Source organism: Anomaloglossus baeobatrachus, chromosome 10 (assembly GCF_048569485.1).
Source record: "Anomaloglossus baeobatrachus isolate aAnoBae1 chromosome 10, aAnoBae1.hap1, whole genome shotgun sequence".
Lineage (NCBI taxonomy): Eukaryota > Metazoa > Chordata > Amphibia > Anura > Aromobatidae > Anomaloglossus > Anomaloglossus baeobatrachus.
The window spans coordinates 206,822,666-206,894,754 of NC_134362.1; the positions used below are offsets into that span (position 1 = coordinate 206,822,666).

The 72,089-nt window shown below is 46.4% G+C and overlaps 1 pseudogene; it reads right to left on the minus strand.

Moving 5' to 3' along the window:
• Positions 1 to 1,337: 1,337 nt before the first annotated feature.
• LOC142254861 (fatty acyl-CoA hydrolase precursor, medium chain-like) lies at positions 1,338 to 51,094 on the minus strand (annotated as a pseudogene).
• Between the last annotated feature and the right edge of the window lie 20,995 nt (positions 51,095 to 72,089).

Sequence of the window (72,089 nt, forward strand, 5' to 3'; positions counted from 1 at the left end):
AGCAGCTGCTGCAGCGTCCGGGAAGAAGGCGCTCCATGCACAGTCCCCATGGGGACACAGAGTACCTTATAGATGCAGGGCCCGGTCCCTGAGAATGATTAGACTCCTGTCCGGCAGATTCCCACAGGGGCTGCGGAGGGAGCCTGGTCCCAGTGAATGGATGACCGGTCAGGATCCCACTTCTCCCAGAGCCACTAAGGGATGGTGAAGGAAAACGGCATGAGGCTCCGGCCTTTGTACCCGCAATGGGTACCTCAACCTTAACAGCACCGCCGACATAGTGGGGTGAGAAGGGAACATGCCGGGGGCCCCGTGGGGGTCCTCTTTTCTTCCAACCGATATAACTAATCTGAGAATGCATGAGTGGATGTGTGCCTCCTTCCACACAAAGCATAAAACTGAGGAGCCCGTGATGCACGGGAGGGTGTATAGGCAGAGGGGAGGGGTTACACTTTTTAAAGTGTAATACTTTGTGTGGCCTCCGGAGGCAGAAGCTATACACCCAATTGTCTGGGTCTCCCAATGGAGCGACAAAGAAATACGGTATATATCTTATACAGTGCATCCACATTAGTACTCAAATAATTAACATCTACAAGTAGAATAAATATTAAACAGTCATGAATACACCACAAGGTAAGTAAACTCCCACATCTAACGCAATATTACCGGTAATTAGATATTAAATAAATTGCACAAGCAACAATCTAAGCTTGAAAAATATAAAATGTAATATCACAACTCTTTCCCATAAATTGATTAATTTAATTGATATATTTCACAATACTGTATATGAAACAATTGGTATTATATAGATATCAAAAATATATTTCTCTATTTAAAAAATAGCATAGATATAAACAAAGCAATATAATATACGATATTATACCAAAATAAAATATTTGGTATAATATACTCATTTTTCTTGCGTCTGGTTAATTAAGTATATTGAGTTAGGATACTGTAATGATGATGATGGGAAATTGAATTTTTTTGACATGTAATCCTATAACATAGACATTGTTCACAAAGGCATAGGTAACGCTCCGATTCTTGGACCAGACTATTTAATACTAAATCACCCATGAAAGAATAGGACCAAGCTCACAGAAAAAATAAAGCAAGAATGTAAGAATAAGCTTTATGTTTTCTGGCGAGTCCATTCTCAATGGAGATCCGGATGGTATAACGCGTGTCTGGTCCCTGTTCCAGCTCCACTTTCTTTTATGCCTTTTGAACTCCAAATTGATAAGATTTGTTCTACGAGCTCTCGGGTGGAAATCAATACAGCGCAGCCTTGTATGGTGTACTCAGGGCTTCTGCTTTATTAATGGTCACTGAAAAAGCAAAAGTCCCTCCGAAATAAGAGCCAAAAGGGACTAAAGGGGCAGGAACAGAGATGTGAGACTTCAGTGTTGTTTGATCACCATGATACAGGAGTTATAAGACAAGATGGATACCACAAACATGAAATGAACACAGACCCGTGCTATCCTTGTGTGAGATCACAGACAGAGTGGCTTTGTGGAAGGAGCAGAGTCTCTAATATACAGAGTATTTTAGCAGAAGGGTTTTTCTGATATTGTGGAAGGCCACTGGTATTTTAGGGGATAACTGTAGGGTGTCAGTGATCTGTCGACTCGAATTATATCATAGTGGCTCAATGTACACAAAAAAGTTTAAGGTTAATCAAAAAGTGAAAAAATTACTGCATGGTTGTGATTTCGGGGTACACCACACCTCGGCCCCCTCCTCATATTGTGCGTTTTCTTCTCTCCGATGTAGAAACTTCTTGGTTCGGTGCGATCACCGCCATCCACGGTCTAGGAGCCGATTTTCTTTGGAAGGATCTCGGTCCAGAATCTGAACTTTTCCTCCTTCAGTTTTGAAGACGATTTCTGCTTCAAATTGATCTGTAGGTAGCGCTCGTCTGCGCCGTACTCCGGCCATGTTGTCAGACCGGGAGAATTGGGGTCCCTGCAGTAAACAATATGACGTGATTATTATTATTGGGCGGGATATTGAGGGGACAACGCTGCAGCCAATGTGCAGTTATTCTTGTCTAGTGTATGATCTTACCCGCTACGAGCGAAGTTTGCCCAGTATTTCATCATGGTTCTGGCCAGGACTTTCTCTTCTTGGGTCGCATGTCCTGAAAAAGAAAACATCAGTGACCGAGGCCGGGTACATGAAGGGATAAAGGATTCATCCCAAATAGGGCAATTTTGTGATAAAAAAAGTACACAATAAACACAGTAGGCTTCATTTTTGCCGTATTCCTCTGTATAGTAAACATGCGGAGCTCTCAGCCGGATACTGGATAACACCGAGGTTTGTGTTTATTGACTCACCAGAGTATAACACGCCATCCCCCAGGAAGGGTCCTCCGGTCACAAAAACGAGCTCGTCGCCGTGATCGGCCTTCACAAAGTTTGGTCTCACATCAGCTAGTAAGCTCGGGGGGTGCTGATACTCATATAAATACACAGGGAGCCCCATATCTAAGGAGAAATAAGACCAAGAGTCGTGTGTCCGCATCATGACATTGTATAATCTGTGATATGTCACTAGTGATGATGCTCGGCCGCGTGTTGCTGCTGTTCCTACGTGAGATTGGGGACAGTCATCTCCTGGGCATCTTGGAGGTTTCGAGCCACTGAACAAAACAGGAGGTATCTGTGAGGGTCCTCAGCCAGCACGGCCGCCTGTACTGCTTGATACACTCCTGTTATTAAATTATATGGTCACTCATGGGGGTCAATATTTTTTTTTTACCTGAATATATATATTTCATGGCTGCAAAATGAGTTTACTGAGAATTCATCAGTGAGTTCATTCTGAGAGTAGTTCAGAGAAAACGAGCTCTGTCATCAGAAAGAGATCACTTATGGATTAAGGAAAGACAAACCCTGAAAGTGTCCACATTTTATATAAATAAAAGCGGAGTCGGCCCGGCCATGCAGCCATCATTTTTTTGCTCTTGCCCTGTATATGGCCAGACTGTGGATGATGCCACAGCAAAGCCTCTCTACTAAAAGGAATTGTCAGCAGGATTTTACCCCAAAACTATAAATACACGAGTCCAGCAATACATGACCAGTCTGTTCGTTCATTTTTGAGAAATTGTCATTTAAATTGGTGTAAAAATGAGGCTATTTGTAGATCTGAAGCCTCTGTCACTCCAGCTCTATTCCCCATTTAGCAGCGTCTCCTCCTGGTGCTTGACTGATGGCCCCTTTGCCTTATGTCACACAGGATAGAGGCTGTCAAACAGAAGGAGGCGGAGTTAGGTGAGTAATAGAGCTGGAGTGACGGAGGCTTCAGATCTTCAGCCTCATTTGCTTACCAATACAAGCACTAATTTCTCAGGAATGGAGGAGCGGACCAGCCATGTAAAGTTATTGCTGGACTTGTCTTGGAGAGTTACAAGTGCACATAAATAGTCTGACGGGTGAAATCCTTTTAACAGAGAACAATAGAGGAAAATAGGGGTTTTTTTGAGCCGCGCCAATGATCACTTCTCAGGTATTCAGATTAATGGATCTTTATTTTGCACAGGTCTACGCGTTTCTGGAGTCTCAGCTCCCTTCCTCAGGACCATCAGGCATAAGAACACATGAAATCCTGGTGATAGATTCACCTTATTAACATTAGCAACCAATTAAAATCTACAACTCCCAGCATGTCCTTGCAGTAAATAGGCTACAATGTGACGGGCTCGTACCTCGATGATATTTTGCAATTTTTAGAGTCGGCATAACGAACATGATATCGCCACATAATTCCTGGAATCTGTCGCGAATTTCCACTGGATCATTGGTGTCACCAAAATACTCATCAACAACGTGAGGAATGGCTTCTGGGCTCAGACCCTAAAAAATGGATAGTAAATATAATTTTTCACAGAAAACTAAGTGGATGATAAGAACATAAATGCTCCGTGTCCATCTTATCTCACCAGCATAGGAAGATTTTGGAGCGTCGTCACCACAGACTCCCGCGTCATTCCGGCTCTAACATCCGTTATGTTTAATAGCTAGATACAAAGATATATCATGTATCAAAACACAAAATAGCTTACAATATACCACAAAATTCCACGCCAGATGCATGCAGCTTAATGTTACCATTTTCTTACTCTGCACAGTACTTTATTCACTGGAGCAGAAGTTTGTGCTCCAGAGCTTTTAGTCCTACTGTTACTTATTATTTAATATTATAGCACCATTTATTCCATGGCACTTTACATGTGAAAAGGAGGGGGGCTTACTGTTGTGCTCAAAAATTTACATACCCCAGTAGATTTTTTTTCTTACTTGGCCTTTTTTTCAGAGGATATGAATGATAACACACAATCTTTTTTTCCGCTCATGGTTAGTGGTCGGGTGAAGCCATTTATTGTGTTTTCTCTTTATAAATCATAATGACAACCAAAAACATCCAAATAACCCTGATCAAAAGTTCTCATCCCCCAGTTCTTAATACCGTGTCTTGCCCCCTCTAACATCAATGACAGCTTGACGTCTTTTGTGGTAGTTGTAGATGAGGCTCTATATTTTCTCAGTTGGTAAAGCCGCCCATTCTTCTTGGTCAGATGGTAAAGCTGCCCATTCTTCTTGGTCAGATGATAACGATAACCAAAAACATCCAAATGACGCTGATGAAACGTTCTCACACCCTGGTGATTTTGGCTGATAACATCCACAGAAGGTGACATAAATGGGTGTGAATGGCTAATAAAGGTAACATCCTCATCTGTGACCTGTTTGCTTGTAATCAGTGTGTGCATAAAAGCTGAGTCAGTTTCTGGGATCCAGACAGACTCTTGCATCTTTCATTCAGCCACTGACGTTTCTGGATTGTGAGTCATGAGGAAAGCAAAAGAATTGTCAAAGGATCTACGGGAAAAGATAGTTGAACTTTATAAAAGAGGAAAGGGATACAAAAAGATGTTCAAGGAATTGATAATGCCAGTCAGCCGTGTTCAAACTGTGATAACAAATGGAAAATCAGGGGCTTTGTAAAAACCAAACCACGATCAGGTAGACCAACAAAAATAGAAGTTAGAACATACAACATACATGGGTTATCGAGCCGTGCCATAGTATGTACATGGATAGAGCCATATACAGAACATAAATGCAGAAAAAAGGAAGAAAAACTGTACAACGGCAATTTTGTGAAATTAGAAAATGAGTTTATTGAGTATTTAATATAAACAGGAAAATTGCATAAAAGGATTAAAAAAGACTTTGGTGAGAGGACCAGCAGGTGGCGTACTCACGCCACAGCTCAGTAGTATTGTAAGAAAAAATAGAGTGAAAGAGACATAAAATTGCAGCTAGACAAAAGCACCATACAAAAATGTCCACCAGCCACCACTTACAAAGTTAAATGTAAAAGGCTACTGCCACATACCATAGAGATTAGGTATCCAAGGTAAAAAATGGTGGTATTTGGAGGACATCAAGCAGGTGCAATTGAAAAAAAGCAAAAAAACAAAAAAACTCTCAAATTCAGTAATAATATAACATATAGCTGAGTCGTGGAGTGAGGATACAAGAAACCCCGACCTATAGGTTTCAACCTAATGCCTTCTTACGGGGGTCAAAAAATGTTGGCCACAACTGCCAGGAAAATTGTTCGGGATGAAAAGAAAAACCCACAAATAACATCAGCTGAAATTCAGGACTCACTGAAAACTAGCGGTGCGGCTGCTTCAAGATGCACAATAAGGAGGCACTTGAAGAAAAATTGGCTGCATGGTCGAGTCACCAGAAGAAAGCCATTACTGTGCAAATGCCACAAAGCATCTCACCTACAATACTCCAAACAGCCCAGAGACAAGCCTCCAAACTTCTGGAACAAGGGAATTTGGAGTGATGAGACCAAAATCAAACTTTTTGGCCACAACCATAAACGTTACATTTGGAGAGGTGTCAACAAGGCCTATGATGAAAGGAACACCATTCCTACTATCAAGCACAGAGGTGGATCACTGATGATGTGGGGATGTGTGAGCTATAAAGGCACAGGAATCTTGGGTAAAGTTGAAGGAAAGATGAATGCAGCGTGTTATCAGCAAATACTGGAGGCAAATTTACACTCATCGGCCCAGAAGCTGCGCATGGGACGTACTTGGACGTTCTAACATGACAACGATTGAAAACAGAAAACCAAGTCGACCTATCATTGGCTACAGCAGAACAAAGTGAAGGTTCTGGAGTGGCCATCTCAGTCTCCTGACCTCAATATCATTGAACCGCTCTGGGGAAAACTTAAGCAAAGCGCAGTTCATGCAAGAAACCCAAGGAATTTACAGGAAATGGAGGCACCAAGAAGAACAGGTGGCTTTACCATCTGACCAAGAAGAATGGGCAGCTTTACCATATGCCAAGAAGAATGGGCAGCTTTGCCATCTGAGTAAATAAAGAGCATGATCCACAACTACCACAAAACACTTTAAGCTGTCATTGATGTTAGAGTGGGCAATACGCAGTATTAAGAACTGGGGGATGTGAACTTTTCATCAGGGACATGTGGATGTTTTTGGTTGTCATTATGATTTAATAAGAGAAAACACAGTAGTGACAATAAATGGCTTCACCCAACCATTAACCATGAATGCAAAAAAAGATTGTGCGTTATCATTCATATTCTCTGAAAGAAGGCCAAGAAAGCAAAGGCCAAGAAAGCAAAAAAAAATCTGCTGGGGTGTGTAAACTTTTGAGCACAACTGTACATAGACAAGTACAATAATCATGAATACAAGGCACAGATTGGTACAAGAGCAGTAAGACCCTGCCCGCAAGAGCTCACAATCTACAAGGGAACATAAAGAGTTATTCCCATCTCCAAGATCCTATCACAATATGTAGTAGGTTTATTAATATTAATAATAATATTAGCAATTACCTCCAATTACAAATGTAGTATAGTTCTTCTGATTCACTATGTCTCTTACCTCATGTGCAGGGCATTGCAGGTTCTTTGGTTATCTATGGTTATGACTATACATAAAGTGACAGTTAGTTGCTAGTGGATATAACCATGGATACCTAAGGTATTATTATTATACCTACATATTGGGATAGGATTTTGGAGATTGGAATACCCCTTTAAGGTGGGAAGCTGCTGCCATAGTCAGTCATACTGACAGGCATGGATAGCTGTCACCCACCGGAGTACCACCATACATGCACAGACTCTGACGCGAACTTTCCAATTCTCCCGTAAATCACGGAAGAGCTGACAAGCGTCCAGGGCGCTGTGAAAACTACAGAAAGGAAACAAATGTTGAAGGTTTCTTGTGTATGGGGGTGAAATGCTCCGTCGTGGAGTGATAGCACCCAATCAAGCATTCAGGGTGCAGAGAGCAGGGACAGAGACCGCGTACTGAAAAGGACATTTTTGGCGACATGCTGCATGTGGCACAATCGACAGGCACCTGGACAGGTATACTCTCACCTGTATATGCCCTGTGGCACTTACAGGACCCCTTTGGATCCGGAATGGGGACCATAATAAATGGCGGGCGTCGCCTTCCCTGCTCCCCCCCCCAAAGCACAGCTGATTTATTAGACTGTCTTTACGGAGGGGGAGAGGGTGTGAAGAAAAAAGAAATGCTGGCAGGCATGGCCCTGGTGGTGGGGGCCCTTTTGGTGGTGGCCCCGGGGCTGGAGACCCGCCTGCCCCGCACCTCCAGAAGGAAGTCGGCATTGCTAAATTCGGTTTCCACTTTTCTCTGTATTTGTGACCCCTTTCCTTGGTCTTTATAACATATATGGCTGCCATTATGTGGTGTGCTGGTATAAATATCCACCTACCGATAGAGATGTCCAACCGAACTCCTGATTATTCATCCCCATGAGGAACGGGACCCGGTTACTTTCCTTGTTAGCCAACATCGTCATCGGTGGTTTCGGTAGAAAAACACCGTCCACAGAGGCAGGAAGAAACAGCATGCCCTGCAGAGACAGGCAGCACATGAGACAGAATATTGTGATGGATCAGTGGGTAAGTGCACCCAGATGAGAGACAGATAAATTATACATTACACTATAGCACCGATGCCCTCGTGCACTGAATATCACAGATTCCCGACATCCACCACAACAAAAATCTATAAATAACCCATTTCTTGCCTCGGCCAATTTTCATTTTTACGCTTTTGCTTTTTCCCCTGCATCTAAGAACCGGCTTGTTGTCTGCAGGAGGAGTTGTCGTTTTGAATGACACTATTCATATAAAGAAAAAACAGGGAAAAAGTTCCAAATGTGATAAAAAAAAAAAAAAAGAAAAGAAGAAATTCCATCATTGTTTTTTGTTCAGACCGGATAACGTGATTCTCCAGGTCCGTAAAATGACAGTGACACCAAAGTTGTAGTGTTTGTTTTTTTCTATTAAGTAGTGAAAAAAATACTGAATTTTGTAAATAACAAAAATTTGGTTTGTGTCGCCATTTTCCAAGTAGGTAAGGTTTTCATTAATGGAGCTCTGTATGGACTTGTTCTTCCCCACAGTGATCTGCACGGTTATTTGCACATAGTTTGGTACATACAATCTTTTCATCACTTTTTATTGCATTTTTTAAAAGGAGCTGCAGCAATTAAAAAAAAAAAATACAGAATTTTGTAAATAACAAAAATTTGGATTGTGTCGCCATTTTCCAAGTATGTAAATTTTTCATTAATGGAGCACTGTATGGACTTGTTTTTTTCCCCCACAGTGATCTGTACGGTTATTGCACATAGTTTGGTCCAATCTTTTAATTACTTTATATTGCATTTTTTCTAAAGGCAATAAAAATCCACAATTGGAGCTTATTGGTTTCTTTTTTTTTTTAAACTCGTTTTATTGAAAGTTAAGTAAATCATTACATTAGAGAATAAGTCAGCAAATTGTACAGTAAAAAAGATTACATGTAAACTGGTTGATAATCAGGTTAATAAAGCAACAACAATCAAGTCAACGTCTATTACTTTCAGCATGGTCATAGTACATCAATCATAACAAAGGTGTCAGCTCGCAAGACACATCCATCTTGAGGCAAAAAGCCCATATTGTCAAGGAGAGTGTAACCCAGGTTCCAGGGATCCCATGATATCCCTGATGTAGTGTATCATGTATCACATGTGTCTCCTTTCCGCCTACCGGGGCACTATTGGCTATTATTGCGATAATATCGATTGTAGGTTATCAGCCAGAGAACCGGGTGATCCTCCAGTCAATGGTGATCCCATCCATCTACCCCATATTTTGGCGAATTTATTTAAAGAGCCTCTTGTCTTATAAACAAACTGTTCAGATGGAATTATAGAATTTACCAAAGCAATCCAAGAGGCTCTAGTTGGGGGATGATTGCTCATCCAATTTAATATAATGCCCTTCCGGGCCAGAAAAAGGACCTTCTTTATTAATAGATTCTCATCTTGGGACCAGGAGTGTACATCTACCACCCCAAATAGACACAGGATTGGGCACATAGCAACCGTTTTTTGAAGTATGGCGGTAAGAGTCATTACAATCTCACTCCAATAGGAGAGAATGACTCGGCAATCCCATATCATGTGCCAGAAATCCGCACCGTCTCTCCCGCATCTCGGACAGCCCATCCCCACCGATTTATTCGTCTTTTTCATCTTGTTTAGTCTCTGTGGAGTGATATAACTTTGGTGTATTATATATAACTGAATCAGTCTATTATTAACTGCAGGAGAGACCAGCGTGTGGGATTCGACAATGTCGTCCCACACTACGTCATCAATTTCAAGGATCCTGGCACTCCACCTCACACGGACAGAAAGAGGACTGTTCATGGCCTTGGCCCGAATGAGGGAGGAGTATAGTTTAGAAATAAGACCACCAGGGCCCTGTGATTTAATAATTCCAATGACTGGGAAGGAAGAGAATCTAACCCCACGGCCAGAGAACTGAGCTCGAAAGGCGTGCCTACTCTGGAGATACTGAAACCCATGAGATTCCGGCAAATCGAATTCTGTCCGCAGTTGCGCAAAGGGGCGGAGTTCACCATCCCGGACCAGTGATCCCAGGGAGACTATTCCGCGATTCCTCCATTCACCAAACCCTGGCAACCCACAAAAATGTGGAAGGTCCAGGTTATCCCATATGGGCGTCTCAGTTGGTACATCATGAAATCCGAAGACGGCTTTAGCCTCTTTCCAGATCCTGGCCCCCAATTTGTGCATCGGGAGGACACGACCCTCAGGGGCCCTCCTGTGATCCGTCAGTAACGGCCACAGGAGATCCACACCTGTGAATTCTGCCAGGAGTCCCTCCGGAGAACCCCCAACCCCGGGGAGAGTCCATTGACCCAGATATTTCAACTGTCCGGCCAGGTAGTAAAAATAAAGATCAGGAAGGGCCATACCCCCCATATCCTTGGGTCTTTGTAATTTGGCCAATTGGACCCTTGATCTGGATAAGCCCCAGACAAAGGTGATCATTAAAGATTCCAGGGACCGAAAGAAAGAGCGGGGAATCCGTACAAATACATGGTGGGTAACAAAGAGACACTTTGGTTGCACTATCATTTTAAGGAGGTTAATCCTTCCTGCCACTGATAGCGGGAGTTGGCTCCATCTATTAAATTTCTCTCCGAAATATGATAATAAGGGGACTATATTTCTCGCTATCATCTCCGAAGGGCTTCCCGCCAGTATAATTCCGAGATATTTAAAATGATCCACCACCGGAAACCTACATATGCGGTCGTGCACCAGATCCTCTCTGTTCCGAGACAGAAAGAGGAGGTACGACTTTGACCAGTTTATTGACAGACCGGAGAACTCCCCAAATCGATCAATCAATTGCACGGCTCTAGGAATGGAGGAATCCGGGTCAGATGCAAACAGTAACAAGTCGTCTGCGTACAAAGACAAACGTTCATCTCCCTTACGGTGTCTCACCCCCCGGTAAACTGGGTCCGTTCGAATGCGCACCGCCAGCGGTTCCATGGCAAGGGTGAACAGGAGAGGGGATAGGGGACATCCCTGTCTGGTTCCCCTCCCCAAAGGGAAAGTTTCCGACACACCGCCACCCACCTGAATGTTAGCAGATGGAGCTTTATATATAATCTCAATCCATCTGATAAATTCGTTGCCGAAACCAAATGCTCGCAGCACCTCCAGCAGGTATGGCCATTCTATAGAGTCGAAGGCTTTGGCCGCATCCAGGGAGACCAGAGCCCAATCCTCCTCTAACTTGGTGCCCATCTGTAAGACCACCTGCGCCCTCCTCAGATTATCCGAGGTACTCCTACCCGGGATGAATCCCGACTGATCCTCATGTACTATAGAGGAGATCACTTTATTGAGTCTAGTTGCTAGAATTTTGGTGAGAATTTTGTAATCAGAGTTCAACAAAGATATCGGCCTGTACGAGCCACAATCCAATGGATCCTTATCTGGTTTCAATAGTAGGACGATGGTTGCCTCATAAAAGGAATCAGGCAACCGTCCCTTACGGAACGAAGCCTCAACCGTTTCTTATTGGTTTCTTTATTGTGAATTTTATTATTTATTATCTTACAGGTCAAATACTTTGATATTTTGACACCTTGGACTTTAGCAGACGAGGTGACACCGATGATTATTATATTTATCTCTTTTACTTTATAACCAGGAAAATGGGTGAAGGGGGATATAAATTTTTATGCTTTGGAGATTTTTTTTTTAATAATGTTTTCTAAACTGTTTATATTTACTGTACACTTTATTTTTTACTTCCTCCGAGGGTTTTGTACCTTTGACTGCCTGATCGCTTTATCTATATACTGCAATAATTCAGTATTACAGTATACAGTGAAAATCTAGGCCTCTTATGAAGCCCAACTTGTGCCAGAGATTTACAGGAGCATTCAAACCGGAGAAGAGAAGGAGTTAACGCCGCGCATCAGCCAAATGAAGGTGTAGAGATGTTGATGAATAAGAATCTTTTTTTATTTCATAGGTCTACGCATTTCGAGGTAGAAACCTCTTCCGCAGGACCAGGACAAAGCCATCAACAGGACAAAGATGCTTTGTTGATGTCCTGGTCCTGAGGAAGAGGTTTCTATCTCGAAACGCGTAGACCTATGAAATAAAAAAAGATTCTTATTCATCAACATCTCTACACCTTCATTTGGCTGATGCGCAGCGTTAACCCCCTTCTCTTCTCCGGTTTGAACGATCATCCACATGGGGCTGCGGCAGACGCCATTATCTCATGCTAATCAGTGGTTGTGACTTTCACAACCACATTAAACGAGTGTATATTTTTTTATATATACCACTTCTGTCATCTGGTGTTACCCTATCAGTGCTTCTTTTTTCTAGCTTTATCACTAGAGATTTACAGGAGAAATAGGATGGTGATGAGGGGTGGGGGGTCTTCAGAAGACCCCAGGCTGTTACAGCAATCCATGGACACCAGAGATCATTTCATAGGAATGGGGTCAATACGTGGGAACGTGGGACTTGTATGCCTCTGTCAGAGAGAAACCGCTGCACTTAAGTGGTTAGGCAGCAGCGCTCAGAGCTCGCTCTGATCTGTGCTGTCAGATGAAGGTGCCGGCTGTACAGCACAACCGGCATCTGTCTGCTCCTGAGCCCGCTCTATACACTCCCACTGGTGCCGACACTAACAATATACACAATATACATCACAACATTTCTACATGATTCAGATTACCCCAATAATGATCCTGGCAGAGAAATAGCTATGAAATAAAAAAAACAGTAAACAACAGAAGGAAAAACCTTAATATACAAGAAAAGAAATGGAAATGAATAGAAATAGAGCGATTGGATATAAAATACTGTCCTAATAGTCCCCAGGCGGTGGTAATTTTTTAATGTGACACGACACTTACCATTTTTTTTGTAATAGAGTCCATTTCTCCCTCTGATTTCTTCTTCAGACAGTCGGCTATGGAGGCCGGATCACAGCCCGACAACTCGGATATTTTCTGCACAGAAAGAATGGATTTCTATCAATACAGTATATCAGATACAGACAGTTCAGGACTAGTTTGTTTGTGTTTCTTTTCTCCACTAAAAGGGGCACTCTGGAGAGAGAAAAAAAAACTATTTTACTGTCACTGCCCTCATATATAAAGACCCAAAAGGTCTTAAAGAATTAAACCAACGGCGTCCAAGGGGCAGCAATCATATAGCCGCTAAGATGGGGCAAAATGATAACTCGCTCAAAAGTCTAACTATCGCAATGGCTCTCAACAACCAGTGGAGGAGTAACTAGGGCCTCATTTATGAAAATTGCCTCACAGTAAGATCATACTGGTTTCCTATAGCCACTGCAGACATAACTGGAGCTTCATTTATATGAATTATCTCACGGTAAGATTGTTCTGGTTTCCTATAGCCACTGCAGACATAACTGGGGCCTCATTTATGAAGATTGCCTCACAGTAAGATTATTGAGGTTATCTATAGCTACGGCAGACATAACTCAGGCCTCATTTATATGAATTGCCTCACAGTAAGATCATTCTGGTTTCCTATAGCCACTGCAGAAGTAACTGGGGCCTCATTTATGAAGACTACCTCACAGCAAGATCGTTCTGGTTTCCTATAGCCACTGCAGAAGTAACTGGGGCCTCATTTATGAAGACTACCTCACATTAAGATTGTTCGGGTTGCCTATAGCCACTGCACAAGTAACTGGGGCCTCATTTATGACGATTGCCTCACAGTAAGATTGTTCGGGTTGTCTATAGTCACTGCAGAAGTAACTGGGGCCTCATTTATGAGAATTGCGTCACAGTAAGATCATATTGATTGCCTATGGCAACTAGAGTGCAGCCTTCATCTAAGACAACAAAACTGGAACAGTCTGACTTTGAGGCGGTTGTGAGGAGGTCTGAGATTTCGGATCCTTCAGGACATGTTCTGCTATATATATATATATATATATATATATATATATATATACATACAAACACAATTAGGTCCAGAAATCTTTGGCCAGTGACACAATTTTGGCGAGTTGGGCTCTGCATGCCACCACATTGGATTTGAAATGAAACCTCTACAACAGAATTCAAGTGCAGATTGTAACGTTTAATTTGAAGGTTTGAACAAAAATATCTGATAGAAATTGTAGGAATTGTCACATTTCTTTACAAACACTCCACATTTTAGGAGGTCAAAAGTAATTGGACAAATAAACCAAATATTTTGTTGCGAATCCTTTGGAGGCAATCACTGCCTTAAGTCTGGAACCCATGGACATCACCAAACGCTGGGTTTCCTCCTTCTTAATGCTTTGCCAGGCCTTTACAGCCGCAGCCTTCAGGTCTTGCTTGTTTGTGGGTCTTTCCGTCTTAAGTCTGGATTTGAGCAAGTGAAATGCATGCTCAATTGGGTTAAGATCTGGTGATTGACTTGGCCATTGCAGAATGTTCCACTTTTTTGCACTCATGAACTCCTGGGTAGCTTTGGCTGTATGCTTGGGGTCATTGTCCATCTGTACTATGAAGCGCCGTCTGATCAACTTTGCAGCATTTGGCTGAATCTGGGCTGAAAGTATATCCCGGTACACTTCAGAATTCATCCGGCTACTCTTGTCTGCTGTTATGTCATCAATAAACACAAGTGACCCAGTGCCATTGAAAGCCATGCATGCCCATGCCATCACGTTGCCTCCACCATGTTTTACAGAGGATGTGGTGTGCCTTGGATCATGTGCCGTTCCTTTTCTTCTCCAAACTTTTTTCTTCCCATCATTCTGGTACAGGTTGATCTTTGTCTCATCTGTCCATAGAATACTTTTCCAGAACTGAGCTGGCTTCATGAGGTGTTTTTCAGCAAATTTAACTCTGGCCTGTCTATTTTTGCAATTGATGAATGGTTTGCATCTAGATGTGAACCCTTTGTATTTACTTTCATGGAGTCTTCTCTTTACTGGTGACTTAGAGACAGATACACCTACTTCACTGAGAGTGTTCTGGACTTCAGTTGATGTTGTGAACGGGTTCTTCTTCACCAAAGAAAGTATGCGGCGATCATCCACCACTGTTGTCATCCATGGACGCCCAGGCCTTTTTGAGTTCCCAAGCTCACCAGTCAATTCCTTTTATCTCAGAATGTACCCGACTGTTGATTTTGCTACTCCAAGCATGTCTGCTATCTCTCTGATGGATTTTTTCTTTTTTTTTAGCCTCAGGATGTTCTGCTTCACCTCAATTGAGAGTTCCTTAGACCGCATGTTGTCTGGTCACAGCAACAGCTTCCAAATGCAAAACCACACACCTGTAATCAACCCCAGACCTTTTAACTACTTCATTGATTACAGGTTAACGAGGGAGACACCTTCAGAGTTAATTGCAGCCCTTAGAGTCCCTTGTCCAATTACTTTTGGTCCCTTTAAAAAGAGGAGGCTATGCATTACAGAGCTATGATTCCTAAACCCTTTCTCCGATTTGGATGTGAAAACTCTCATATTGCAGCTGGGAGTGTGCACTTTCAGCCCATATTATATATAGAATTGTATTTCTGAACATGTTTTTGTAAACAGCTAAAATAACAAAACTTGTGTCACTGTCCAAATATTTCTGAACCTAACTGTATATATATATATATATATATATATATATATATATATTAATTATATATATATATATATATTCATTCACCTATTAGATCTGTGATCAGTGTGAGTGGATTACTGAGGGTCATTATATAATCTTGGCAAGTGCAACCAACGATTTAGCGTATCATTTATTGATAGTGAAGCCGTGGGTGTTTTGCTAGTAAACTATATAGTAGAGATACACAATGCTGTTCCATAGCCTTACACTACCTGTAATTCGGGGGGTGATGGATCTGCACTTTGCTGCTCCTCCTCCCCTCTAGAAGGGCAGGAACAGTAGCAGAATTTTTTATCTCCCCGGAGTCCCCCTTTAATTTTGCCTTGTTTTTCGGTTTCTCAGTTTGGCTAAAACAGTAGCAAAATGAGGGTCAGAGGCCACAATTACAAAGGTTGTAACGTTTATTCGGTCGCACATCCCTCCCCCAACCTCTATTAATGTGTAACTGCTCAGACGGGTGTAAGGTCTATCTGGGTTCGGGGTTATAATTACATTTTGGAAGGGGCGGAGGTCTTCCGACGTGCTGGCCACTACGCTTGGCATGGCCACATTCCCGCTCTCTGCGATGGCGCGGTGGAACAGGCCTTTGGATAAAGGAGACACCACCTAGAAGAGGAGACAATTGTGGTTATTGTGTTTTTTATCCTGCGGATTAGACACATTTATTGTTCTTTATATATTTTTTACATAGTTTTTGGAGATTGATGTGTAATTTATCAATTAATATCATGGGAGAAAAAAAATTGTAAACTGAAAGTGAACTGCTCAAAAAGTATTTGCTTGTGTATTTGTTAGAATAGCAACTATGATCACATTATGGGGGGGCCATGGCCGGCGCACCATGCGAGCAGACGTGTTCCCTGTGAGCTCCGCTATATTTATCCTTGAAAGACCCCGTTGCAGGTGGTTTGAGACATTGCGCAGCTTCTTCTACACTCCGGCATTGATACTTGTCCACGAAGGAAAAAGTCTGGATATCCTCGATAATGGAAAAACAAGAAATGAAAAAGGAGAAAAATATGAGGAGCGCCGAGCAGGAGCTCAAAGATGGCGCCGCAGCGTTCTCACTCCCAACTAAGGCAGGCGTGCAATAGACCGGCAGAGGGATGCAAAGACCAGACTAGAAAAATAAGCACGGTCTCTGCCTCCGCACCTGCAGGTGGACAGCGGACGAGGCAGAAACAAGGTATGGCAGCCCTGGTGCAGACTATATCTGATGAGGCATGTGCAGAGCTCAAAGATGGCGCCGCAGCGTTCTCACTCCCAACTAAGGCAGGTGGGCAATAGACTTTGAGAGGGATGCAGAGGCCAGACTAGAAAAACATGCACACTCTCCGATTCCGGACCCGCAGATGGACAGCGGACGGGGCAGAAACAAGGTATGGCGGCCCTGGTGCAGACTATATCTGATGAGGCATGTGCAGAGCTCAAAGATGGCGCCGCAGCGTTCTCACTCCCAACTAAGGCAGGTGGGCAATAGACTTTGAGAGGGATGCGGAGGCCAGACTAGACAAATATGCACATTCTCTGCCTCCGGACCTGCAGATGGACAGCGGACGGGGCAGAAACAAGGTATGGCGGCCCTGGTGCAGAGTATATCTGATGAGGCATCTGCAGAGAGCAATGATGTGGGGTGGAGAAGCCATAATGGAAGCTTCCGCTCAAAATAAGGACCCTACTCTCGCAGATGTGCTACATGCTGTTGGCCAATGCATTGCCTCTCTACTGAATCTTACAGTTCAGGTGAATGACATTAAGGAGGTAATCACTAACTTGAGACGGGACCTTAGGAAGCGTGCCGAGAGGATAAATGAGCTTGAGGAAAGGGTCAGTGAAATGGACAATGTCCTACGAGAAAGGATGTGCAGTTATATGGCAAGTGACTGGAAGCAATCAAAGCCAAACAGGACCATCTGGAAAAACCAAACACGAAGGAACAATGTCTGGTTTAAGGGAACACCAGAAAAAGCAGAGGGCAACAAGGCGTCTGAATTCTTGGAGGACTGGGTGTTGAAAACCTTTGGGTTTTATCTTCCATAGAGTTCTCATGATTTGTAAATCCACAGTTGGATTGTGTTTATAGACCTCAGGTCCTTAACGCTATGACATGGCGAGGAATATAACATTAATATCACGGAATATTCCAGGGATTAATGATTCTGTGAAGCCTAGAGCAATTCTAAACTATGCAAAACCCTTCCAGCCGGCAATACTGTGCTTACTGGAAACCCATCTACTAGAATTGCTGGGGCAGAATTTCCATGCCAAATACGGAGCGTACTTCAGGGGAGTGAGCGTCCGGCTCCATCGTAATATTCCCTTCATCTGCCACAAGACTAAGATAGATAAAATGGGGCGATATATCTGTATTTTGGGTAAGCTGGTCCACAGTGACTGTATTATACTAGCTACCGTATTTTTCAGATTATATGATGAAAAAAATTTTTGGCGGAAAATGAGGGGTGCCCCTTAAAATCAAAATGTAGCTTACCGGAGGGGTGGTGCAGAGGGGTCACAGGAGGCTCTGTGTGGCAGGCGGTGAGGCACGGGCCATTCTGAAGATGTCAGCTGTAAGAACTTCAAATAATGGCGCCTAGAGTAGGCATGTGTGCAAATGGAGCTCTCATCTGCGCACACGCCATCTCCAGCCACCATTTCTTTGAAGCCCGCACTGCCGACATCTTCAGAATGGCCCATGGCTCACCGCCCGCAACGAACACCAGCACAGAGCAGCACCCGCTACCCCAGCACAGAGCAGCGCCCATTACCCCAGCACAGAGCAGCGCCAGCTGCCCGAGCACAGAGCAGCGCCGGCTGCCCCAGCACAGAGCAGCGCCGGCTGCCCCAGCACAGAGCAGCGCCGGCTGCCCCAGCACAGAGCAGCGCCGGCTACCCCAGCAAAGAGCAGCGCCCGCTACCCCAGCAAAGAGCAGCGCCCGCTACCCCAGCAAAGAGCAGCGCCCGCTACCCCAGCAAAGAGCAGCGCCCGCTGCCCCAGCACAGAGCAGAGCCCGCTGCCCCAGCACAGAGCAGAGCCCGCTGCCCCAGCACAGAGCAGAACCGGCTGCCCCATAAAGAGCAGAGCCCGCTGCCCCAGCACAGAGCAGAGCCCGCTGCCCCAGCACAGAGCAGAGCCCGCTGCCCCAGCACAGAGCAGAGCCCGCTGCCCCAGCACAGAGCAGGGCCCCCTGCCCCAGCACAGAACAGAGCCCGCTGCCCCAGCACAGAGCAGAGCCCACTGCCCCAGCACAGAGCAGCGCCCATTACCCCAGCACAGAGCAGCACCCACTGCCCCAGCAAAGAGCAGCGCCCGCTACCCCAGCACAGAGCAGCATCTGCTACCCCAACACAGAGCAGCACCCATTGCCCCAGCACAGAGCAGCACCCACTACCCCAACACAGAGCAGTGCCCGCTACCCCAGCACAGAGCAGCATCTGCTACCCCAGCAGAGCAGCGCCTGCTACACCAGCACAGAGCAGTGCTGGCTGTCCCAGCAACGCAGACCGCAGTGAGCATCTGGGCCCCCCCCTCTGCACCGCCCACAGCATCGCCATACTCCAGCACCGCCTCTGCCTCCTGTGACCCAGTTTCACATATAATATAGCAATATACAATATAGAGGATCCACAGGAAGATAGGTAAGTAGCTGGATCAATGTAGGGGCATAAAAAGTAATGCAGACATAAAACTTAACTTTTACTGTATTAGTAGTATAAAAATGAACTTCCGTTCATGAAAGTGAGTTAAAAAACAGGGTGACATTCATCCAATCACTCATATAGACACCCTCTGGGTCAGTAGATAGGTAGGGGACCCAAATAGTACACGCTACCTTGGCTTGCTTAGAGTGAATAGACGGCCATACCACCTTAAACCACTATATCAGGCCAAGATAGTAGTATCATATACACATGAAACAGTTTATATTCTGAGCTCCCAGCTCCAGGGAAAAACAGCTCATATATGTGTATCCTAAAGGGATACTCATAAAGGGAAGACCATATCAAACAGTAGTCCCTATAAACGGGAATGGTCTTACCACATCCCAAGATACACGGCGGGCATAATGTATGGAGTACCGGTTCCGTAGGGAGGGCTGTCACTCAGCACTTTAAATCCCGAACCAGCCGGTTATACCATAGCAGGCATATAGCAGTAGGCTCCCACTCCCAACGTTTCAATATGGATCATCAGGGGAGTCCAAGTGGGATATAAATGGCGGACATCAATATGTCATTATTGTCCACCGATGCCCGGCTCACTATAATAGCAATAAACAATAGTCAGAAAAGCCCAAAGAACTAACAATAAACCGCATACCACTAGGTTGTAATAACTCACCGCTCACTGGCGTATCTCCAGCCTCATTCAAACTAGCCGCGCCTCACACCCGGAAGAGCGTTCCAGATAAAGCCCGGCGCATGCGCGGAATGGCTGGATTGGCGTGACGCGTACTCCCACAACACCCCTTACCGGAAGTTACGCGTCATCCGGGCAACGTCGCTGGAGCGACGTGGCCGTCCTCACCCGATGTTATCACATCCGGTTGAGTGGAAAGCAAGCATATCATTGCAAGGAAGCAACTTCAGCGCTACCATAGCAACCATAACACCGTGTGCAGCTGCCGCGTTCATGTTTATGAGATCAAAGGCATAAAGGAACAAGTCCAAACAACGGATGCCCGTGTATATAATGTATGTCATAGGTCAGGTATACATAAAACACACCGGGCAATAGGCCAAAGGCCATATGGATGTGAGTTGAGTCATGGGGAAGGGGAGGAGGAGACATAGCAGGGGACATGTAATATACAAAATAGTCCTAGAGAGAGGGAGGCCACTCCCGAGGGGGCGACCACCAGGGTAGCTAAAAGGGGCGGGGAGGGGGAGGGACAGGACAAGATCATCAAACTGTGGTCAGCAGCGATTCTAAAGTGCACACTAAACCACTGACCCTGCCAAAAAAGAACGGCCCTACCTAACATGTGGGGGTCGGCACCCTAACAATCTATACGTCCATGGTGCCCCCACTCGGGCGTCGTCTTTCCCTCCTATTATAGCCCTAAATCTAAGGTGCTCCTAGGAAGGGGGTGAAAGAAAGGGATTCATTTAATCCCGTTGGCACCATAGTGTCCGAGGTATATATCCAGAAACACTCTTTCTGGAGGATGATCTTGTCCCAATTTCCACCGCGTGGGGGGGGGGATTGATAGGATTGAAAGGAATAGACTTTACTGCCTTTTGAGTTTTTAAACGGGTGATCATGGAGGCGTACCAATCAACATGCAGCTTGGACCGCAGTAACCTATTAAATTCCAACCACCAAAAAACTGCCACCCCGGACACTCTAAGGTTCATTACAACTTTCAACAATGGTGCAGTAGACTTGAGAAAAACACTGTCTAAATACTGGCCCATATTACATATGGATCCTACAATTGATAAACATCTATTTGACCACCCATCGATCACCTTTAGAAAGGCAAGATCCCTGGGCGATAGACTGTTCCATAGTCACTTTCAAGACAAGACATCAGCCGTGGAAAGGAGTGGTGTAAAAGGCTGTTTTAAGTGGTATGATTGCATCAATTGTAAATATGTAGAGGAAGGGAAAGAGTTTAAAAACTCAAAAGGCAGTAAAGTCTATTCCTTGAGGTCACTTATAACATGCAAATCGAAGGGGGTGGTGTACAAGGTGAGCTGCGGTTGTGGCAGGCTATATGTGGGTAAAACCATCAGGGAGCTGAGGCGTAGAATAGGGGAACACAAGAATGACATCATCAAGAAGAATGACACACCAGTGGCAAGACATTTCAACGCCTTCCATGATGGCGACCTGGAAAGTTTTAAGGTAATGGGTATTGATCTGATCAACCCCCCCCCACGCGGTGGAAATTGAGACAAGATCATCCTCCAGAAAGAGTGTTTCTGGATATATACCTTGGACACTATGGTGCCAACGGTATTAAATGAATCCCTTTCTTTCACCCCCTTCCTAGGAGCACCTTAGATTTAGGGCTATAATAGGAGGGAAAGACGACGCCTGAGTGGGGGCACCATGGACGTATAGATTGTTAGGGTGCCGACCCCCACATGTTAGGTAGGGCCGTTTTTTTTCGGCAGGGTCAGCGGTTTAGTGTGCACTTTAGAATCGCCGCTGACCACAGTTTGATGATCTTGTCCTGTCCCTCCCCCTCCCCGCCCCTTTTAGCTACCCTGGTGGTCGCCCCCTCGGGATTGGCCTCCCTCTCTCTAGGACTATTTTGTATATTACATGTCCCCTGCTATGTCTCCTCCTCCCCTTCCCCATGACTCAACTCACATCCATATGGCCTTTGGCCTATTGCCCGGTGTGTTTTATGTATACCTGACCTATGACATACATTATATACACGGGCATCCGTTGTTTGGACTTGTTCCTTTATGCCCTTGATCTCATAAACATGAACGCGGCAGCTGCACACGGTGTTATGGTTGCTATGGTAGCGCTGCAGTTGCTTCCTTGCAATGATATGCTTGCGTTCCACTCAACCGGATGTGATAACATCGGGTGAGGACGGCCACGTCGCTCCAGCGACGTTGCCCGGATGACGCGTAACTTCCGGTAAGGGGTGTTGTGGGAGTACGCGTCACGCCAATCCAGCCATTCCGCGCATGCGCCGGGCTTTATCTGGAACGCTCTTCCGGGTGTGAGGCGCGGCTAGTTTGAATGAGGCTGGAGATACGCCAGTGAGCGGTGAGTTATTACAACCTAGTGGTATGCGGTTTATTGTTAGTTCTTTGGGCTTTTCTGACTTTTGTTTATTGCTATTATAGTGAGCCGGGCATCGGTGGACAATAATGACATATTGATGTCCGCCATTTATATCCCACTTGGACTCCCCTGATGATCCATATTGAAACGTTGGGAGTGGGAGCCTACTGCTATATGCCTGCTATGGTATAACCGGCTGGTTCGGGATTTAAAGTGCTGAGTGACAGCCCCCCCTACGGAACCGGTACTCCATACATTATGCCCGCCGTGTATCTTGGGATGTGGTAAGACCATTCCCGTTTATAGGGACTACTGTTTGATATGGTCTTCCCTTTATGAGTATCCCTTTAGGATACATATATATGAGCTGTTTTTCCCTGGAGCTGGGAGCTCAGAATATAAACTGTTTCATGTGTATATGATACTACTATCTTGGCCTGATATAGTGGTTTAAGGTGGTATGGCCGTCTATTCACTCTAAGCAAGCCAAGGTAGCGTGTACTATTTGGGTCCCCTACCTATCTACTGACCCAGAGGATGTCTATATGAGTGATTGGATGAATGTCACCCTGTTTTTTAACTCACTTTCATGAACGGAAGTTCATTTTTATACTACTAATACAGTAAAAGTTAAGTTTTATGTCTGCATTACTTTTTATGCCCCTACATTGATCCAGCTACTTACCTGACCCAGTTTCACCCCCGCTGCCACCCCACCGGATTATAAAACGGACCTCATATATATATATTTTTTACCTTTTTTATCTCTAAATTTGGGGTGCGTCTTATAATCCGGTGCGTCTTATAAAACAAAACAATACAATACAGTACTTAAATACTCTGGGGAAGGTTTTAAAGAAATTTTGCAATTTATAGGAAAAGTTCCACAGATTCCACTTATAATTTTGGGAGACTTTAATAATACTATAGATAGGGTGCTTGATAGGTTCCAGAAGGAGCCGGCAGTATGGGAGTCAGGCAAGGCCCCCTTCGGGAAGATATTGGATGGGGTGGACCTGTTAGACAATACGCAATCAGGGTGTTAAATTATACTTCTGTCTGTCTACTCCGCATAATTCATTTTCAGGGATCGATCTAGCTTTAGGTAATCCACTAAAGGCAGGTATGGTACAGACTGTGCAGTAGAAGCCTGTCACATCATGCTCCTATTAAAGTCCTAATACAGGTGGGTGTGCAAGAAGGCAAGGAGAGGCAGGCCTGCAGGATCTCGGATATGCTTGGGGAATGGTTTTGTATAAATGAAGAAGACATGATCCAGGCTGGTATCTGTCTCTGTGGTATCTCCCAGCTCCGGCGGGTCATGTTAAGGGTTAATTTTTTCCTGCCTCGTTCTGGATTCCTGAACGCTATATCTGGGTGCTGCAGCTCTGGTTCAGCGCCAGTGATAGTCTATGTCTCATAGTGTGTGTAGCTGGCTCTGTTGAGGTACCCAATCTGTCCTGCCGTGTACCCTCTCCCGCCTAACCTGTGTCTGTCTGTCCTCCCCTGGCCTCGTCCCACTTGCCATACCTTTGTTTGTAGTTTGAATTTCCCGGTACTTGACTTACGCTCTCGTCCCTGACTTGGCTCTGTCTTTCTCTTCGGCTTTCTCTATTATAGTTTGGCTCCTGACCCCTTTGCTTGCTTCTGACTGAGTTTGTTCACCCCTTTTACATTGATTTGACTTACTGTTGCTGACTCGGCTCTCTGACTACTCTGCTGCCACCTTGTGGTGACTTTGCTGTACTACTCCAGGCCACGTCTTAGTACGGTGTGACGTTACTCTGCTGCCACCTTGTGGTGACTCTGCTGTACTACTAATTGGTTAGTCAGGTCTCCGCAAGGAGAAAAGATTTTCCCTTAGACCCCACTTTAGCTTCTCATACAGCCAGATCACACCTCATACTTTGCATTGACGAGGGACAACCATCCCGAAACACTATGTCTGCAAATTGAGGTTGTGATTGGGCATAAATCCTAAGTAATGGGGTGCGTGGCCTAGCAATGGTGCTGGAGGGCTGTGAATTCTAAAGCTTCTGAGACCCCCCGGCTTTCCTCGGCCTGGGAGACAGCTCCAGCACAAAAATGCAGCACCTACTACATTCCCTCACCTCTCTGCACATGGAGGAGCTTTTATTACTGTTATCAGGGACTGGCCAGTACTCAGAACAGCAAAGTTGCAGTAAGTGAAAAGAAGCATTGAATTCTCAGGATGGCTGACGCTGAGTGAAAGAGACTGAGCAGCAGAAGCAAGTACTGAGAGAGGTGGGTGAGAGCCATCCTGGCAGGGACCTCTTGTTTCTTAACTCCGGGAAAGCTTGAGAAACTTACTATAAGAGGAGATTAACTAGTTAATATCAACACAGAGCTACTGGTAAGATGGAGCTGCAGGTAAACAGGCCCTGTGTGACAGCGACTCAGCAGCAGAGGGATAATCACTAAAGTAAACAGTTGATCACCGCGCTGCCAGTGCACGTCTGGTGAAAGCCTGCAAATAGCAAGACACTAAAATCCAGCTGAATGTCACACAGCCACACTAGTACCTGTTTGTAATAACACAATAAACCGTCCCAATACACCATAATGCTCAATTCCCAAACACTGATCTAGACTGCAGCACTTGCTCAGCACAGGGATAAAGAACCTAACCCAAACAATTACCTTTTATAACTCTGCCCAGTGGATAAGCTCTGTGTGGCAGCTGCAGCATTTCAGGCCTCACATGCTGACTGGGTTCTGACACCCCTGTGTGCTCCTGGCTGCCAAGGGACCAAGTTACTGATAAGGCATTACTGGGCATTTTAGAGCTCCCTCCCAGCCGGAGACCCTGCGTCCTGACCAGTGTCTCAGCCATAGAAATCTCTTGTTTTCCTGGACTTTTTGAGCCCTCCTCTTTCTAGTGTGCCCTGTTATACTCGCATAGAAGCAATATGGCTCCTAAAAAAGCCCCAGCCCCCCCAATTGCTGGGATGAGTGCACCCAAATCTAATGCCAAGGACGGGAACATACAGAAATTCTTGGCTGAACCCCCGAATGCGTCCCCGGCGGTCACACTGGTCTCCTGCGGGGTCCCTGAGGGATCCCTGGACCCGCACTCCACTAAACCCCTGGCTTCCAATGCTCACTTCTCTGAAGCCTCTGATTCTGTACTGGGAGAGATTAAAGACCTGCACTCCAGAATGTCCGAAATCCCTACTAAAATGGACATGGAGGGCTACATATCCCGTCTTGAAAGTCTCTGCAGGGCTGAAATACAGGGACTCACCACCTCTATCTCCCAGATTTCTGACAGAGTTACAGCCACAGAATCGGCCGTTGCAGAAACAGTTGCTGCTCAGTCTGAATATGCTAAGTCTCTAGATCTTCATGCGGACCAAATCTCTTCTCTTTTCAACCTAATGGAGGACTCCGAAAATAGGGACCGCCGCAACAACATACGCATCAGGGGTCTCCCAGAAGCGACAGGACTGTCGGATCTTGCTTCTACATTACAAGGTCTACTGAATAATCTGCTGGACAGACCCCCTGAAGCAGTCATTATCTTCGACAGGGCCCATCGAGCCTTGAGGCCTAGATCTCTTGACCCCAACAACCCAAGAGACGTTATATGTCGCCTTCACTACTATCATGAGAAGGAGGAGATCATGAAACAGGCCCGGCTCAAAGGCCCTCTTGACTTTGATTTGGCTGTGGTCCATATCATGGCGGATCTATCCAAGGCTACACTGGTCAAGCGTAGAGCACTACGACCCATCACAGAAGCTCTCAGGGAGAGGAAAATCCCCTATTTGTGGGGGTTCCCTTTCCAGTTGCAGGTCTGGCATCATAGAGGTCTTTTTACTCTCCGTGGCCCATCTGACCTGAGCTCCTTCCTAGAAGGACTGGAATTACCCACGATCTCAATTCCAGATTGGCCCTCTAATCCATATTTACCCTTCCACCGTGGTGAAGAGAGACGTTGACCTTCATCTTCTCAAAGACCCCGAACCGTGGTGTTGTGGGACCTTGCATGGCCGAGCAGTGACTTTGTCCTGATAGTTCTCTTGGTCTGCTCCTCCGTGAGATATGTTCATGTTGTGGCTAGGACTGAGTACCTACGACCTGTGGGCTGACCCTTGCCCATCCGTTCATAATTGAACATTTGACTCTTCCTGGTATTTGTATACATAATGAGCATTATTTCGTTTTGGTAGGCTCTCCTTGTGCTCTCACACCCTCCCTCCTCCCGACTTTCCCTCTCTTGTCCCCCCTCCCCCTCTCCCTCTCCCCCCCCTTTCCTCTCTTCCCTCTCCTACCCCCCACCCTTCCTTCCCCCCCCCCCCCTTTTTTTTTTTTCTTCCCAATACCTCCCTTTGTCTGGGAGAGGGCCCTATTTCGGATTGTTTTGTTGTTGCAGTTATCAAATGTTTTAGCTAATGTATTCATATATTTTGTTGCTGTCTCCCTGGTGGAGTGTTTGTCTGGGGGTTACGGCGTTTCCGTTGCTAGACTCACCCCACTAGGGACACTTGTTTTTCAAGTGTGACTGTATTGACCCATCTTGGGCCTTTTACAGTCTTTTTTGCCTCGAGCTAGGAGCGAGGCCATAGCCTATACTCTTAGTAGGCTTTCCTCTAAGTTTTTCGGTCTCTACTTTTTCTTGCTTGTACTCCCTATTTTCTCTCTTACCTCGCCTTCTTCCTTGTTCTCCCTACCTCTTTCATCCCTCCCCCGACCCCCGCCTGTCCTACCCCTTTACCGCTTGGGACTCCCTACATTTTAGAAATCCAAGTTTTACTTAAACGGTGCACACTATGGTCTCCTTGAAGTTTGCATCGCTGAATGTACAAGGGTTCAATACCCCGCAAAAGCGCAATCAGATCCTGCACGGTATGCACAAAATGGGAGTCCAGGTACTCCTGCTACAGGAGACTCACTTTAAGTGTGGTCATGTGCCGGATATCCCCAACAAATACTACCCGCTTTGGCATCATGCCCCCAACCCCTTGGCGAGATCAAAAGGGGTCAGTATTGTGCTACATAAAAATTTTCCATGCACGATGACAGAGGTTAGCACTGATCCACACGGCAGATTCCTATTTGTCAACTTAGTACTCTATAACCAAAAATACACAGTCACTAATTTTTATCTTCCTAATAAAGGTCAGACTGTTGCCGGGGCTAGGTTCCTGAGGAGACTGGAGACTTTTGCAACTGGACATCTGATCATTGGTGGAGATTTTAATTTACCTCTGAACCCGAAGCTCGACACGTCGGCTGGTAAGTCGGTGATTCCACACAGTCAGCTAGCATCTCTTAGGTCCGCTATGCATTTGAGTAGGGTTGTTGACATCTGGCGTCTGCTCTATTCATCGGTCAAGGACTTTTCTCATTTTTCGGTGGTACACAATTCGTATAGCCGTATTGATTTTTTCCTGTTTAGCCATAACCTACTCTCCTGGTCCCCCACTGCTTCCATCGGCCCAGTGACTTGGTCTGACCATGCCCCTGTCTACGTGACTCTGAATCCCCCAGACTCTCCTTCTAAGTCCTGGAACTGGAGACTCAACCCTAATCTTCTCCTAGATCCAGACGTTAAAGAAAGGATATCTATGACTATTTCAGACTTCCTTCAGTATGATGCAGATGACAATACCCCTCTTCCCACTAAGTGAGAAGCACTGAAGTGCGTAACCAGAGGGGTATTTATACGAGAAGGAGCTAGACTGAAGAGAGACAAAGCTAAACAGATTGAGGATCTTCTTTCCAAAATCCATTCCTTGGAACAAACCCATAAAGTGACTCTTGACCAGGATACCTTACTCAAACTGACTAAAACGAGGGAAGATCTTAAAGCAGTACTCGACTTGGCTCACACTAAATTTAGAGAACGCTCCCAACAGTTTTTTTATGAGTTTGCAGATAAGTGTGGGGGTCCCTTGGCGAGACATATCCAACCGAAAACAGCGTCAACGTATGTCCCCTCGATTAAGACGGCTGACAAACAAACAGTGCATCACCCCACTGACATCGATTTAGCCTTTGAGAAGTATTACGAGATGTTATATAATATCAACGACAAATCTGTAGACCCCACTAACTTCCGGCTTCTGCAGAAAATCGACAACTACCTGCTAGACACGCCGCTTCCCCCCCTATTAGCGGAAACGGCTGATGAGTTGGATTCCCCGTTCTCACTAGAGGAGGTCACCCAAGTGGTGTCCTCTTCTCCCCCCAGCAAAAGCCCAGGGCCAGATGGCTTTACTACCAAATTTTACCAAACGTTTCTAACGGAGCTGGCACCTTTTCTTACTAAGGTCTTCAACTCCATCTCCAAAGACCATCCTTTCCAGAAACAATTACTGTCTGCTAATATCACGGTAATCCCCAAGCCGGGCAAGGACCCCTTGCTCTGCTCAAGCTATCGCCCTATATCGCTAATTAGTGTGGACGTGAAGCTGTTTGCTAAACTTCTGGCTAACAGACTGAGTCCTTCTCTGCCGCTATTGATACACAATGACCAGGTAGGCTTCGTACCTGGCAGAGAGGCTAGAGACAATACTATTAAATCGATCCTTGTTATCTCCCAAATGTTGAAGCTAAAAACACCAGCCTGTGTGTTGTCAGTAGATGCAGAGAAGGCCTTTGATAGGGTCAGTTGGCCATTCCTTGGGCGTGTGCTTGAGCGGGCAGGTTTTGGTCCAAGCTTTAGAGAAAAGGTTCTAGCATTGTATACTCTCCCTACAGCCAAGATTCGGTGTAATGGAATTTTTTCCAACTCAATCAATATCAGAAATGGGACTCGACAAGGATGTCCTCTGTCCCCCCTTCTGTACGCATTGGTGATGGAACATCTAGCCATAGTCATCAGGAAGAACCCTGATATTCATGGGATCTGCATAGGTAAAAAAACTCATAAACTGGCCCTATATGCTGACGACCTCCTCCTCTACATCGTGAACCCTGAAACATCTCTCCCATCTATCCTGAAGGAGTTTGAGCGGTATGCTGTGGTTAGTAATTTCAAGGTTAATACCTCTAAATCGGAAATCCTAAATATCACCCTTCCCGCTAAACGTAAATCCTCTCTGCAAGAAGCCTTTCCCTTTAAATGGTGTGCCACTGCTCTGAAATATCTAGGGACTTATCTAACACCGGACCCTTCACATCTATTTAATTTGAACTATAAACCTCTACTGCAGCGCATTGACGCCGATCTTCAGGCTTACAATTTGCAGGCTCTGTCCTGGTTTGGACGTATCAACGTTTTAAAAATGGATGTCCTCCCCAAACTCCTTTTCCTTTTTCAAGCAGTTCCTATAGTCGTACCCAGATTCTTCTTTGCCCATCTTCGACGGATCACGACAGCTTTTGTATGGAAAAAAAGTAAACCCCGACTGGCCTTTAAATACTTGACGAGACGTAAGACAAAAGGGGGCACAGGACTTCCAGATTTTCGCTTATATCCTACATCAGCTATCCTCACCAGAGTAGTAGATTGGTTTCATGGGGCCGACATGAAGCAGTGGGTGGATATTGAAGCTAATCTTTTAGAGTGGACCTTGACCTCCTTGCCCTGGATCGCGAAACACAGAAGACCTAAGAGCATTTTGAACTCCCCTCTGACAAGGGACCTACTCATCATTTGGGACAGAACTAATGCTCATTTTAATCTGTCTGAAGCATGGGGCCCCCTTACACCTCTTTTTGATAATCCCGACTTCCCGCCGGCTGTTGGTGTGGACAGGTTTATGATCTGGTCTTCATCTCAGAGGCCTAGGGTTGGTGATACCCTATTGGGAGCGCCTGCTCTGCCAACCTTACAGCATTTCTGAGCTGCCTTCCCTGATCAACAAATCCAGTGGTTTATGTATTTGCAATTGCAATCATTCATCTCCTCTGCTTGCTCAGCCTCCGACCTGGCCAGGGTCTGTACCAACTTTGAATCCCTTTTGATCCAAATAGAATCTCCATCCCACGTAATTTCCCAGGTTTACTCCATTTTGATTAATATATAGCATAGAATCTGGCTCACAATAAATAAGTTAGGTGCCGCCGAGAAAAAGTCAATGATGCAAAAAGTCAGCTCGGGCACTCAAAGAAGTGAAAAAATGAGAGTGTTGATGCTTATCAATGCCAATTTTTATTCATGCAAAGGTTTGTGCTATGACGTTTCGGCCATACAATTTTGGCCTTTATCAAATAAATGTACTGAAACAAAAGAAAGAAAAATACAATATCAAATCTCATAGACATGTACAGTCGATTTCACACCTACAGTCAATTTTACACGTAATGCATGCAACAAAAAATTCGGCCAATGCTTTTGGCGTTAGAACAACACGTATGACAAACAGAAAAACCTGATGTACATTTGTATGAATTATCAATTCATGATTGTTCAATTGAGAGACCCTAATATACATAACATATATGTAAGAAGGCATTATATAGAAAATACGTACCACAAGAAACGTATATGAGGTTAGACTGGTGAAACTAAGTTCACATATGTTGCTCAGTGGTACCTTAGTGATCAACCTGAAGTAGAAAACAAACCCATCTTGAGAATATTATCAATATTTCATGTAAATGTATGAAAGGGACCGTAAAGAAAAACAAAAAAGATTTATGTGAAATACACAAAATCGCTAGCCAAATTTACCTTTGCTATTATCTATGTGATATGTCTCTTGGAGACCCAAATGTTCACTAGCGAGCTGTGGTATATGGTCCGCTATAACGCTTGAGATACAAAGAGAATGTTAAGAATTAGATTGAAACCACCATCCGGTGAAAGAGAGGGTGGTGTTTCTGAAGAAACGGGGGGGGGGGGAAACAGGCTGGGCTTAGTACAGATTCCATCGCCATGTTGTGCTCAGTAAGTAATGTGGTGTTACCTTAATCACCGTCTTTTAACCTCTCAAGGTGCTCATGTTGGTGTTGTTGCTGCACTATGGGACCAAGTTCCTTCAAATATGAAGAATAAAATATGAAAAATAAAAAATAAAAATAAAAGGCAGACTGAGAAACATGGAGGGGATGAAACATATATATACAGGATAGGATTTTCATCACTCACCACTGTGTGTGTTGAAATTTAATCCTTGGTATACTTTTAGGGATCCTTTAGGGAATATCTCCTTGTGTATCTATAAGTTTTTTGTAGGATTATTAAAGAATCATTAACCTCTCTACGCCAGGGGTATTATTAAATCCCTATTCATTACCTGGATAGGTCAGATGCAGTGGTGGTTCAGTGGACTTACACTGTCAGTAATCCTGTAGGTCCTGTATCTACAGCCCCCCTGTGAGGATCTGTAGGAATTACATAATCAATAGGTATATCATGGTAATTCTTCAAGAGAAAAAAAGAGGGAAAGACCCCCTGTCCGTTACCTGAGTACGCAATTGCAGTGGTGATTCCGTGGGGAAGAAAGCTGCGTGATGACCGGAGGTACCGGCGGGTGTATTGCGGCCGCCATTTAAAGCTAAAACATGTGCACAGGAAATCCTGTGAGTGACACGCTGTGCCGTCCGTGGAACGCATCAGCGCGCAGGCGCAGGGGGTATCTCGGTCAGGAACGCCCCCCGCGCATGCGCACAAGCAGACCACAGGCGGAGTAATGCTGGACGTGGTGCAGGAGCGCGCGCCAGGATGGACGCGCGCCCATGCCCCACACACAGCATGTGACAGTGAATGGGGCGTGATACCCTTGTATGACTGACGCTAGCGCGGGCACGGGTATAGATCCCCGCGGCCGCGCACGCATGCGCACATACTCAGGATGAGTGTATACAGTACGTAAGGTAAAATTAGGTGAAGTCGGAGTGATCCATAGGTAAACGTGATGTGGTGATGACGTGACATCCGTGCTGGCATATTATGGTGCCTAAGGAATAAAGGAGAAAGCGATTAGTTTTATGAAGGATTACAGCAACACGTCCATAGTTCTAATTACCTAATCATATAAGATAAGAATATAGAAATATAGAAAACTGTCTAAATGCCCCTCAAAGCATGCCTATATAATCCTATAGTAAATGTCCCCTGTACCCCCAATAAAATTTAAATTCTCAAGGTCCCTTATTACATACAAAATTCTATTTAGATCAATAAGACACCTCATATTCACGATTGAGGCCATTGGGCTCGAGTGTCTGTAGGGTATAAATCCAAAAGGATTCCCTTTCTTTTAGTTTTAAGACCCTATTGCCTCCCCTCCTACTAACCGGGATATGCTCAATCACCTGATAACGCAATTGCGATACCGAGTGGCCTGCCTTCATGAAATGCGCCGGGATTGGTAGAAGTTCGTATTTACACCGAATAGTAGACTTGTGCTTACTAATTCGGTCTCGGATATGTTGGGTGGTCTCCCCAACATACCCGAGACCGCACGGACACTTAATGAGATAGATCACATATGACGAATCACATGTATAAAAGTCCTGGAGATGGAAAATTCTACCCGTACGTGGATGAGAGAAAGAGCTACCTTTCGTCATATTTGAACATTGCATACAATGTAAACATGGGAAATTGCCCTTTCGTGCAGTATGGAGAAACGTTTGACGGGGCTCCTTCTTTTGGGAACCCACATCTGCTCTGATCAATGAATCCCGTAAATTTCTTGGTCGTTTGTCACAAAACAAAGGTGGATTTTGGAAGGCTGGCACTTCGGGATAAGATTTACCCAACAAGGACCAATGGCCGAGAATGGCCTTTTTTATCTGCGACTGAAAGGGGTGGTATGTAGAAACATACGCTACCCTAGGTCCCTTAATCACGGGTTTCTCCCTATCAGTGGGGCGAGGGGCTGCAATACTTCGTGGGTAACCCCTGTTCATAAATTTTTGACTAATTTCTGCACAGCGTTCTGTTTGAATAACAGGATCGGACACTATGCATTGTACCCTTTTGATCTGTGACATTGGCAAAGCCTTTTTCACGTGTTTCGGATGTGCACTTGTAAAATGTAAAAGACTGTTTTTGTCAGTTGGTTTTGTATATAAATCGGTGGTTAGTCTACCATCCGGGCACTTCACTATCATAGTGTCTAAAAAGCTAATGTTCTGTAAATCATGGTGCAACGTGAATTGTAGACCCTCCAAGCAGCTATTCAGATCCATGTGAAAGGAAAGCAAAGAGCTCAAATCGCCATGCCAGATCAAGAATATGTCATCTATATATCTGCACCAAGTGGTGACATGGGAGGCATATAGATGATGGTTATAGACAAAATTGTCCTCAAAGTGTGCCATAAATAGATTCGCATACGGCGGCGCCATATTAGAGCCCATTGCGGTCCCTTTCCTCTGCATAAAAAACTGATCCTCGAAGAGGAAAAAGTTATTATGCAGTACAATCTCAAGAAGGTCCAAACAGAATTTTCTTTGATGGGGTGAAAGTGTGGTTTGTTTATCCAAAAATGTGGTGACAGCTTCTATGCCCTGTTGGTGACCAATGCTCGTATAGAGACTATTCACGTCAAGAGTCACTAAGATGTCATCTGGGGAACTGTTCTGTACTGTCCCGAGGAGCCGAAGAAAGTCTGAGGTGTCTTTAACGTAGGACTGGGTAAGGGGTACTATTGGATTCAGAATTTTTTCTAGTGTTATGGCCAGTGGAGAAAGAATGGACTCTGTTGACGCTACTATAGGGCGCCCCGGTGGTTGAGTTAGGTTTTTATGCACTTTCGGTAAGGTATAAAAAACCGGTGTAATAGGATGGTCCTTGATTAAGAAGTCCGCCAACTTCCCATCAATGGTACCCAATCCTGTGTGTTCATCCACCAGGTGCCTGATAGTCTCCCTAATCCTTGGTGTAGGGTCATGTGGAATGGGAGTATAGGTGGTTGTATCATTCAGCTGTCCGTAGATCTCATTCACATAATATGACTTATCCATAACTACTATCGCCCCGCCCTTATCTGCTGGCTTAATTATCAGTTTCTTATTATCCTTTAGCCCCTGCAAAGCTTGTGTCTCCTCAGATGTTAGATTATGGCGTATGTGCATGTGACCGTCCCTTATACCACCGATAACTTTCTTGGTATCTGCAGTATTTTATTCTTCATATTTGAAGGAACTTGGTCCCATAGTGCAGCAACAACACCAACATGAGCACCTTGAGAGGTTAAAAGACGGTGATTAAGGTAACACCACATTACTTACTGAGCACAACATGGCGATGGAATCTGTACTAAGCCCAGCCTGTTTCCCCCCCCCCCCCCGTTTCTTCAGAAACACCACCCTCTCTTTCACCGGATGGTGGTTTCAATCTAATTCTTAACATTCTCTTTGTATCTCAAGCGTTATAGCGGACCATATACCGCAGCTTGCTAGTGAACATTTGGGTCTCCAAGAGACATATCACATAGATAATAGCAAAGGTAAATTTGGCTAGCGATTTTGTGTATTTCACATAAATCTTTTTTGTTTTTCTTTACGGTCCCTTTCATACATTTACATGAAATATTGATAATATTCTCAAGATGGGTTTGTTTTCTACTTCAGGTTGATCACTAAGGTACCACTGAGCAACATATGTGAACTTAGTTTCACCAGTCTAACCTCATATACGTTTCTTGTGGTACGTATTTTCTATATAATGCCTTCTTACATATATGTTATGTATATTAGGGTCTCTCAATTGAACAATCATGAATTGATAATTCATACAAATGTACATCAGGTTTTTCTGTTTGTCATACGTGTTGTTCTAACGCCAAAAGCATTGGCCGAATTTTTTGTTGCATGCATTACGTGTAAAATTGACTGTAGGTGTGAAATCGACTGTACATGTCTATGAGATTTGATATTGTATTTTTCTTTCTTTTGTTTCAGTACATTTATTTGATAAAGGCCAAAATTGTATGGCCGACACGTCATAGCACAAACCTTTGCATGAATAAAAATTGGCATTGATAAGCATCAACACTCTCATTTTTTCACTTCTTTGAGTGCCCGAGCTGACTTTTTACTCCATTTTGATTGACCCAATCAATTCGAATCCAGTCTGGTATGTGAAATCCTGGGAGAAAGATCTGGGGACTGCCTCCATCTGACCTGGATTGGGCAAAAGCTTATATGTGTGTACATAGGCTTCCCTTGCCTTGTAAAGTGCATGCAGGAAAAAACTTTAAGATCATTTCCCGTTGGTATAGGTGTCCGAAGGAGCTACACAAAATTTTCCCGACCGTCCCTGACACTTGTTGGAGATGTAATGCTGCTGAGGGATCCATGCTACATATCTGGTAGTCCTGCCCGATAATTCAGGAATTGTGGCATAACGTTTTCCAAATTCATAACCACATAACAGGGCTGACAATCACATGCTCTCCGCAGATCGGTCTCTTGTCCACGATCCCCGGAGCTTTCAAAGAGATCAAGCAAGGTCTTCTCCGTCATTTTGTTGCCGCGACCAGAGCAATCATCCCGAGAAAGTGGAAGTCGGGCGTAACCCCGACGATTCTGGAGTGGTTGGCGGAAATGGACCACATTTGCAGGATGGAGAAACTATCCTCCCGCTCTGAGCTCCAGCTGAGCAAGTTTTTCAGCTGTTGGACGCCGTGGCTTCTATTTAGAGAATCCGCTGATTTCGAGGTCATCCTTTCCTCTTAGGAACCAATCGCTTAATTTTTGCTCGGTTCGTGCTGAGAGGTGGAGTGTAGACCTCCTTAAACCGGTTGTGTTCCAAGGGAGACCCCAAGTCCCTCCTTCCCTGCCCCCCCTTTTCTCTTCGTTTTCTTTCTCTGATCTGTCTTTCCTCTCATTTGAATTCTTCTTTGCTTTTTCTTAACATTCTTTTCTCTTTCCAGTTTTTTTATGAATCTAAATTTAGTGCTTCAGAAATCAACGTTCTTATGTTCATTGACTCATTACCAAAATCCACGTGAAGATTGTGTGTACTTGATCTCTTATTGCGATTGTCTTTATTTCCTCGATATGTGGAAGTACTCATGCACAAACTGAAAATATGCCACTATGTTACAGAATTACTTATACTTGATTTTGTATGATATTTTCTCTTTTTTAATAAACATTTTTGAAAAAAAAAAACCTAAGTAATATAAAAACGCTTGTTAAAGAGCCACTTTTGACTTTTAGGATTGCTACTTCCAATAGGTGGCGCTAGAGTTTGTCTCCTTCCTCCCTGAAGAGACAATTTTAATATTTCCCAGAGGAGCATTGCAGCTATAAGGCTGGGGCCACATGGGGATTACTGCGATCCCCTCGCATGACACTCAGCTCACACTGGCAGTACAGCAGAGCCGAGTGTCATGCGAGTGTCCCTGCAACTGAGGTCAGACCATGCGAGCGGACCTCAGCTGCGGGGTGCGGGCCGGCTCTGAGGAGAGGCGGGATTTCTCTCCCTCTCTCCTCCGTAGCTGGCTATTGCGATTCTCGCTCTGCACTTGCGGTACACCGGCGTACCGCGAGTGCAGTGTGATTTTTCTCTCGCCCCATACACTTGAATGGGTGCGAGACAAAGAGTTTCGCATTACAGCTGCAGCATGCTGCGATTGTTTTCTCGCTCTGATTAGGGCTGAGAAAATAATCGCTCATGTGCGCTGACACACAGGCTAATATTTGGTCCGAGCGGAATGCGATTTTTTATCGCACTCCACTCGCACCGATTTTCATGCCGTGTGGCTTAGGCCTAAAGGGTGCTTTACACGCTGTGACATCGCTAGCGATTGCTAGCGATGTCGCGAGCGATAGCACTTGTCCCCGTCGTTCTTGCAACATTTGTTGATCACTGCCGTAGTGAACATTATCGCTATGGCAGCGTCACACGCACATACCTTTTCAGCGACGTTGCTGTGACTGCCGAACAATCCCTCCTTAAAGGGGGAGGTGCGTTCGGCGTCAGAGCGACATCATTGCAGCATCACTAAGCGGCCACCCAATAGCAGAGGAGGGGCGGAGATGAGCGGCTGGAACATGACGCCCACCTCCTTCCTTCCTCATTGCTGGTGGACGGAGGTAAGGAGATGTTCCTCGTTCCTGCGGTGTCACACATAGCAATATGTGCTGCCGCAGGAACGACAAACAACCAGCGGCATGCACCAACACCAATATTATGAAAAGGAGCGACGTGTCAACGATTTTTGACGTTTTTGAGATAGTTGATCGTCGCTCCTTGGTGTCACACGCTGCGATGTCGCTAACGGAACCGGATGTGCGTCACTAGCGACGTGACCCCGACGATATATCGTTAGCGGTGTCGCAGCGTGTAAAGTACCCTTAAGATTCCTCATTGGCAGCCAGAATTGGTTTGTCGGGTCTCCGCAAGGAGACAAGATTTCCCCTTAAAGTCCTTGAAGAGCTTAAACAGTAATGTGACTTCCCAAACACCAGATTTTTCCAAATATTTACAATTAAGACATGCTAGCTCAGCTCAAAGCAAAACTGCACCACTGGCCCCTACGGCTCAAAAACACTTTTGCTGAATACAGTAGTAGTTGGGGGAGATACTAAGGCTACTTTCACACTTGCGTTGAACGGTATCCGTTGCATTGCGTTGTGTAACGGATGCAACGGATGTGTTGCATATAGTGACACAACGGATGCAACGGATGCTGCAAAACAACGCAATTCGTTTTGATTTTTTTTTTTTTTTTTCCCGGTTTTACCAGCGGCAGACTATAGTGAACGATCAGCTGATCGTTCCCTGCAGCCGGCCGCTGGGTGATCAGCTGATTGCTCCCAGTAGCCGGCCGCCGGGTGATCAGCTGATCGGTCCCGCCCGCCGGGTGATCAGCTGATCGCTCCCGGCTGCCGGGTGATCAGCTGATCGCTCCCGGCTGCCGGGTGATCAGCTGATCGCTCCCTGCAGCCGGCTGCCGGGTGATCAGCTGATCGCTCCCTGCAGCCGGCTGCCGGGTGATCAGCTGATCGCTCCCGCCCGCCGGGTGATCAGCTGATCGCTCCCGGCTGCCGGGTGATCAGCTGATCGCTCCCTGCAGCCGGCTGCCGGGTGATCAGCTGATCGCTCCTGGCCGCCGGGTGATCAGCTGATCGCTCCCTGCAGCCGGCCGCCGGGTGATCAGCTGATCGCTGTCACTTGCCGGCGCCCGGGCATGCCGGCGGGCGGGCGCTCAGCTGAGCGCTGTGACTTGCCGGCGGCCGGGCATGCTGGTGGCCGGTCATTCAGCTGAGCGCTGTCGCTTGCCGACGGCCGGGCGCTCAGCTGAACGTTCGGCCACCGCGAGCCAAAATAAAGTTTGATTTAAAAAAAAAAAAAAAAAAAAAGAGCATGCACAGTGAAATCCAGAGGATTCCGCTGCTCAAAATAACGTTACATGCTGCGTTCCTCCCGCTGGGCGGAAGCAACGGAGCGTCGCCCAGCGGAAGCAACGCAGCTCCTTTTGGTACAATCCGTCAACCATACAAGTCTATGGGAAACAGCGGAATCCGTTAACGGATTCCGCTGTTTCCCAAAAGGGCGGATTGTAACGGAAGGAAAATAACGCAAGTGTGAAAGTACCCTAAGGGAGCAACATCCTAATATGTACAGTACAGACCAAAAGTTTGGACACACCTTCTCATCTCTGGAACTACTGTTAAGAGGAGACTTTGTGCAGCAGCCTTCATGGTAAAATAGCTGCTAGGAAACCTCTGCTAAGGACAGGCAACAAGCAGAAGAGACTTGTTTGGGCAAATGAACACAAGGAATGGGCATTAGACCAGTGGAAATCTGTGCTTTGGTCTGATGAGTCCAAATTTGAGATCTTTGGATCCAACCACCGTGTCTTTGTAGAAAAGGTTAATGGATGGACGCTACATGGCTGGTTCCCACCGTGAAGCATGAAGGAGGAGGTGTGATGGTGTGGGGGGGCTTTGCTGGTGACACTGTTGGGGATTTATTCAAGATTGAAGGCATACAGAACCAGCATGGCTACCACAGCATCTTGCAGCGGCGTGCTATTCCATCCGGTTTGCGTTTAGTTGGACCATCATTTATTTTTCAACAGGACAATGACCCCAAACACACCTCCAGGCTGTGTAAGGGCTATTTGACTAAGAAGGAGAGTGATGGGGTGCTACGCCAGATGACCCGGCCTCCACAGTCACCAGACCTGAACCCAATCGAGATGGTTTGGGGTGAGCTGGACCGCCGAGTGAAGGCAAAAGGGCCAACAAGTGCTAAGCATCTCTGGGAACTCCTTCAAGACTGTTGGAAAACCATTTCCGGTGACTACCTCTTGAAGCTCATCAAGAGAATGCCAAGAGTGTGCAAAGCAGTAATCAAAGCAAAAGGCGTCGACTGTGAAGAACCTAGAATATAAGACATATTTTCAGTTGTTTCACATTTTTTTAAGCATTTCATTCCACATGAGTTAATTCATAGTTTTGATGCCTTCAATGTGAATCTACAATTTTCAGGGTCCTGAAAATAAAGAAAACTCTTTGAATGAGAAGGTGTGTCCAAACCTTTGGTCTGTACTGTGTATCAAAAAAGGAAGGCGTATAAAAAATGGGAAGCTATAGGGTACCATGGTTGGACAATCCTAACCTGGCCCACATGAAGGGCGCTGTTTCGAGGCCGTTGACTGGATGGGGGATAGATGCTTGACCGATGGCCCTCACTGTCTCCTGCATTGGGATCTAGAGGGACAAGGCGTTAAAATACAGACTGGATTAAATCAAGCTAAGCAAACAGAATGGAAACTATATGGGATGTATGATACTTTGAAACATATATGTGATGTCACATGTGGTCGCATATCTACCCTTGAAGTGTCCTGTCCTGAGGTTCATAAGTTATTGCACGATTTACGATTGTGAACTGTGATGGTGAAGGATGCGGAATATGTTGGCCCTGTTATTAGGGTCACAGTAGGGATTGGGGGGCTTCCTTCGATATGTTATGAATGCACCTATGTTTGCTTGTTGAAAAAGTTAATAAAAATATATCAGATTAAAAAAAAAGATCCCTTTATGAAGTCAATGAGCAGACATATACGTTTGTCCCAGGGATGATAAGTTCACAAATACTATATTGAACTTACGAGAGCGGAAACGCTGACCCCTCCGGCAGATTCACCGACTATAGTGACAGAATTGGGATCACCCCCAAAATCTGCAATGTTTTCCTGTCCCCATTGGAGGGCGGCAGCTTGGTCCCGTAATCCGTAATTGCCAGGTAATTGTTTGTCTTCGAACTGAAAAAAAACAAACATAAATTTGATAGAAAAACAGAGCCAGAAACTAATATCTGAATAAAAGCCGTTCTTAGTCAATGTTGGGGTATAGCTAATTAATGACAATTTACCGAAGGCAACTAAAGACCCCGAAACTAAAGACTAATTTTGTACATTAAAACATAACTTTTAATATTTACCATTAGAAATTCAAAAGCCCAGGACACATTATTAACACCAATTAAGAGCTTCAAAGCGAATTGTTTCTCTTACCCTTTGTAGCAGTAATACCTCGCCCCTCAATAATTGTATATTGTGGCTGAAGACGCCCTATAATCCGGCTCTCAATATCAGTAATGGGATATAGTATAATACATTGCTGCCCTCTATATTAAAATTGTGAACCTATTGCCTCCCCAACATGTTTCACAAACTGGCGTCATCACGGGGATTGAGGCACTAATGATGCCACTTTAGTACCTCCATCACATTACTGATCCTTAGTTTCCATCTGTATTATACTCCAGAGCTGCACTCACTATTCTGCTGGTGCAGTCACTGTGTACATACATTACTGATCCTGAGTTACCTCCTGTATTATACTCCAGAGCTGCACTCACTATTCTGCTGGTGGAGTCACTGTGTACATACATTACATTACTGATCCTGAGTTACCTCCTGTATTATACTCCAGAGCTGCACTCACTATTCTGCAGGTGCAGTCACTGTGTACATACATTACATTACTGATCCTGAGTTACCTCCTGTATTATACTCCAGAGCTGCACTCACTATTCTGCTGGTGCAGTCACTGTGTACATACATTACTGATCCTGAGTTTCCTCCTGTATTATACTCCAGAGCTGCACTCACTATTCTGCTGGTGCAGTCACTGTGCACACACATTACATTACTGATCCTGAGTTACCTCCTGTATTATTCTCCAGAGCTGCACTCACTGTTCTGCTGGTACAGTCACTGTGTACATGCATTACAGATCCTGAGTTACCTCCTGTATTATTCTCCAGAGCTGCACTCACTATTCTGCTGGTGCAGTCACTGTGTACATACATTACTGATCCTGAGTTACCTCCTGTATTATTCTCCAGAGCTGCACTCACTATTCTGCTGGTGCAGTCACTGTGTATATACATTACTGATCCTGAGTTAGCTCCTGTATTATACTCCAGAGCTGCACTCACTATTCTGCTGGTGAACATTCACAAAGTAATTTGAGTGTTTTTGTAAATTATTCCTATATGTAAAATGGTAAATGATGAATAAGGGAGGATATATATTATGGAGGGGCGGGAATATTTACCTGAAGGATCCTAGGATCCCCAGCCTGTACTGAATGCTCACAACCACCACCTTCTCAAAGGCGCTAAGTGCAGAACCATCTAACATGTTGGAGGACCCAAACATCGGCCCACCATGTATAAAGACCATGACCTGGGGAAAGAAGGGAACAGAATAACATTTATGAGAAATGTCATTACTCTTCACGGCCTACCCCTAGTAAGCGTCTCATAACACGGCATATAGTGTTGTGTGCGGCAGTAGATAATCGCTCACACATTTAATATTACAGAAGCCAGAAAAATGTAACAAAGAATAAATGTAGGAAGCGAAGGTGAAAGCAAAGAACGAAACACAAATATTTAAACAACAGAGACTTGGAACTGTCACTTAAAATCTAGTTTTCAGGGTTTGCCATCACAAGTTTCGTTATAAGAGATCTTGCTTCCTATGCTTCGTTAATTACCCTTATATGCCTAACTAGCTGTAGTACCCGGCGCTGCCCGGGATAGTAACTGTCTCTCTCCCAGTCACTGTCTGTCTGTCTCGCTGTCTGTCTCTTTCCTTGTCTGTCTGTTTCTATCTCTCTGTCTGTATTTGTATCAGTCTATCTCTATCTCTGTGTCTGTTTCTCTCTGTGTCTGTTTCTCTCTGTGTCTGTTTCTCTCTGTGTCTGTCTCTTTCCAGGTCTGTCTCTTTCCCCGTCTGTCTCTTTCCCCGTCTGTCTCTTTCCCCGTCTGTCTCTTTCCCCGTCTGTCTCTTTCCCTGTCTGTCTCTTTCCCCGTCTGTCTCTTTCCCCGTCTGTCTCTTTCCCCGTCTGTCTCTTTCCCCGTCTGTCTGTCTCTGTCTGTCTCTTTTTTTGTCTCTATCTCTCTGTTTCTTTCCCCATCAGTCTCTTTCCAGGTCAGTCTCTTTCCAGGTCAGTCTCTTTCCAGGTCAGTCTCTTTCCAGGTCTGTCTCTTTCCAGGTCTGTCTCTTTCCAGGTCTGTCTCTTTCCAGGTCTGTCTCTTTCCAGGTCTGTCTCTTTCCAGGTCTGTCTCTGTCTGTCTCTTTCCCTGTCTGTCTCTCTGTCTGTCTCTCTGTCTGTCTCTGTCTGTCTCTCTGTCTGTCTCTCTGTCTGTCTCTCTGTCTGTCTCTCTCTATCCGTCTCCCCACTGACATCTTATTACCTCACATATAAGCTTCTTATACTATGAATGTCTTTTGTTCCTATAGCAACCAATCACAGCTCCTACTAATTACCTGTAGTTTCAGGTTCCATTTACTTTAATGGAGGCATGTTTTTTGGAGTGTAACTGTAAAGTGCGGGGTTAAATTTTCCTCTCAAAACAGTCTACGATGTTCCCTGGGTCACATGAGGTGTCTGTGCAAAATTTCGTGATAGTAAATGCGACGGTGCGGATACACTTTTCGTTTCACTTTTTCCCCATTGTGTAGATAGGGGCAAAATTGATTGGTAAATTGGAACGCGCGGGGATATAATTTCGCCTCCCAACATAGCCTATGATGCTCTTGGGGTCCAGACGTGTGAGTGTGCAAAATTTTGTGGCTGTAGCTGCGACGGTGCAGATGCCAATCCCGGACATACACACACACATACATACACACACACACACACATACACACACACACACACAGTTTTATATATTAGATTGGCTCCCCCTGATTTCCTACTTTACAAAAAGGTTTCATGCCTATGTTCATTGCTCATTACTCATTCAATCTGGTATTAAGTGCCTGAATGTTTTAGTTCTGTGCTGAACAAGTTTTGTTCTGTTCTTTTGTGTCTTTTCCCCCCCCCCTCTATGTGTGTATATAGATCAGCCCCTAAGGGGCCCCCAATTATATTAGCTCCATTGTCTTATGGGAGGGGGGTTCTTTCTGTGTTATGTATTGTCGCGGGCGGGGAGGAGGGTGCCGGCACCGCGCTCACCCCTCTGCTCAGGTCCGGCTGCTGCTGCTCAGTGGTGGCTCGAGCAGTGGGCCGGATCCCGGGGGTTCTCGAGCGGCACTCCTCGCCCGTGAGTGAAAGGGGTATTTTGTTGGGGAGATTGTCCGTGACGCCACCCACGGTTGTGGTGATTTGTAGCACCACCGCTGCTCAATATGGGGATCCCGGGAGTGGTGATGCGGAGCAGCCAGGTGTTGTGTTGCCCCTCCGTGGGTAGGGGTTGGTGATCCCGGGGCCCGGTGATGGTGTGAAAGGGTGCAGGGCCTGGTAGGTGCAGGGACACGGGGGCAGCGCTGTGCCTTGCGGCACTGTGGTACTCACTCAGCCTGAGACGTTGACACAGTTTTACAGTAAACCACACGGCTGGAAAGACGGTTCCCACGGACGGCTGCACTTGCTCTCCCAGTAGGTAACGGTGATGTCCCTCTGACCTGCACCTGATGTTTCTAAGTTGGTAGCGATGGGTTCCCACCGGTAACCCGCTCCCCGGCTTGGATATGGGCCGGAGGAGCCCTACTTTGCCCGCAGACGCTGGCCCTGAGGAGCTGGTGCCCTGGCGGTGGCGGTGTTCCTCACTAATGGTTGGACGGTTGTCTTCAATCGGGACTTGGTTGTTGGGGGATCGACGTCCCCTTCACTGACGGATTCGGCAACTTATGGCGACTCCTAGCCTTGCCGGGGTCCGAGAGGCCCCTGCCCTGGTGCTGACTGTCCTTCATATACTGCTCCAGACCGCCGGTCACTACTCGACCGCGGTCCTTCCAGCAACCTCCGAGCAGTCCCCCTCCAGACGATCACCGCTGTTGCTGACCTTGCTGACCTGTCCTGCACTTAGCTGGACTCACTTCAGGCCTTTCTACGCTCCCTTTTGTTCCTTTTCTTCTTTGCTCCACTACCACTTCACTTTCACTTAGCTGTTTACTCCTTCCTCTCCCTAGCTCAACTCTGTTCACTTAGCTCCTCACTCAAGCTCCCCCTGAGCTAATCTGCCTGGTTCTTCCTGCCTCCAGGGCTGTGTACTCCTCGGTGGGCGGAGCCAACCGCCTGGCCCACCCCCTGGTGTGAACATCAGCCCCTGGAGGAAGGCAACAAGGATTTTAGTAGCTTTGGTGTTCCTAACTGGGATGTAGGGTGTGGTGGTGTGATGACCTGTGACCCCTGGCTTGCCCAGGGCGTCACATATAAGGTGCGTGTCTTAAATTTGTATGTAAGAAATGTTTAATTATAATAATCTGATTAAAAAAAACCCCTAGCTTTCAGCAAACTGACACTTCAAAAAGTCCCGGATCCCCCGCAGCGGTGAGGACATGCTTCCCCGATCCCCCGCAGCGGTGAGGACGTGCTTCCCCGATCCCCCGCAGCGGTGAGGACGTGCTTCCCCGATCCCCCGCAGCGGTGAGGATGCGCTTCGCCGATCCCCCGCAGCGGTGAGGACGCGCTTCCCCGATCCCCCGCAGCGGTGAGGACGCGCTTCCCCGATCCCCCGCAGCGGTGAGGACGCGCTTCCCCGATCCCCCCGCAGCGGTGAGGACGCGCTTCCCCGATCCCCCGCAGCGGTGAGGACGCGCTTCCCCGATCCCCCGCAGCGGTGAGGACGTGCTTCCCCGATCCCCCGCAGCGGTGAGGACGTGCTTCCCCGATCCCCCGCAGCGGTGAGGACGTGCTTCCCCGATCCCCCGCAGCGGTGAGGACATGCTTCCCCGATCCCCCGCAGCGGTGAGGACGCGCTTCCCCGATCCCCGGCAGCGGTGAGGACGTGCTTCCCCGATCCCCCGCAGCGGTGAGGACGTGCTTCCCCGATCCCCCGCAGCGGTGAGGACGTGCTTCCCTGATCCCCCGCAGCGGTGAGGACGTGCTTCCTCGATCCCCTGCGCGGTGAGGACGTGCTTCCCCGATCCCCCGCAGCGGTGAGGACGCGCTCCGGGCCTCAGAAGAAGTAAACCCCGCAGATACTTACAGGTAACTTAGATTTCGTGTCTCTGTCGGTCGGAGTAAACACGTTCAGGTACAGGCAATCTTCTGAGGAACGGGAAAGCTTTAGAAAGGATTGGTAATAATCTCCTACACTTCTCATGACATCTTCTGCCTGTAAACACCTGAAATAAAGAGGAAAAAAAAATCACTTGTGTCACTGAAATCTTCATATACACAGAGGGTGAAATAAGTATTGAACACACCCCCAATTATCAATGTAAATATATTTCTAAAGGTGCTATTGACATGAAATTCTCACCAGATGTCGGTAGCAACCCATCCAATCCACACAGACAATGAAATCAAACCATAGATGACCAAAACGTAGTGATGTGTAATAATTGTAATAATTAGAAATGACGCAGGGAAAAGTATTGAACACATGAAGAAATAGAGGTGCAAAAAGCCCTGGAAAGTCATTACACCAAGTAAAATCTAGCAGTATATAGAAAGCAATCCTGCCACTTAGTTAAAAACCACATCAGCTGGTTCAACTGATGGCCGATAAAAAGGCGTCTCATTACCAAGGTCCAGCAAATTCCAATTCAGCCTACCATAGCCATGTGATCCAAACCACCTAGGGTGCACGGATGAAGAAAAGGGGCGGTCCACCCCTGCAGAAGGTTTGCTATAGTTGCATGTATTGAACATGGTCTATCACTGCTCACAGCTGGACGTTTGCTACAGTTGCATGTGTGTCGGTCGCCCACCTGCTGCGGCGGTCGCCTCAGGGACTCCACTCCACCTCCAGGGACGCCACAGGGTCTTCTCTTTGGGACGACTTCTGGCGACAGGTATGTCAGGTTATATAGATCTGAGTCGTGACGCCACTCTCGGTTTGCGGTCAGGATGATGGGTGACCGCCACAGCGGCTTTAACGAGCGTGTGGAGCTCATGGGTTCTGCAGTCGGATGGTGTGGCCTCCCGAGAGTGAGGCTGGCCCCAGGGGCTCGGGTGTGTGTGTAGAACAACAGGTCGCAGAATAATTCAGTCTCAGTCCAAAGTGTCTAGCAACTGGTTTTTACTCACTTTCAAATGCTTCAAGTGGTACCCGGGCGATGCTGAGATGAACCGGAGGGAGAACCAGGTATCCTCCAGGCTGGTATAAGGGTAACTGTTAGCTCACCTTCCTAGCACTTCTTGTTTCAGATAACCCCCGACTTGAAGTATTATGGGATTCATCCAGGGAAGTCGCAAGTGCCTTTTGTCCCCTTTCTGGCCCGTTTGCCGGCAGCGTGGACCAAGTATAGATGGCTCCTGGCTCTATCTCACTTATGGGCCCCCTCGTTGCTGCTGAGGCTCGGACTCTGTAACGGTTGGTGAGGCACCTCGAGTACCCTCACCGGCAGGTTTTAGAAGATCACTAAATGGATGACTGGCTCTAGGGACCTGTTCCCCGTGCGTGCCTGGTTTACCAGAAGTCCCCGTACTAAAGTGTCTCGCTTCTCCTGAGGTGTCTTTCAGGCTGACTGTGTGGTAACCGTTCTCCCCTGCCAACAGCCACTACACGTGCAGGGTCTGACTAGCATATCCGCTCTCTTGCGTCTCCACTTCAGACTGGCTACCTCTAGCTCCTTTTCCTGACTGCCACTGCAACCTAGCTTCCAGCATCTTTACCGCACCCCTTGATTGGATGTGGGGGCACACCCCCTCCTGGATCTGCCCAGGGGTCCCCTCAATGGTGTGGGAGACCCGGTCACTATGTATCTGTGCATACACACCCTATTCCAGCCTTCAGGATTACCTGTTTGCACTCACCCAGCCTGGGTGCAGTACTCAGTGGAGCCTGACCAGGTCAGGGCCCCATACATGTATTGCACATAGCCTAAAACTGCTCACAGCTGGAGGTTTGCTACAGTTGTATGTATTGAACATAGCCTATTACTGCTCACAGCTGAATGTTGCAGCCAACATACTGCTTGCGGCATGTGATGTTTATCTAATTGAGTGTATCACATGCCGCATGCAGTATGTTGGCTGCACAATCAGCACATGTCAGATGCGGTTTCAAAATCTAAATCACAATATCTCAGCAGTCTCTCGTCACTTTAAAATTCAGCATGAGAGAGATACATCAGCCCTTACTTTTTGTGCAATATAAAAAGTAAAAAAATCTCTAAGAGGAAAAAACTTTAGAAGAAAATTGTTAAATAGAGAAATGTTTTGGATTTTTACATTGAATACAAGACATCCAGTCGGGCTCAATATTAGGAGAGATGTTATTTTACAGTATTAGGTCGTAAAATTCAAATAAATAGAAAATAATAATATAAATAAAATAAAAAATAAATAAGAAATATAAATAAAATCTAATCTATATAAAATCTAAATAAAAAAATTATTCTACTGTAATAATTTCTCGTACATATGCTTAACATATATAAATCATTATTTACATTACAGTTAAGCATACAGTGACATTAATATATCGTGACATTATATTTACCTTATATCCATCTATACCTTATAATATTTGGAAACATTGAATTAAATTTATAGCAATATCACAAAACACCTTTATTGATAATATTTGGGTAGGTAGACAAATATAGATATATAGATATTATAAACTGTATCAATGCTGTGATATATATGCATTATAGGGAGGCTTCTAATATATGAACACCGGGTTCCAGCCTCACTGCAGGTGAGATGACAACTTTGTTTTGTATTTTGAGTTGTTCATGATAGGTTGAAGAGATGGCTTAGGGTTGGGATGAAGACTGTGGTGAAGTTGAGGATAAGGTGGGATGGGAGTGGGTAAAGTGCACAGGTGGGGAGATGTGATCTGCAGAGTAAAGAGGAAACTTTATCCTCTGTCATCGTGTACAAGTTGGTTTTTGAGGGAGAGGGTTGCTTGAAAAATGAAGTAAAGTGTTCAGCTGAGATGAGAGGGAGGAGATGCTGGGGGAACAGAGCAGAGAATTGAAGGTGTTGAATAGATGTCTAGGGTTGTGAGACAGGAAACATATGAGAAGTAGGTTTGTTCTGCAACAGTGAGTGTGGACTTGAAAGTGGTGAGGGACTGTTTGTATGTGATGAAATGTTGGATGGAATGAGATCCCTTCCATCTCCGTTCAGCAACCCTGGAAACCCACCTCAGTTCTTTAGTCAGGCTGGAGTGCCAGGGTTGCGTGTTGATTGTGTAACATTTGGAAAATGTGAGGGAGATTTCAACCCCAACACAGGCTTTTATACAAAGTATTAAATACATTTCGGTAACGTGTTCAATTCTTTTCATTTCCCATTATTACATATCACTAAATTCATGGAAATCTATGGTTTGATTTCTTTGCCTGAGTGGATAGGTGTCACGGTTGACAGACAGTCATGTGGTTTCTGGCAATAGAAGGTCACAGCGTTTGGCTGTGCAAAATGCTCCCTGACTATCTTTTGTTTTTCCTGTCAGTATTCATTGCACTGGGTAACTTTCCTGCTGGGTTTTCAGCTCTCCCCCTTTTGGCCCCAGCAGGAGCTCGCCTGATCGTCAGTGTTTTCTTGATGCTTAAATACTCCCTTCTTCCCTGGTCTGGTACTGGTGATATTATTCAGTTCATTTAACCTCTGGTTGCAAGCAAGTGGCTTGCTCTTCTCTGTAATATTGTTGCTGAAGCTTTGCTGAACTCCAGCCCGAGTCATCTGTGGATAACTAGTTCATACTTTTTCCCCTGCGTGTTCTCCTTGTGTCTTCCTTTAGTGTTTAGTGGGGTTGCCGCAGAGCTCATTCCACCAGTTCCCTATTTAGGGTCTAGCACTAGGGAGACCGAGGGTTAGGTATCCGGTTCAGCGCATAGGTGTGGAACCGATCTAGGGTGGTGAGGGACCAGCGGTAGATTTGGTGAGGGGTCAACATCTCTCCGTTCCCTAGACACAGGGGTCCCCTTCCCTTACCTTTTTCTGTTCGCTTGGTATTCCCTGTACCTAGCGTATATACCAATATATGGTGAGATATTCATGTCAATAGCAGCTAAAGAAATATATTTACTTAAAAAATTGATGATGTGTTCAATACTAATTTCACCCGCTGTATACACGATACTTCACTACGATCTCATCACTGATACATGAGACTCACATTGGAGGAGGCTCGGAGGCGTCTCTTACAGATTTCCAGGGCTCAGGAGGTTCTGGATGAGCAAATCTCAGTTTTCCCACAGGAGGTTTTGCAAAAGGGATTCCATAAAATACATCAACGGCTCTAGAGGTCTCCTTCACTGGCACCGAAACGCCCCGCAGCTCTCCATATTTGGTGGCTACTAAAGGTCTTACATCTTCACACATAGAAATCAAAAATATTTTTGGGAGAATTAACAATACAATTAATGTTTTACATTCTCCTGTCCTTAATGGCTCCTCCTGCTCCTGCATACAGCGTGTGCTACCGCAATATATTTACTAACCCTACTGTACAAGTATTATAACTACTGACCCCATCGGACAGGAACAGCCATAACAAAATACCAACTCCTACGAATGTGCTAATAACTATGACATTATTAAACATAAGGAGAAAAACAAAACCAATACTGCCCCCTATGTACAAGAATATAACTACTATAATACTGCCCCCTATGTACAAGAATATAACTACTATAATACTGCCCCTATGTACAAGAATATAACTACTATAATACTGCCCCCTATGTACAAGAATATAACTACTATAATACTGCCCCCTATATACAAGAATATAACTACTATAATACTGCCCCCTATATACAAGAATATAACTACTATAATACTGCACCCTATCTACAAGAATACAACTAGTAGAATACCGCCCCTATGTACAAGAATATAACTACTATAATACTGCCCCTATGTATAAGAATATAACCACTATAATACTGCCCCTATATACAAGAATATGACTACTATAATACTGCCCCTATGTACAAGAATATACCTACTATAATACTGCCCCTATATACAACAATATAGCTACTATAATACTGCCCCTATGTACAAGAATATAACTGCTATAATACTGCCCCTGTGTACAAGAATATAACTGCTATAATACTGCCCCTATGTACAAGAATATAACTACTATAATACTGTCCCCTATGTACAAGAATATAACTACTATAATACTGCTCCTATGTACAAGAATATAACTACTATAATACTGCGCCATATGTACAAGAATATAACTACTATAATATTGCCCTCATGTGCAAGAATATAACTACTATGATACTGCCCCTATATGTAAGAATATCGCTATTAGATTCTAGCATTCTGCACCTGATTCTCACCTGTTCCAATTGTAGATATAAACAATGTGGTAAGCAGCAGAATATGCGGCAGACTCCCCATGTCTCGTGCGCTGCAGTCTCCGGGGATCCTGCTCTGATCCAGGCTTTTTCTGCGCAGTCTGATCTTAAGTCACTGGTATAATTGTTCTCGTTACTGTTTAACATATCACAGTATAACAGCAGCTCGGCAGCAGTGGTATTAATACCCAAGTAACAGGGCTACACCCACTATATCTACGATGGAACAAGTTGGCGCCCGCCTGTACACACTGTGGGTTGGAAGCTGCGGCTCTTAACGAAGCAAAAATAATTGTGACCCTACAATCACACAGAGCGGGGGTCAGTATACCCCATGTGTGACCCTACAATCACACAGAGCGGGGGTCAGTATACACCATGTGTGACCCTACAATCACACAGAGCGGGGGTCAGTATACACCATGTGTGACCCTACAATCACACAGAGCAGGGGGTCAGTATACACCATGTGTGACCCTACAATCACACAGAGCGGGGGTCAGTATACACCATGTGTGACCCTACAATCACACAGAGCGGGGGGTCAGTATACACCATGTGTGACCCTACAATCACACAGAGCAGGGGTCAGTATACACCATGTGTGACCCTACAATCACACAGAGCGGGGGTCAGTATACACCATGTGTGACCCTACAATCACACAGAGCGGGGGTCAGTATACACCATGTGTGACCCTACAATCACACAGAGCAGGGGTCAGTATACACCATGTGTGACCCTACAATCACACAGAGCGGGGGTCAGTATACACCATGTGTGACCCTACAATCACACAGAGCAGGGGTCAGTATACACCATGTGTGACCCTACAATCACACAGAGCAGGGGTCAGTATACACCATGTGTGACCCTATAATCACACAGAGCGGGGGTCAGTATACACAATGTTACGAGGGGGACCCAGGGAAGCGTGCCAAGATGGGAAATGGACAGCTTCCGCCGGTCAAGGTCCACTGTGCGGTGTAAGGGACCGCTGCTATGGTCAGGAAAGAGTGAGCGGGTTGCTACTAGTGATCGTCTGGAAGGTCGCAGACGATCTATGTACACCGGTCCACCCTAACCCGTGAGGGTTCTATGGCTCGGGGCTTCTCGATCGGTGTACCTGTTGCACGGGGACGCACAGAGGTGCCTACGCACGTGTGCCAGCGGGAGTCACAAGATATGGCACGAGGGTAGCACAGAGGTGCCCACGCACGTGTGCTTTCAATAACCAGGTGAGTCCGGTGGAGACTCGAGGAGCTCACCTGGGACAGGGACACGGCCTGTCGAAGGAGATACTGCCGGAGCAACAAGGCAGGAACACGGCCTGCTGAAGGAGATACTGCCGGAGCAGCAAGGCAGGAACACGGCCTGCTGAAGGAGATACTGCCGGAGCAGCAAGGCAGGAACACGGCCTGCAAACCAGGTGCTGCCTAAGCAGCAAGGGCCAAGCCCACAAAAGACAATAATGCCTGAGCAGTGGCATGGCAGCACGCTGCCAGACATCCAAACATAGGAGGACAGTCACGCACCGCCATGATGGCAGGAGGGGTTTTTAAGGAGATGTAGCTCCAGCCAAGGGCGGGCGCGAGACGGATGTGACCCAATCATGATCTGTGACGTCCTGGCCCGGCCAGTCAGGATTCAGCACATCACCAGCCTCGTTATCTGGCCGTGTGATACCAGTGAGCGAATCAGAAGACGTCACGTGGGGCACATGCTCAACCTCCTGCCTCTGGGTCATAAAGGCGGGATCTTCGGTTTCACAATGTGCAGAGCTAAGGGAAGTCTTGCTGCTTCCCTGAGCATCTATCCTTTGCACACTGTGCAACCACTCCGACCCTCTGCGATGCCGAGCAGGAGGACACTCCATTCCTTACAAGGAGTAAACCACTAGGTGTCACCCTTCTGCTGCATCTAGGAGGAGGAAACTCCTGCAATCTCCCAGGCCTTTGGCGCTGCTGAGCAGGAGGGCTCGCGGCAGACAAGGAATGGGGGACCACCTCATTCCTTGCAAGAGGAGAGCCACGAGATGTAACACACCATGTGTGACCCTACAATCACACAGAGCAGGGGTCAGTATACACCATGTGTGACCCTACAATCACACAGAGCGGGGGTCAGTATACACCATGTGTGACCCTACAATCACACAGAGCAGGGGTCAGTATACACCATGTGTGACCCTACAATCACACAGAGCAGGGGGTCAGTATACACCATGTGTGACCCTACAATCACGCAGAGCGGGGGTCAGTATACACCATGTGTGACCCTACAATCACACAGAGCGGGGGTCAGTATACACCATGTGTGACCCTACAATCACACAGAGCAGGGGGTCAGTATACACCATGTGTGACCCTACAATCACACAGAGCGGGGGTCAGTATACACCATGTGTGACCCTACAATCACACAGAGCGGGGGTCAGCATACACCATGTGTGACCCTACAATCACACAGAGCGGGGGTCAGCATACACCATGTGTGACCCTACAATCACACAGAGCGGGGGTCAGTATACATCATGTGTGACCCTACAATCACACAGAGCGGGGGTCAGTATACACCATGTGTGACCCTACAATCACACAGAGCAGGGGTCAGTATATACCATGTGTGACCCTACAATCACACAGAGCAGGGGGTCAGTATACACCATGTGTGACCCTACAATCACACAGAGCAGGGGTCAGTATACACCATGTGTGACCCTACAATCACACAGAGCGGGGGGTCAGTATACATCATGTGTGACCCTACAATCACACAGAGCGGGTACGCTCATCTCATTGCAAATAATTTGTTACCACCTACTGACACAATATAAAACTTCTTATTTTTTGGTAATAAAGAAAAAAAATGTGAGGAAGAGCTATGATATGGTGTGAGACTAGAGACAGGCAAGATTATGAGGACACAACGAGGTAGATAGGATTGCTCTACTCGTGACCGCTCTACTCGTGACTTCGGTACTTTCATCTCAGCTTCCCACCTGAACACCCATACTTGTATCACAGCACTGGATCTCTTCTTCTCTGGGGTCCATAATATACAAGGAAAAGAAAAAGTATTCACATCCGCTCACCAGTATGGGAGAAAGGGTCACATTTAGGGTGTGATATAGGAGAGCTACAGACGGGGCAAAGAGACGCACAAATTGAGGGGCTGTTTTCAGCAACCACCAAAATATAAGAAATAAGTTAAAACATCACATATAATTGATCCATTAAAACCAAAGGGATTAAAAAAAAATGAAGAAAATGAAAAAAAGAGACACCAGGTCTCGTTCATTATAATGGTTACGCGAGCTGGGCCCATCCGAGCGTCTGATCTGCTCCGAGCATCGTACTGTTCACTCTTCATTTCGAGTACCGAGCACCAAGCATTAATCTGCTCGCCCATCATTCGTATTTATCCCATTAATTTTAGTGAATCAATTAATTTTTATATTTTTTCTGGAAACGTCTCATCTGTTTATCCAAACAACCAGGAGATCTTTGACAAGGTTTCCTGCACACATGGACCAGATTAGCTTGGGTATAAGCTATTAGGAGTGGAAAAGGTTAATTGCCACACTGCTGTGCAATAAAGATGAATGCTTTATCTTCAAGATGTGACTTTATTCTACCTGTTTCGGAGTTACCCTCCTTCATCAGGATCTTCACATTTACGTATGGTACTGGACAAGGGTATATGTAGCAACCCACGGGGCAGGTGGTTAACCTACTTGTTGCCGGGCAGTTGTGGGTCAGGTCATGTGACGGGTTGCCTTGTCCGGTTCCGTTGCCCTGAGTCGTACAGTAAATGGTGGAGGAAGCAGGGCATTTGGGAAGGTTTGTCGTGACGCCACCTGTGGTATGCGGCCAGGGAGTAGCCGTCGCTGCAGGATTCCTCGCCGGGAAACGTGTTATGGCAGCCGGGATGGTGTCGCTCCCCACAGGCGGAGCGGGCCCCGGATGAATGAAGAGGGGAGGTAATGGCGGTTGGCACCTTAGCGCTGGGCGGTGATGCCGGTAAGGACAAGCCAACACAGTCTGGTTGATCCCGCATCCGTGGGAGGTCAGAACCGGTACGGTAGTCTATGGGCCCTTCCTACCTTCACTTTGTAGTGTGGGTCCCTGTGGCTTGAAGCACTTCGAGTCCCTTCCGTACTAGGTAGAGTACAGTTCTCTTTGCCAGTAGCGTGGATCCCCTTGAGTCTGACCGTGATCTAAGCCGAGGAATCCAAGGTGCCACTTGGATCGGGAAACTTGTGTAGTCGGAGGAGCATGGAACCTGTCTGTCCGGCAGAATCTGATGATGCAATGTGGAATTGCACCACCCTAGGGTGATGCACCCTGAACTGCGCTGGTCCCGGGATAACTGACACGGTATCTCCACAGCGGCCGTTAAACTCCTATGTCCCACAGGAGCTACCGGAAAAGACGTCCCTTTCCCGCTCACTGTCACTCCTGCTGGAGAACTCTTGTTCTTCTGCGTGTGACTCCTAACTCCCCTTGGTGGCCACTCCTCCTCCCACCCAGGTCCTAAGCTAGTGGATTGGGGCTCCTGTTGTGATGGCATTCTGTAAATGCCAAACTGTTGGCAACCCCTTTGGTACCCAATCCTAGCCCAGTCCCCACTGAGGAAGGGGCAACCCTTGAGTGTATGTGGTTGTGTACGGTGAAACCGGCACTGACTTCCCCTAAATCCATGAGAAGCACTACACCCTAAGTGGACTGCAGTACCCTGTGGCGACCAGAGCCTCAGGGGCACCACATTCCTCCACAGCAAATTGCAGCACTCCCAGGCTGAAACAAAACACAGTTAACACCGCAATTTTTATATGCATACAACAGGTTTAACAGAAGAACATTCTTCCCTTTATGGGAGGCAGCAATGATTTCAAATGTTTCAAACATCAAACATGTTCAACAATACCGGTCACAAGTCATAAAAACATCTCTAAGCAGCAAATGTCAGCATAAATCTTTTCACGTTATAAAAACTGCAAATATAAAACAGGTAAAACATTTTCACTTAAGCGTGATGGAACGGATGAAAAATATGACTGAGTCCCTATGTACACTTGTCAGTGTACCGCTCACTGGTATTTAACATCTTCCGTACTGAGCAAAGTTCCTTGTCACCCTAATTCTAGTAGGGTGCATAACAGGTGCAATTATTTACAAGGAGTCATCCTGGCCACCCGCAGTCCTGTGGCACAAATGTTAATTTAACCATGATCAGGTAAACTTAGAAAAACGGAGAAAAACAATTTTACTGGGGACTGGTTGGCTCCTGACCGGCCGGTCCACGGGAGTCCTCCCCATTAGTCTCGGTACATTGATCTTGTACTCGCTGTACACGAGGTGCTGGGCAGGAAGCGGGGACTGGTTCTGGATGCCTGATTGAAGCAGGCTGTGCCTCAGTTTCAGCCCCCTCCTGTCGACAAAATCCCACATCCAGGGCATACCAGCCCCGCTCTCCCCTGTGCCTTGTGTATGCAACCCGGTCACCCGGGTAGAGATCCTGGCCAGGATGGCCCCGCTGGAGGTGGTACTCAGCATCACACTGGGACACAAACACATCCTTGCTGAGCCCCGTCTCCGAAATGAAACCCCATTCCCGCTCAAAATCAAACCGGGTTACAGTACCTGTGTAGCGGACCACGCTCTGATGGATGGAACTGGTGGGCACGCTACTTATCTGCCAGGTTTTGCTTCTCCACTGCCAGTTTTTGTTCCTGTTGCCGCCACTCCTCTGCGGCCAGCTGGGCAACGGTGTCCGGATAAGCGGTCCAGCTTGTTGTGGCCTCCCAGCTTAGTTGAGACTGTCCCTTTTCCCACACCAGACTAGGCATGGGTTCCTCTAACTCCTCATCGCATGCTTCAGCTCCCTGTGGCTGGTGGGTCTTGGACGGGTCTGCAGCCTCTTGATAACTGGTCACCGGATCTTCCGTGACCTGGGGAACGGTCACCGCTTCTTAAGCAACCTGGGGGGTAGTCGCCAGGTCTTCTGTGACCTGAGGGATGGTCACCAGGTCTTTTGCCACCAGGGGGGTGGCTCTCAGGTTCTCGGCAACTTCGATGGCGGCTGCTGGGTCCTCAGCGGGGGATGGCTGGTGGTGTGAGGGATCCTGGAGGGTGTCACCGGTTGCAGTGGTGACTAGAATCTCAGCCTCCTCCACTGCAGACCCTTCCTTTGACATCTCCTCAACCAGGATTGGCGGAAGCTGTTCCTCGTAGGGCCCGCATGGCCCCCCCCATCCTCATCATGGACACCCTCCAGTCATGGATGACGTCCAGCTGAACTCGCTGAAGTTCCTGAGTTACTCGCTGAACTTCTTCCTCCATCTCCTCAGCACTTCAGAACATCGGGCGCACCTGATGGTCTGATCTCTCTCTCTCTATCTCAAATCAAATCAAATTAAATTAGCTTTATTGGCAGGACCAAATACAAGTTAGTTTTGCCAAAGCAAGTGTACATTAGGGACTGGGACTGTCGGGATGGTGGGTGGGGACTGTAGGAAGGATGGATGGGGCACATCCAGGGTGGGGACACATCTAGGGTGGGAGCTATGGAATTCCATGGCTTATGATGGTGCATATCCAGGGTGGGGACTGTAGGAAGGATGGATGGGGCACATCCAGGGTGGGGACTGTGGGGGCACATCTAGGGTGGGAGCTATGGATTCCATGACTTATGATGGGGCATATCCACAGTGGGGACTGTAAAAAGGATGGATGGGGCACATCTAGGGTGGGGACGTTCGGGGCTATGGAAGTCCATGGCTTATCATAATTCTCTTTCTCGAAGTCTATGACATTTGCTCACATACCGCGCTGCTATCTCCACTGCGCTCTCTTCTTCCCCCAGCAGGATATAGGTTTTCTCTTCCTCCTTCATGGAGCTGAAATCCGGGAAGAGATGGGAGAGTCTCCTGAAGTGAGTGTCCCTCACTGCTGAGTACTTAGTGCAGTGTAGCAGGAAGTGGGTTTCATCCTCCAGGTCACAGTGTTGGCACAGTCTGTCCTCCCTGGGCTTGTAGCTCTGCTTGTGTCAGATTCTATGGCTAGACTGTGGGCACTGAGTCTATATCGGCTCAGGGTCTTGCGGTTTCTCTCTCTGGGATCCGGGAGTTTCTCCAGATATGGGGCCAGTCTGTAGTCTCTCTATAGACTCTGGTGACTCGCCCACCCCAGGGCTATGGGACACTCGGTGCCGGGCCGGACTAGTCCGGGGGTCGTCAGTGGTGGCGGGGCCCGGCTCCGTGGCCCTGGTGAGTGTCAATTAAATATGGCTGGTGAATAAAGTTTATGGTTGTCGTGACGCCACCTGTGGTTTGCGGCTATTAAGCCGCCACTGCTGTATGGGGCCTCCGGGGCTGATGGAATGGCAGCTTGGATGGTCCTGCTCCCCACAGGTGGAGCGGTACCCCGGGGCAACAGTTGGTGCTCATGAGAGTCTATGGTGTGATGTTGTGTGAATAATACGGTGCAGGGCCGACAGGCAGTGAAAGAAACAGGCACAAACAGTAGTCTCTTTACCTTCTCCTCTTTTACTTGACAACAGTTTAGTCCAGGGAGACCGTCACAGGTGGTAAAGATGATCCGGCCGGCCTGGAAGTGCCTGGGGGTGATCTCTTTGGCCAGTTGACTATGAGGCCTACTCCCTGATCTTTCTTTTCTTCTACAGGACCCTGCACTCTGAATTTAGCAATGGCCCTCTTGCTGCTGGGACCGGTGGTTCGTCCCTTTTTGTGTGTGGTAGGCTGCGCAGGCCCTCTCGGGTGCTTCTCTGCTGGAGTCCACACCGGGCCCTTGGAATGCAGCTGTACCTTCAGATTGCTGATGGGCCAGGGGGCTTGCAGCTCTCCTGCCCTCCGGATTCGGCCACCAGGGAAGGTTTTTTTACCCTGGCAACCACAGACTCCGATGTCTGAGTCTCTTCTGTGCCTCTCTGCAAATCTTGCTTCACTGGGCCAAGCTATCCCAGCTCCAGGCCCCAGTTCCACAAGACAGCACTACTTTGCGTCTGCTTCCTCTGCTTTCTCTCTACAGACTAACTACTAACTCCTCCCTCAGGTCAGACTTAAGGAATGCTCCCTGGAACTCCAGGTTCAGAGCTCCCCCTGCTGGCCTGAGAGAGAAACTGCGTTGGATGTTGAACTTACTGGCCAATGATTCCTCCAATTACCTCCAGGCTCAGCATTAACCCTTTGGAGGGGCAATGCTGTTGTGGCGACCAGGTCCTGGGGCGCCACACTCCCCCTTAGTTAAACTCAGTACTCCCGGACTGAAGAAACAAAACATAACATGTTAGAACATTTCATCCCATTATGGGAGGCGCATTACTTAAACGTTACAAACTTAAATAAAACTATAAGAGTCTAGTGTGGCTCCCTGCCGGGTGTCCAATACACTGCTCCATGGGGGACCCGCCGCGATAAAACCCCCAAAGTAGGCTCTGGGCGTGCGTCAGAGCATTGATGACCCCACTCTATGCACGCCGGACGGGTTTTTCTTCAGGGGTGCTGAGCACACTGGTGCTAACTATGTACAGTTAGAGTGTTGGCTACCCATAGTCCAGTGGCCCAATTGTCCATTTACTTAATCACTTAAGACGAAAAGCATTTTATACAAGACATTTTAAATAACTATATACATTCTAATAGGTACTTTTCTTTTTACTCTCTATACCTTGGAGGGGGCTGTCCCCGAGTGCTACGTTGGGACCTGCGTAGCCATGGTGTTTGTCCCTGACTACTTGGAGTGTCTGCTACCTCAGCACTACGGGTAGGCCTAACCCTGATAGGTATGCGTGATGATTGCCTACATGGTCTGAGAGTCGCCAAGGGTACGACAGGTTCACCACTGACAGGGGGTTGATCCTCCTGTTCCACTGCTGGCATGTCATCTTGTGTTGGGGCAGACAGTTCCTTAGGTAGATCTGGAACCTCTTCTGTTTCTGGCTCGACCAGCAGTGGGATCGTCAAGACTGGTACCACTATAGGATTATTTATTCGGTCCAAGTTTTGGGGAATTTTCCAAGGATTGTCTGGATCATCTCTTCCTCTTTTTCTTGAATTTGGGGAGTTTCTTGTACTACTTCTACTTCTTTTTGGATTTTGCACCGTTCAGGGCACACTTTCAGGCGGTCTCTAGAAACTGCTTGATAGGTCTTTCCTTCATCTTTGCTTATGAGACACACTTTACTGTTATCAAAATTGGAGGGAATAATGGTGTAGGGTTCATTCTCCCACTGATCATCTAGTTTGTGCGTTCTCCGCTTCTTCTTGAGGACCTGTTCTCCAGGCGTTAAGGGAGTTGCTGGGGCTGTTTGATTGTAGTTCTGTTCTTGCCTCGTTCTGGCTTGGGACAGGCTTTTTTCTACGCATTCCTGGACTTTGTGGTACTGCTGTCGTCGCTCTGTATCCCAATCTTCTATCTCTTGAACCGCTTCAGGTGACACAGTTCCCATCTCAAAGTCTACAGTTAACTTGCCAGGTCTTGCTCGCATCAGGTAAGCAGGGCTGCAGTTGGTCGAATTTACTGGGATATGGTTATACAGGTCTACCAGATCTGGTAACTTCTCTGGCCATTGGTTTATTTCTTCCAGAGGTAGAGTTTTGAGCATATCAATAACCACATGGTTCATCTTCTCGCACAATCCATTGGTTTGGGGGTGGTACGGTGTTGTTCTGATTTTCTTACAGCCGTACATGTTACAGAACTCTTGAAACACCTCTGCCTCGAATGTAGGACCTTGATCAGTCAGTACCCTTTCCGGATAACCTTGAGGTCGACAAAAGTATGCCTGAAATGCTCTAGCTGCTGTTCTGGCTGTCTGGTCTTTCACAGGCACTACTACCAGGAAACGAGAGTAATGGTCCACAATGGTGAGGGCGTACACATAGCCTGACCGGCTTGGTGTTAACTTTACGTGGTCCAGGGCCACCAACTCCAGGGGCTGCTTCGTGACAATTGGCTGTAGGGGAGACCTCTGGCTGGCATCATCCTTCCGCCTTAGGTTACACGGACCACAGTCTCGGCACCACTTCTCGACTGTCTTTCTCATGTGCACCCAGTAGAACCGATTGCGGAGTAGGGTCTCCAACTTCTTCCACCCGAAGTGTCCTGCTTTATCATGGTAAGCTGCTAGGACCATTGGAGCATCCCTCTGTGGGACCACTATCTGCCAGACGAGTTAATTCGTTCGCCAGTTGACATATCTCTTGCATAGCTTGCCTTGGTAGGTGAACAGTCGTCCCCTCCCCTTCCACAGCTGCTGGGCTTCTTGTGGAGCATCTGGACCGAGATGGGTCTCAGCTTGTGCTAGCTTTTCTTTGACCAATCGCACGGCCGGGTCATCATTCTGTGTCTCTTCCCAATTATGATGGAGTAATGGGTTGACCGAGACCTTGTGCGGGCTCGAGCGCTTCCCTCCTACAGCATGCTCACACTGGGAGACACCTTGGTGATGGAAAGCCGGTAACTCTACCTCTTCGAGTTCATCCAGGTCTTCTCCAGACTCGGGTAAGTGAGGCATTCTGGACAGCGCATCAGCGTTGTTATTCTTCTTGCCAGCCCGGTACTTGATGGTAAAGTCAAAGTTAGACAGCCGGGCCATCCATCGCTGCTCCAACGCACCTAGCTTGGCTGTTGCCAGATGTGTCAACGGATTGTTGTCCGTGAAGATGGTGAACTTGGCCGACGCCAGATAGTGCTTAAAGCGTTCAGTCACTGCCCAAACAATAGCGAGGAACTCCAGCTTGAAGGAACTGTAGTTTTCTGGATTCCTTTCTGTGGGACGAAGCTTCCTACTGGCGTAAGCTATCACCTTCTCTCGCCTCCCTGCACCTGAGACAGAACTGCTACTGTCAAGGTCAGAATGACGATGATGATGATGAGACTCAAAGGATCTCTCGATATCCGGCTGCTGCTTCTAATTAAAAATGTCATGTGTGCACACGAGAATGAAAAATAACTGCACAGCAAGTCAGTTACATCTATCTCCATGACTGGCTCTTGACCAAGTGTGTTTTTTATTGTTTGAAAGAAACTCTAGACCAAACAGTAAGGGGGTGTAAACAAAAGTTTTAGTCCAATCAAGTATCGTAAGTCAGGGCTTCATGACGTAGAGAGATCTGCATATTCTTCTTGGATTGGACAGTCCAGGCCCCAGGAATCTCTTTATCCATCTGTCTTGGGTGTAGAACAGGAAATAGCAGCCATCTTTACAATTACATGTGGTGGTATATACTGTGTCTAAGGAAAATACACTGAATATGCAATATACATATATACATGTTAGTAAGAAACAAAAGCATTCACAAATATGTGAGTTAGTTCACATCTACTGAACTATATAACTGAGTCTATGAAATGGCTGAATTAAGTATTTTTGGATACTCAAGTTCTTTATCCTCAACAGTCCCCCCTAAAGACTTACTTCTGCCATTTCTAAATTCTAAGGGTACTGTGTTCCCTTAGGAAGAGAGGTAGAAAGATCTGTTGAAAAACCTGCCTAACTGAACGTTGAGGCATGGGCGGAAAGGGGAAAGGGGTTTTCTTCACCAGTTTGAGACCAAGGACTCCTAGGCGAGTCCTCACCCTTTGTAGTTGGACTTTCCCATGTCTCAAGGTTCTCTAAGTCCTCTCTTCTAACTGTTCTGGCAATGCTGGTCTAAAACTGTACAGGGTTTTCTGAAAAGGATAAGTATGAGCAGAACGCTCAGTGCAGCTCTGGTTGATTAACCCTTCTGCAATGCGAGGTGTGGATCCATAGATGTTTCTGTGGTTGGATCGGCTCATCTAGTGTTGACTCATGGCTCTTTCTCGCTTGTCCTTTAGGATCAATCAGTCTCCTGCCTGGAGACCATATGCTAATAGCTCTGATTTAAGATCTGGAATTGGAAGATACACCTGATTATCACACTATTCAGTCAATTATATAAAAATATACATGTCTATGCTAAACCAAAAACATCTTACATAAAAACCTGTTTATTACAAAAAGAAAACAAAACATATACATTTTGTACACGATTTGCCAGTTTCCACTTTTCTATAAAATATACACTTTTTGTAAACACATTTTTCTTACATACCACCTTCATGTGCTTCTCAACAATAATGTCGTTTTCTGCACTGAAATGCCTCTGACCAAACCTGGAGAGAAATTTACACAACACGCACAGACTTGCATACAACGTGCTCATGATATACATCTATAATCAGTTTGCAGTCTCTAAGAATGGGTAGAGTAGGTGCAGGGTGTTTCTATGGACTCTTTACAGTTTTTTTCTCACTTCGTTCTAGGCACTTGTCTCACGAGACTGGGTGAGTCTGCCCACCTGGGTACTGAACCCGGTGTCACCAAAGCACACACTGACAATTGTCTTTCACAGATGTTACCTGGGCCATCATTAAGAAGAGCTCTCATGGCAGAGAAAGCTTACCACCCTTTGTCCACAGACCTTCCTCAGTCAGCTGGCTCCCTGCATGTCACACTCCATTCCTTGTTGTATCGCTTGTTCCTGTAGGGATTTAAGAACACAAGGAGTGACAGAAGTCACTGACGTGACCGGTGTCACCAAGGCATGGTCGGTATTGGTGAAAGACTCTCAACTCTAGGCCCGTTCACTGCTTCTTGGTCAGCTGCACCTGTGCGAGAATCTCCATCCGAATCCATCAGCTCAGATCTAGACTTTCTTTTCGGCATACCTAATTCATTTGACAACAGGAAAAAATCTACAACCTACATACACCTCTAAATACTCTTACCCACTCCTGTTCTACCCATCAAGAGAGGCATTAATGCATCACTGTCTCCTGTATCAATAGGATTGGAGGGAGTGGTCGAATTTAGACTACCTCATGTGGTGTAAACAGCAGCATATCCAGTGCAGAATCGACCACCATCTGGTTTCATCTATAAAAACAAAAACTAAAAAAATATACATTAGATCATTCTTATAACTTCATCTCTGATCATAATACAGTTAGTGGTCATCTATACCTCACATGACTGAGAATACTAAATAAATAAACAAACAAATAAACATATAAGACAAGACTTTCCTATTTCAGTTAACAGATATACCTCATAGTAATCTAATAAACATAGCCTGTGGGAAAAAGGTCAGCTTCAAAACCTATCTAATATGCCTGCTGCGCCCTCCAAGAAACTGGAGAATATAATTAATACCTTATTCCCCCCTTGTTTAATTGTTTATTTACCAATATGGCAAAATTCAGCGTTTTTATACTGGTATTCCCTAAAAGAAAAAATAAAACAGCAGGTAATAAATTAGCCACATACTAAAACCTAAAAAGAACAAACACTGAAAATAACGTATATCTCACAACAATATACATTACTGGGAAATTTTAAAACCTTACAATAAACACTGTATCCATAAAGAAAAGAAAAACCTTTCATAGTAGAAACAACTGAGACATGATTAAATGACAGCTGTGACTGGGCGACTATCCTGCAAAAATATATAAATGGTTTAGAAATAATCGTAAAAACAGAAAAGATGATAGAGTCACAAAATAAAAATATATTGTTCAAATAAATCGCCATTAAAAACAAAACAACACAGAAATTAAATTGCACATCCCATGAAATTTAATATTCCCTATTCAGGTATAAGCAGTAAACTAAAAATGGGAAATCCTGAACTCCAAGGGTTAAACCAAACTTACGTCACTATTGGGGAAAGACACATTCCATCAAGACACATTCCATCCTTATTTCTTAAAAGCGAGAGAGGAAGAAGAAAAAAAAACCTCATCCTTTGTTATAACAAAGACGTAGCAGTGAACACATCCATTTCCCATATCTACATTGGATACATTATACATTTTTCCTAATTCCTTTTTACAAATGGATTTGATACATTTTGACATCAGTAGGGGTAAGTCGTTTACAATTTTTGTTTTAAATTAACTAACACAGTACAAAGATATATATATTTACCTTCCTCTATTTTATTTTATGATATAATGCTGCAGGACTTCTAAAATACCAATTGATTTTATGTGAACAGATCTTTCCACATCAATTCTGTAAAAGTTTCACTTACTTATCTTTGACTTGCATTTATGGGATAGCTGAGTAAACAAATATACTATTTATACTTATTCAAATGTGTTAGTCATTTATACCACAGAACACCTCCCACCGGGGATGGGTGGAGAGCTTTGAACAAAGAGCCATTGCGAGGGGTGTGGCTTATGAGGTGTACTGCCATCAGTGGGTGTAGCAAGACGGCTGCCACAGGAAGTTCCAGGCACCTGACTTCCGGGTGCAGCATCCATGTTGTGACTCCCTGGGTGTACTGGGAGTGGCTGGAACTACGTAGGGATACTTTTAGTGCCTGTAAATTTGCATTTCAGCATACAAAAGAGAGATTTGATTAGCACCAGATATAATGACTTCTAAAGGAGAACAATGAGGCACCACTAGAGAAAAACATTTAGTGATTCTACAAACAGCAACAGACAGTGAATGAGGTCTTTGTTCTCCAGTATACTCTCACTGGAGATTAATCTGAACTTCAGTACATGGGTTGCAGCCCGCCATCTAGTGGTAGTCCAACGATTTTACACAACTTTTTGCAATCTTTTATATTTTTTCCGTTTTTTATAACTAGGGCGACAGCGTTCTCAGCTTTTACTAAAAACAACATATTTATCTTTTGAACAGAGTATACAGTGCTTAATTTGACCGGCCGGCTCCAACCGAAATTCTTTCCCGCCTCGTTATGAAGACCTACCCCCTCATAACAGTGACTCACGTTTAATACGCAGGGGAATACGCTAATTCCGACACTTTTACCTTAACTAAAGTGAGTTCCTTTCCCGCCTCGTCTGCCACGCAGACAGTGACATGCGCCTGAACCGCAGGGGAATACGCTAAATCCACTTTAAGTTAACAGAACCCTTCCCGCCTCGTCTATTATCTATCCAACATTCAATATTCAATATTTAATATTTAATATTCAATATTTAATATCTAATATCTAACAAACAGTGGCTGTGTTATCCGCAACACAGGGGAATCGCTAGTTCTCATACTTCTGTTCAAAAACAAACAATTTAAAAAGACTGAAAAATGCATGAACCCGTTAATTTCTCTCTAATCCAAACCAAAATAACACTTGTCTTTCTTTCAAATCATTACAACTCATCTGTTTGCTTTACTATACAAAGGCTGCAGCCATCTCCTGTATATTACCCAACTGACCCCTCCTTTCTCTTCACTGCAAAAAGCTGCGCTGTTTTGACCACTGGCGTCTGCCTTTTCCCTCTTCCACCCCCCCTTGTTTCTCAGCTAAAAGACAGCAGAGACCGAGCTGTGTAATTTGATCTCCGCTCTGTCTCAAGCAGCTGGTGGACATATGGCCCCCACCTTTTTGCTTCCTCTGAGTGTAAGAATGTAAGGATGTAGCTGCTTCTGTGGGCTTCTGCTCCCCCCTCTCGCATTCTTTGTTCTCAATAGAAAGACTGTTATAGATATCCCTGGGCTCCACCAGACCCCCGCAGTCTGCCTCTTCGCTCTCAGTGAAGAAGAAAAAAAACTGCAGGCAGTGGGTGAGTAACTTCCCCCCCCGCTTTTTCACAGAACAAAGACAGCAGCTCCTTAGCCTCCGTGTGGGCACTATCAGCCCCCCTTCTCTCTAACACAGCGAAGAAATGCAGACAGCCGGATACTTTACAAAAGACCTAAAAGCCAGCACCTATAGGGTCTGGGTTTCTCTCGGTCACCGGCGAGCGACAGTCACACCGTTAGGTCTCCGGTGCACTACCATTCTCCGGACTAGTGACCACCCACCTTCACCAGGTGTCTCTCGATCCACAGGTAAAACAGCACACACAATGTATATGATGTTCTTACCGTGAAATGAAGGGTGATCAATCCTATCGAGCGACACCTGGATACTTGTGGAGTAGCCTCAGACGTCCGGAAAGTGGAAGCTCTGACTCACTCTTCTCGGTGGCCCCACACTTGGCGCGCCAACTGTCAAGGTCAGAATGACGATGATGATAATGAGACTCAAAGGATCTCTCGATATCCGGCTGCTGCTTCTAATTAAAAATGTCATGTGTGCACACGAGAATGAAAAATAACTGCACAGCAAGTCAGTTACATCTATCTCCATGACTGGCTCTTGACCAAGTGTGTTTTTTATTGTTTGAAAGAAACTCTAGACCAAACAGTAAGGGGGTGTAAACAAAAGTTTTAGTCCAATCAAGTATCGTAAGTCAGGGCTTCATGACGTAGAGAGATCTGCATATTCTTTTTGGATTGGACAGTCCAGGCCCCAGGAATCTCTTAATCCATCTGTCTTGGGTGTAGAACAGGAAATAGCAGCCATCTTTACAATTACATGTGGTGGTATATACTGTGTCTAAGGAAAATACACTGAATATGCAATATACATATATACATGTTAGTAAGAAACAAAAGCATTCACAAATATGTGAGTTAGTTCACATCTACTGAACTATATAACTGAGTCTATGAAATGGCTGAATTAAGTATTTTTGGATACTCAATTCTTTATCCTCAACAGTCCCAGTCCCACGTTGCTGGCGTCTGTGTACAGTACAAACGGCTGGCTGTAGTCAGGGTAGGCCAGAATTTCTTCTCCCGCGAGAGCCCCTTTCAGCCGGACAAAAGATGTTTCTATTTGGCTGTTCCATTCAAATGGAGGGCTTTGCTTCTTAGCCTTCTTTGGCTGGCCCACCAGGAGATCTTGAAGAGGCGCTGCTATCTTGGTGAAACCATCAATGAACCTTCGGTAGTAGCCCACCAGCCCAAGGAACTGCCGCACCTCCTTTACCGTGATGGGTCTTGGCCAGTCCTTGATTACGGTGACTTTCTCCGGATCAGGTGCCACACCTTCTGCGCTGACCACATGACCCAGGTACTGTACCTTTGGCGTCAAGAGGTGACATTTGGACGGCTTTATCTTCAGGCCATACTCCAACAAGGACTCAAACACTTCTGCTAAGTGCCTCAGGTGGTCTTCGTAGGTCTTGGAGTAGACTATGACGTCATCCAGGTACAATAGCACGGTTTCAAAGTTGTGATGGCCCAAGCAGCACTCCATCAATCTCTGAAATGTCCCTGGGGCGTTGCAGAGCCCGAACGGCATACAATTGAACTCGCAGAGGCCCATTGGTGTCGTGAATGCAGTCTTCTCCTTGTCCGCCTCTGCCACGGGAACCTGCCAATACCCACTGGTGAGATCCAAGGTGGAGAAATAGTTAGCTGATTTTAAGGCTGTTAATGACTCTTCTATTCTGGGTAGTGGATAAGCATCTTTATGTGTAATGCGGTTAATTTGTCTGTAATCTACGCACATTCTCATTGTACCATCTCTTTTCTTTACGAGCACTAATGGAGCTGCCCAGGGGCTACAACTATCTCTGATAACCCCAGCCTCCTTCATTTCCCTTAACATTTCTTTGGCACGCTGATACTGTGCTGGGGGTACAGGGCGGTATCTCTCTTTAATGGGATGATGGTCACCAGTGGGGATTTGATGTTTAACCCCTTTTACCTGCCCAAAATCTAGGGGGTGTTTGCTGAAGACCCGCTCGTATTCCTGTACTACCCGGTAAACCCCATGCTTTTGGTGTGAGGGGGTGGAGTCGGTGCCCACATGTAATTTTTGGCACCAGTCCTCCGGCTGTCCTTTGGAGCCATTGTCTTCCGCCTGGTCGGACGGGATCAAGGGTTCCACTGTTTTGATGGTATTGTTACTGACAGTGTACAGCTTTGCTACGGTGGCGTCCCGGGGCAATTTGGCTTCCTCCTCCCCACAATTCAGGACACGGACGGGCACTCTTCCCTTGCGGACGTCTGCTACCCCTCTGGCTATCAGGACTCCAGGCCTGCTGTCTGAATACACTGGTTCTACCAAGGCCTGGTAATCTTGACCCTTGAGGCCTATTGCTGCCCGACACCATATCAACATTTCACTTCTTGGGGGTATTGCAATGGGGAGGGGGTCACTTACCCTTACACTGCCAATTTCTCCTCCGGCCAGCTCTACCTGCTGCCTCCTCATCAGGGCTCTGATCTCCCTCTGTAGGGCACGCTGCTGCCCGGAGCTGGCACCTTCAGACGCCTGTTGCAACAAAATTATCACTTCGGTAAGACAATTTTCCATCACATTTGTACCAATGGTTAGCAGTGGGTTAGATTCTTTGCGATCAAGATCTACAATTATCATCCCTTGACATGGCAACTCCACCCGCCCCACTTTAATGGTTACTTCCTTATACCCAATTTGAGGCAAGGGCTGACCATTACTGGCCACAATTGTTAAATCATCATCTGGGCCATAGTCAATGTCTGAATCAGCCCAATATCTTTTGTACAGTTTATAGGGGATGGTTGTTACCTGGGACCCCGTATCCAGGAGGGCATTCAAAGGGATCCCATCCAGCACAATAGGAAGGACCGGTCGTCCTCCCACATACTTGCTGCGACTGGGGGTTGAGCCGGGCTTCCTTACACCTGGGGGTTGGCTCCTGGCCCCAGGTTCGGCCCATTTAAAGGACAGTGTCTTGCAATATGGCCCGCCTGACTGCAGCGGCACCAGATCGGTTGTCCCGTTGAATCATACCGGTCTGTGTCTTTTCCTCGGGTCGGCGGAATCCTCCTCTGTCGCATCCATGGGACGTCATCTGGGCTGGAGGCCAACTCGATTTTTGCAGGCGATGGGGTCACTTGTAGAGACTGCACGGTCTTGGCAAGGGCAGCCACAGTCTTGGTCAGCTCCTGGACCTGCTGTCTGAGCTCTGCAGCGGGATCCTTATCCAGGGACTGCGCCTCAGCCCCCGCAGCGGCTCGTGTTGCAGGCACCACCCCATGGTACGTGATAGCAAGAGGCCGGAGGGGTACTGGGTCATTCGGTGTAGATTCTCTCAGTACCCGGATGGCCTGGTCCTTAAACTTTGCAAAGTCCAGAGCAGGGTTCTGCAGGACCATGATACGCAGCTGGGTCCTGTGGGCGTCTGACAGGAGCCCCTCTATGAACTGCTCAGTTAGGAGTTTGTCTTCTTCACATACACTCTCTGGGTCCGCCTGTTTAATTGCTCTCAGCGCCTCTTGCAGGTTTAAGGCATAGTCCCTTATGCTGTCTGTGGCCCGTTGTTTGCACCCGAAGAATCTCATTTTTATTTCTGCTGCGGTGCGGGTGTCAAAAGTACTCTTTAACTTGGCCAGTATCTGGGTCGCTGTCCCTTTATCTGTATCAGGCCAGGACTTCACTTCACGCTGGGCCGCGCCGGCTAGCTGCCCCATTAATATGCCCACCTTCTGGCTCTCAGTCAGAGGATACACCCGGAACAAGCTGTGCAGACTTTCTCTGAAGGCGCTCAGGGTATGTGACTCCCCGGAGTACTGCGGCAGCCATTCCGCTCCCGGGATGTACGACATTGTGATCGCCATTACCGGCGCTACAGCAGGGGCTGGGGCGACGGCGACTGGGATTACATCGGCCGGTGCTGCTGCGTCTTGAGCTATCACAGCCACCTGTTCTCCCTCTGAATCGGACATCTTCCTCCCCCTTAGTGGACCTTACCAGGCTCCGCTTTCTTTTCAAATTCCCTTCTGGGTCGCGCGGGGTTAACGGCTCTCTGCTCTGATGGCGCGCTCCCTTCGCGCTCTTTTTCGGGCACGCCCCCCTTCTTCCCGCGCTCAGCGAGGCTAATGGCGGCGGCAGTTTTAAGCACGGTTTCTGCAGGCGCACAGTACCCGGTGGGACCGGGCACGAAATCCTGTTCGTGGCGCCAAAATTTGACTCGCCCACCCCAGGGCTATGGGACACCCGGTGCCGGGCCGGACTAGTCCGGGGGTCATCAGTGGTGGTGGGGCCCGGCTCCGTGGCCCTGGTGGGTGTCAATTAAATATGGCTGGTGAATAAAGTTTATGGTTGTCGTGACGCCACCTGTGGTTTGCGCTATTAAGCCGCCACTGCTGTATGGGGCCTCCGGGGCTGATGGAATGGCAGCTTGGATGGTCCTGCTCCCCACAGGTGGAGCGGTACCCCAGGGCAACAGTTGGTGCTCGTGAGAGTCTATGGTGTGATGTTGTGTGAATAATACGGTGCAGGGCCGACAGGTAGTGAAAGAAACAGGCACAAACAGTAGTCTCTTTACCTTCTCTTCTTTTACTTGACAACAGTTTAGTCCAGGGAAACCGTCACAGGTGGTAAAGATGATCCGGCCGGCCTGGAAGTGCCTGGGGGTGATCTCTTTGGTCAGTTGACTATGAGGCCTACTCCCTGATCTTTCTTTTCTTCTACAGGACCCTGCACTCTGAATTTAGCAATGGCCCTCTTGCTGCTGGGACCGGTGGTTCGTCCCTTTTTCTGTGTGGTAGGCTGTGCAGGCCCTCTCGGGTGCTTCTCTGCTGGAGTCCACACCGGGCCCTTGGAATGCAGCTGTACCTTCAGATTGCTGATGGGCCAGGTGCTTGCAGCTCTCCTGCCCTCCGGATTCGGCCACCAGGGAAGGATTTTATACCCTGGCAACCACAGACTCCGATGTCTGAGTCTCTTCTGTGCCTCTCTGCAAATCTTGCTTCACTGGGCCAAGCTATCCCAGCTCCAGGCCCCAGTTCCACAAGACAGCACTACTCTGCGTCTGCTTCCTCTGCTTTCTCTCTACAGACTAACTACTAACTCCTCCCTCAGGTCAGACTTAAGGAATGCTCCCTGGAACTCCAGGTTCAGAGCTCCCCCTGCTGGCCTGAGAGAGAAACTGCGTTGGATGTTGAACTTACTGGCCAATGATTCCCCCAATTACCTCCAGGCTCAGTATTAACCCTTTGGAGGGGCAATGCTGTTGTGGCGACCAGGTCCTGGGGCGCCACACTGGTACGTGGTCAGTTTCTTTGAGGTGTTGATGTCGGTCCTCCAGTCATTGAAATACCTCTCCTGGCCCTCGTCTACCATCTTCCTGTTTCTGTTTTTTGTCAGGCTGGTGTGATTGGTCATTTTGTCCAGTTGGGTTTGGGAGAGCTGTGCCAGGGGTCCTGGTTCATCTGGCCCACGTATAAATAATCAGAGCTTTGTGGT